The 72,089-nt window shown below is 31.6% G+C and overlaps 6 protein-coding genes across 10 annotated transcripts; 2 read left to right on the top strand and 4 right to left on the bottom strand.

Annotated features, from left to right (window-relative positions):
• Positions 1-10,733: 10,733 nt before the first annotated feature.
• On the top strand, positions 10,734-12,460 carry LOC133688874 (BAHD acyltransferase DCR-like). The gene has a single exon (XM_062108508.1). The coding sequence runs from the start codon at positions 10,820-10,822 to the stop codon at positions 12,248-12,250; it is 1,431 nt and encodes a 476-aa protein (XP_061964492.1). The 5' UTR covers positions 10,734-10,819; the 3' UTR covers positions 12,251-12,460.
• Positions 12,461-19,008: 6,548 nt separating this feature from the next.
• On the bottom strand, positions 19,009-24,215 carry LOC133690250 (sulfoquinovosyl transferase SQD2-like). The gene is made up of 11 exons (XM_062110478.1): positions 23,633-24,215; positions 22,351-22,417; positions 21,866-21,936; positions 21,535-21,652; positions 21,382-21,455; positions 21,198-21,253; positions 21,019-21,102; positions 20,771-20,858; positions 20,604-20,681; positions 20,010-20,066; positions 19,009-19,751 (listed from the first exon to the last, which is right to left on the bottom strand). Exons 1-11 carry the CDS (start codon positions 24,013-24,015, stop codon positions 19,265-19,267), a joined length of 1,563 nt encoding a protein of 520 aa, XP_061966462.1. The 5' UTR covers positions 24,016-24,215; the 3' UTR covers positions 19,009-19,264.
• A 15,486-nt stretch (positions 24,216-39,701) lies between these two features.
• LOC133689440 (josephin-like protein) lies at positions 39,702-40,091 on the top strand. Its single transcript, XM_062109296.1, has one exon. It carries the CDS (start codon positions 39,702-39,704, stop codon positions 40,089-40,091), a length of 390 nt encoding a protein of 129 aa, XP_061965280.1.
• A 6,155-nt stretch (positions 40,092-46,246) lies between these two features.
• LOC133689114 (glycerol-3-phosphate 2-O-acyltransferase 6-like) lies at positions 46,247-49,120 on the bottom strand. Its single transcript, XM_062108860.1, has 2 exons — positions 48,267-49,120; positions 46,247-47,283 (listed from the first exon to the last, which is right to left on the bottom strand). Exons 1-2 carry the CDS (start codon positions 48,888-48,890, stop codon positions 46,414-46,416), a joined length of 1,494 nt encoding a protein of 497 aa, XP_061964844.1. The 5' UTR covers positions 48,891-49,120; the 3' UTR covers positions 46,247-46,413.
• Positions 49,121-55,665: 6,545 nt separating this feature from the next.
• Positions 55,666-60,065, bottom strand: LOC133689179 (uncharacterized). Of its 5 annotated transcripts, none has more exons than XR_009841269.1 (5): positions 59,432-60,065; positions 58,155-58,327; positions 56,749-56,820; positions 56,206-56,325; positions 55,666-56,110 (listed from the first exon to the last, which is right to left on the bottom strand). XR_009841269.1 is itself a non-coding variant. In XM_062108961.1 (3 exons), coding segments are annotated over exons 1-3 (528 nt in total). In that variant the 5' UTR covers positions 59,839-60,065; the 3' UTR covers positions 55,666-56,109. The 5 variants fall into 5 exon arrangements, 1 of the variants encoding a protein (XP_061964945.1); XR_009841268.1 differs by having other exon boundaries at positions 58,180-58,327; XR_009841266.1 differs by having other exon boundaries at positions 56,749-58,327.
• A 6,074-nt stretch (positions 60,066-66,139) lies between these two features.
• On the bottom strand, positions 66,140-68,100 carry LOC133688994 (probable aquaporin PIP1-4). Its single transcript, XM_062108686.1, has 4 exons — positions 67,270-68,100; positions 66,861-67,156; positions 66,634-66,774; positions 66,140-66,541 (listed from the first exon to the last, which is right to left on the bottom strand). Exons 1-4 carry the CDS (start codon positions 67,601-67,603, stop codon positions 66,449-66,451), a joined length of 864 nt encoding a protein of 287 aa, XP_061964670.1. The 5' UTR covers positions 67,604-68,100; the 3' UTR covers positions 66,140-66,448.
• Positions 68,101-72,089: the final 3,989 nt, after the last annotated feature.

Genomic DNA, 72,089 nt, shown 5'->3' with positions numbered 1-72,089 from the left:
TAATTATTATTATAGTTTAAAGATTCAATTTCAAAGTTGACCTAGAAAAATACCCGAGTTATAGATTGAGAGGGTCAACTCGAGTTAACCCGAACAATTAAAAAAAATCAAAATAACCTCGTTTTGAAAAAAAAAAGTCTACATGGTTTTAATTAATGTTTTATCTCAAGTCGATCAGGTAAGATCGAGTCAATTCTATATATATTTTTTTAAACCCTGGTCAATTGAGGCACTAAATCAGCTAAGTCTTCGGTTTTCCTATCAAGCTAATCTGGATTTTATAACTAAAATTATTATAATATTATTAATTTTAACACTCCATACAAACTAAAAAAAAAACTGCAACAAAATAGAGATCATGTCTTTTAAATCACTTTTTTGGCAAACAAAACAAATCTGCAGATTGATTATTCATATACACGCTAAATACATTGCATTTGTTTGTATCCATAAATCTTCAAGAATTTATTATGTATTTATGTTGGAATTAAAATTTAAAATATATTTTTAATAAACCGATGACATAATTTGAATATGATATTTCATAAACTAGATTAGTTTTTCTTCTTCTTAATTAGGGTGTTTTAAATCAGCAAATTTATCACTATTAATAAGTACAAAGGTCCAGCTAGCAAAATGTGTAGTTGGATTGTACCTAAGCATCATGCATCATAGACAAATTATCATCAGCTATCCAATAATTAAGTTATAATTAAGAAAATAATTAACGCACACCAAGACCAGGTTAGTGGCGCGTTGGCACGTTGTCGAAAGCATAACCAAACGCATTATCGTTTTGCTAAGAAATTTATTGATAAGCTTGTCGGTATTTCGTTCTTGTCGTCTCTCGTCAAAACCACAGGAAAAAAAGGATGTCTGCCTCCCTCTCGTCCCTACAGGTTGATGAGAGATCACGAAGAGATTGCATTCGGACAATCTTCTTTGTCGTTCCCATTTTATTTAATTATTTCCTAGGAGTTAGATTTCGGTTGGGAGAGGAGAAGACGAAGGAAAATAAAAGGAGAGAAATATAAATGAAAGATACATATTATTTGCCCTTATATATCTTTTAACACATGAACAGTCAATCGGTAAAATTAAAAAAAAATATTTCCAAATTTATCTTCTCCCCTCCCCCTGAGAGCACCAAAACGGTGGGGACCTTGTGGGGGATTTTCCTCGCCTTTCGCATTCTCTCCACCGTCTCTCTTCCCTTCCAAACACGGACATGCACGGAGAATTCCAGTCCCGTCAAGTTCTGGTTCCCATCATTTTCTACTCTCCCAAACACGTTAATTACTAGATTAGAGACTTCACAGGCCCGACACGGAATCCCCGTGGCCTTGGCTAGATTGGATTTTTAATTGAATTGTCATTATTGACTTGGTTAAATCTAATTCATCTTGCAAATTTGTAAGCTAAATTAAAATACTCCTTCCCTTTACATTTGCGTCGACCTAGGATATGAATTTATTGTTATGCATTTCTAAGATCATTTGGGAAGGGATTTAGTTTCATTTAATATCAAAGTTGGCTCAATGATATTCTAACACACAAATAGAGTATTATAAAATTATTCTTCAACCTTACCTTATAATTTATTCTTGTGAATTGAGATAGATTCTTGATACTTATCTTAATGCAAGCAAGTTAATATAGAAAAATAAAGATAAAAAGACAAATAACAAGATGAGTGTGTAGTAGAATTAATCATATTTTTAAGTGATTGTATTGGTATTTGTTGTTTTCAAAGAGAGGAAATGGGCATTGGATTATGCATATTTTTCACTTGTTTTTATTGAGGTTAAGGATAAGAAGACATTTATATATATATTTCATATCTAATTTAATTAAGGATACATTCTTGTTGATTGTGGTGTACCCGACACGTGTACCCCTAGAAGGCTCCATGATCTATGATGGAGATCGACACATGAAAGATGATGGCCCTACATCATTACACTAGACATTAAAGCAAAATCTAGATATATGGGGTTTATGTGGGCAAAAACTAAGCAAATAACTAAGCTATTAAGATGGAGCACCAAGGGTATGACCTACCCTTCATCTATAAAAAAAAAAAAAAAAATACAATACATTATTAAATATTCTCATGGCCCCATGATTACTTTAATCTAATTGGTAAAGACCATGACATAATTATGTCCACCTAGCAATGACCCATCAATATTATATACATTGATCCTATAATCAGTCTCTTAGGTTATTGGTTATAAAAAAATATATGATAGTTTTACTCTGCTATTCATACAACTTGATAGGTCTCATGGCTATGTAAACAATCTTATAGTTTAGGGTTTAATGATCTTCTTCTTTTTTCTTTGAATCTCCTCTTTTACTTTCTACACTTTATGTAACATTATCTTTACTTTTTCAAACATATCTCTTCACATATACACTAATTTAATAATCAAATGGTGCTTACCCAACTAAAGGGATTAGTTTTATAGGTTCTCCAACTAGCATTCCCATCTCCGGTCAAAATCCACAATATCCACTTAAACGTGATAAAAGCCACATCATCCTTCAAGGATTTATAACCTTACCAGTGACACATCAATAAGGACTAAACAAAAAATTGATTCATTCTCAATTTCATCATTCTTAAGCTTTTCTCATAGCTAAAACTTAGAAAATATCAATTTATGAGATGTTACATGCTTTACAAGCACTTGTGTATAACCTATATACCTCCTTCAACTACAATAGCAACTTAAGGCTCTTCCTACTTTGTTAGTATTGCTAACCCTTCCTCTTTATATAAAGAATTAACCATGTTGTGCTTTTTGAAAATGTGCAAAGATAATTACCTTTTAGGGAGGAGATAGTAAGAATTGATAAGAAGAAGAAGAAGAAGAAAAAGACACCATTACTTGTAAATGTCTCTAAGCATCTATGGATTAATTATTTTGATGATAATAACAATTAGTAACATTAATATGTTTGTTAAATATTTTAATGTTGTAGAAATTTTCTCATGTCAAATTGAATCAATATAGACTTCTTTGATGCAAACATGACTTGAAGATGCTTAAACTTATTATCATGTAATCAAGGGTTAATAAAACTTAATTTGACATCACAAAAATAACTTTTATTATTGAATTTATCCTTCAAAATAGTTTTATTTCCAAAACTTAAACATGATGAAAAATACCTCATTAAAAAATATTATCATATATTTTGGTTTAATCACTCAAGTTGTTTTTAAATAAACCGTCACATGTGCTCTTGCACTTTTTATCACATAAGTTTTTTTTTTTATCAAATTTTAGCTAGAAAAACTTATCACACAAGTTGTAAATTTGTAATTTTTAAAAGAAGTGTACTTTACTCTTTTTACACTCAAGGGCTAACTTGTTTTAAGAGGCTACCTTACGTTTTACTCAAGATTTTGCAATGCTCCTTTTCTTCCAAAAAGAGTGATATATTTGTTTCTAATAAGAGGAAGGAAGCTAAAAAAAGGTTCAAAATATTTGGCTTTATTTTTCTAGTGGGAGTAACTACAATTTGGGCTTTTATGCCTATAAATACCACTTCTCATTTCATGTGAACTAAGTAACAGAACCCTAAAATCTTACAAGCTTACATTTTGTCTTATAAAAAAGATCTCATTATTTTCAAAGTTTTAAACTTTCATTATATCAAATCACTATAACACATTCTTTAGCTAGATTAAATTCCTTAAAGACTTTAGCTTAATTTATTGTATGCTTCTCAATATGATAGGGTGTGAAAAATTCTTATAAGAGATAATCAATTGTGAAAGTGTAAGTGACACTTGAACCACTTGGAAAAATATTGGTTTCATACTAAAATATAATGTATAATGTGATTAGAAACAAGCTAGGTAGGAACATGGAGGCCTATATAGATTACATTATTACTTCTTAAAATATATAGAAATAAAAGCCTTGACGAATATCACAGTTATTTAAGTGTTATTCTTTATGAAGGAATGTTATTAACTACTTTGACACACTAAAAGAATAATTAATCATTGATAACAATATGTAAGCTGATAGTAAAAAGATGAAAGAGTATAAAATCAAGAGGAGGGGGGCAAAGGAAGAATGAGACAAACTCTTTAATAAAACCATCTAGGCATATGGAACAACCTAAAAGACCTGTATAAGACATATCACATTTCTATTAACCTATGAGATAAAGTGTATAATCCCATTAAAAATGAAGTGTTCTAACCATTGGGTATATGGTTATTTAGTCAACAAAAAGGAGCAAGAAATGATGACCAACGTGAACCTCTTAAAATAGACTCAACTAGCCACTTCACTTAAACTCTGTTTGTTTTTGCGTTTCAAAAGCGTTTTGAAAATTTTTTATTTTTTTATTTTTTTCTTTGCTTTAAATTTATATTTTTTTGGTGTTTTTAATCATCTTGATGCGCTAGTGTCAAAAATAATTTTTAAAAAATAAAAAATATATTATTTTGATACATTTTCGAGTGAAAAACACTTTAAAAAACAACCACAATCACACTCTTAAACACACTCTTAGGAATAAGGTCTAAAAATATAAGGTCATCCAATACCACAACATATAGGTAAAGAATAAACATTTTCGTATTGAGGATTTCATCTAGGGAAAATTAAAAGTCATATGGAATACCAAACACATAAGAAAAATGGCACTTATCATGACAAATACCTATCATATATAAGAGATAGATGGGATGAACTTGTCCCATATTTAGTAATTAGACTATTTTAAGATATATTATCAATGATTTTAGTTAGCTAGTTATCCAAATTTACCTTAAAAAAATTGTATTCCTAGAACAGTTGCCTTAGGCATATAAACCATGCTTTCTTAGGTGTGTGGTCTTACATTATTAAGGTATAAAGGCACCATATTATTAAATGTTTTCTCGATAGCATGGTGTGCCTAAACAATTTTTTTTTAGAATATGAGAATCATTCACTTTAAAAACACTAGACAATAGGTTTTAAGCCTTTTTAATCTTTCCATCTATGTTCATTTAGAAGGACTACATATTTTTTTTATCTGGTCATAACATTCTAAGCCTTTCGGTAGGCTTTCAAGGTCTTGCATATCTTCTGCGTCATTGTTTTCCAATTATAAAAACTATAAGTATTTGGAAAACCTACAAAAACAACTCGATTCAAGAAATTGAAATATAAATTGATATGTATTGGAAGAGAGAAAGAGAAAGAGCATATAGTGAAAGTTGCCTAAATAGCCAAAAATATTTGGTTAGTGAGACTCCTACCCATCCAAATATCGATGTCTTCGAGAAACTAGGACAAAAATCCAACCATCTTACAAAGCTTCTTTTTTTTCTCTCCTATAAGATAGGATTTTCTCTAAAAATGGTCTTCATTTTCCTATGTTCCTCAGTTATAATGAAAGATACTAGGGCATCTAGCCTAACTTCAATGCTTCAAACATGTTGGAGGTTGCCTCTTTACCTAAGTACCAAGTACCTATTGAGCTAATTTTAGTCATCTAAACCTTTACTTAAATATTACTTGTACTATTATAGAAGGAAGCACAAGCATAAAATTATATGATTATTCAAGGAAAGCCCTTTCATGTATAACACCACTAGAGAAATCCTATATTTTTAAAGCCTTCTTACTCTTTAGAAATCTGGCTCTATCTTCTCTCAATCTCATTCTAAATCTCTCTTTAAGTGTCTCATTGGGTGTGCTAACCTTTAGTATAGTGAAAAAAAGATCAAATTATATAAAATGGGAATCATCATAAAAAAACAAAAATTCTAGACGGGTGTCACGCAATCTTCATGCTTTACTCCTGGTCTTTATAAGGCTTGTTTAGGTTAAAGGATAAGCTTATTGAACGAGGAAAAAACTCATTAAGTGAGCTAACCTATAAAGTAAATGAGTTAATGGCTTTGAAAAAAAAAAAACAGAGGAAGATTCAAGGGAATGAATCAAGCAATCTTTTATTCTCTCCATTAAAATACATCCTCAAGTTAGGAGATTGATAATATACTCTTCATTTTCCTCTTGTTGATGTACTTTGTAAATGAGTAAAGAAAGAAAAGATGTATATCCCACATTGGAAAGAAACACTCCCTTCTAATGTTTATAAGTATAAGTTTATATTATGTAGTAAATTAAGCCATGGTGGAAGGACTCTTTTAGTAGGCTTCCTAATGCTATTATATAGATATTTATAATATCAAAAGATGACACTTGAAACTTGAAACTTAATATGTCAGTTAGATTAATTTGTGACTATTAAGATAAAACTAAATAACAATTATTCAGTTTAATTTAAAGTATAACTTTTTTATGAACAATCATACTATTTGATGAACATTCATACTGTTTCATCGTTATATTTTAAGTCTATAAAAACATGTTACTACATAGAAAAAAAAAACATAATAAAAAACATATATTCTTTTTCTTGGTCTTATCTTCTTATTTTTTTTAGAGGTTTAGAGGGCTTAGTTGTATCATGGAGGTGTTGTCTTTGTATGGGACAAATAAATACCTTAAACACCTTAAAGACAGTGTTTTCATGCCCCTCTCTCTCTCTCTCTCTACCCATATGGTATTTTCTAGAAGGTTTCACACCCTTGTACTCTTACACCTCTTCATTCACTCTTGTAGCCAATCTTGTCCATAATCATCCCTTACAAAGAGCTCTTATTCTAAATATGAAAGGTGTAAAACCATGCCTAAGTATATGCATTTTAAGTATTTAGTGTATGAATTTTAAGTATTCACATATAGAAAGCACAGTCTCATAATAGTTACTTATGAAAACGCAACAAAATGTCAAGATTCTCTATTTTATTTTGTCCCTCCCTCTTGCTTTTTTCTTTTGTTCTTTTGTTAAAAAAAAAAGTCACTTTCATTAGTATTTTACTTTTAAAATCAAATGTGAAAATTTGAAAAAAAAAATCCACGTGCAATCCCTGTCAAATTGAAAGAACAGTTCGTCAATCGTGGGGGGGGGGGGGGGGGGGGGGCGGCGGGCGGGGGTGTTGTTGTGGGTGAATCCATGGTCAATGGTAAAATTATATATACTTGAAAAATCCACACGTTACATTCTTATAAATATTTTGTCCAGGTTCCAGAAATTGAAAACATTTTGCGGTTCTGGGGGCTGATGCCGTTCGGCCAAATGGACAAAAGGGCCACCCAGAAACACACATCTGGCTCTCACTGTTACACTTGACAGTACAGGCTTGGAGAGTGACATATGCCTTGACACTGACTGAAACTAAGTGCATTCTTCGAAAATAATTTACGGATTTAATGACTCCATTGGTATTGGTAGTCGGCAGACCAAAATGTGGATGGCTCATGTTTTAAAAACATAGTCAACTTTGATCTTTCCTCAGATGCATGCATGTAGTGTCTTGTGTCTTGGACATAAAAATCATGTAGACACAATCGAGCTTAAATTTAATTCTTGAATAAGTCATTCAACCTTGCTTAATTAGCTGAGGTTTGCTTGTTGGCTACCTATGACCTCATACGTATATGAATTCAATGGTGAAAATTACAAGTTCGCAACGTGTCCCTGTTCATCTTACTATAACGATATAGTATATTGAAGAAAAATCACGCAAGATACCTCCAGAACTTGCGTCTTATCAAATATATAAACCCATCGAAAAAAAAAAACCAATGAAGAATTAACCAAATTAAGGAAATGTGACCCTAAGCATCTGCGTTATTATCTATGAACTTCAATCTTATCTAAAAATTACTTTTCAATCGCGTAGCTATTAATGATGGAAAGAGTCCTGGCTAGCTGGATATATGCAGGTAAGAGAACTGCACATGAATATTTAGGGAATTATTAAGTAGATTATTGGCATGTGATGTCCCGCGTGATATGTTATGAGTCAGATTAAATTTTTTTTTAATATAAAAAAATTTAGATATTATAAATGGTTTTCTAGTAGAAAAACTTTAAACTTTATAGAAATTGATTTGATGTGACTCAGTCACTTTAATGGGTTTAAATGCAAATTAAATGACTGAAAAAAAAATATAATTTGAGTCAAAATAAATATTTAAGATAATATTTTTTTAATAAACTTTGAGATGACAACATCATGAATTAATTTAGGTCAATCCGGGTTAATTTATTAATTGCATATCAAGATATGAGATTATGATAACTCTCATAGAAAACAAATCAAAACAAATTATAAAACTCAATTTTCAATAAATCCAATGTTGAAGGATGAAACTAAAAAAAATAATTAAAAAAAAGACCCAAGAAAATAACTCAAATCAACCCGAGCTAACCTGTCAAATCATGACCTGGATCATGAGATCAAGATAACCCAATAAAAAAAATTAAAATAAATTATGAAACACAATCCTCAATTAACCCAATGTTAAAAGATGAAATTAAAAAAAAATTGATTAAAAAAAGACATAAAAAAATGACTCGAGTCAATCAAGATTAACTCACCAAACTCATAACCTGATTCATGAAATGGGGATAACTTCATAGAAAAATAAATTTAAAATAAATGATGAAGCTTAATTCTTAATCAACCTAATGTTCAAGGATGAAATTGAGAAAAAAAAATTAATTGAGAGTATGAAAAAAACTTGAGTCAATCAAGTTAATCTATTAAACCCGCTGTCTAAATCATAAGTATGAAATAACTTTATAAAAAATTAATTAAAATAATTATTAATTTCAAACCCAATAAATATAATGTTAAAAGATAGAATTGAAATTGATAAAAAAAAAATATAGATTAAAAATAATATTATTTTAGTGAATAGTATATATTACATGGGTACAGGTAAGAAACCCTCTCATTTAGGTTTTTTTCTTTCTTTTTTCCCTTAATGCTCCTTCCCATTTTGAAGAACCATTATTTTTATTTTCTTGTAGGATGTGTGTCATACGTCATGCATGCTTAATCATTTTTTTTTTTGTGAATATTTGAAACACTCTAGACGGGTTTTGGTGAGCAAGGAAGGTGGCTAGCTATATATATAATATAAATTGGAAAGGAGGCTACTGCTAATTAATATTTGGGTATATGATAATAATTCATTAATTTAGTAATAAGATGCCTACCTCATGACAAACCTCTTACAGTTGGAGCCCTAACTGATAGAATGATTAGAGAAGATTAGAATAGCATATATAAAAATATTAATTAATTGGAGTAAGTTGAGATTTTAAAATATGTGAACTGTAGCGAAGAGAATCTTGCTGTGCCATTGTTGCTTTGTACGTAATATGTTAACCATTGCAATCTAAGGTTTCAGCTGATTTCATTGGTACTTGGAAAAGAAGAAGAAAAAAAAGAAAAGAAAAGTAATTGCCTCATTAGTCATGTCATATCAATTAACAAGGTTGATTCAAAGGTTTGAACGTCAATCAACTGTACATTTTGAAGATGGAAATTAATGTCCTTTAATTTCCTGGAACGAGCAGGAGTGAATTAGAGCACATGCTCCTATTTAATTTCAGTGGGGGATGTTTGGTGCCTCCTCACTAACATTCAAGTGTTTGTGCGAGCAAAGCAATGCAATGAGGTGCTGATGAGACTTCGAGCATGTTTTCCAGGCAAAACTTCAGCTGATCTACTTACACACATGCAGGAAATGAGTCCCACGTTGTGCATGATTCTTGTGATTCTCTCTTCAAGGAATATGTAGTAAACCTAAAGTAGTCTGGATGAAATAAAATCAGTGCCTAAAATCAAATACCAGAGATAATCATAGAGACTGAATCAGCTGGTTGTAGAGACCCCAAGAGATGTTGCGGATTCAGGAAATAAGATTTTGGCAATCAACTTGAGATTCCAAGAAAGAAACAGTACTTAGTTTTGGTCCACGATCCTATGCATGGTGCCATCTTTTACTTCCTGATCATCGATCGATGGAGCTCTTTGACATGCAGTTCTCGACTTCAACATGAATATTTGCTTGTACTTCTGGCCAAAGATTTTCTAGGAGAATTCATTAGAATTGGATCGAATGAGGAGATTAATAATTGATATTCTATGGTGATTGGCTGAACACAGTGAAAATAAAGGAAATATCACCACAAGAGACTCTATACGAGGGTTCATTGGAACGCAGTTAGCCGTGTGTTTTCAAGAAATTTAAATTTTTTTATTTAAAATTAATTTTTTAATCATTTTAATGTTAAAAACAATTTTTTTAAAAAAATATTATTTAAATATATTTTTAAATGAAAATTAAGCAACCGAAAATGATTCTATTAAAAAAATCGGCTCTGTGAATTGATTCCTTGGCCCTCGATAATTAATCTCGTTCTGATTTCTGAGCTGCAGTCAATGTTTATTCATACCAAGAATTATATATATATACATGAATTATCGATCCAAGTCACCATTGAATTTGGATATAAAAAATCTCTGTCGTTATTTAATTTATCCTTCAGATTTTAATAATCTTAATGACCAATGGTATTGCATCCTAATCAAAACATTGTCTTTTTATATATACATAGAATTTTGAATAGTTTGATCCAAATATTTATAGCATGTCTTTCTATACTGAGTCCAACACAGTATACCCCACCGTGACGACTCTCCGTCTCTGTCTGTTGAATACATCTTCTGTTGATAAAAAGGCCATAAACAAATGCATAGACAGTGAAACAAGAGCAGGTATTAACGTCACCACGAAACTACCCTCCAAGTTCATGAATCCTTCCTCCTCTATATAAACCCTCCCACATTCAGCTACATTCACACACACCATCCTCCCTCCTGCGGTCCTGCCCATACTTGATCGCCATTAACAATAAAAAGACGAAAACAAAAGAAATGCCTTCTTCCAATACCACCATCGTCTCAAGATGCACAATCTACCCTGACCAAAAATCCACCACCATCGAAACCCTAAAGCTCTCAGTCTCTGACCTCCCCATGCTCTCGTGCCAATACATCCAGAAGGGTGTCCTCCTCCCTTATCCACCATACTCCACTGATGACCTCATCACATTCCTCAAACACTCCCTCTCCACCGCTCTTTCTCACTTCTCTGCTCTTGCTGGCCGCCTCCAAACTGACCCTACCGGCCATATCCATATTGTATGCAACGATGCAGGCGTTGATTTCATCCAAGCCAAAGCAAGACACCTCTCTATCCACACCGTTCTTTCTCCAACCGACGTCCCTGAATGCTTCAAAGGGTTCTTCGCATTCGACAAGACCCTCAGTTATTCGGGTCATTCAAAACCATTAATGGCAGTTCAGGTCACTGAACTGCAAGACGGCATATTCATTGGCTGCTCGGTAAACCATGCTGTTACTGATGGCACTTCATTCTGGCACTTTTTCAATACCTTCGCTGAAATATGCAAGGGATCTAAAAAAATTTCTAATTCACCAGACTTTTCCCGCAACACCTTGTTTAACTCACCGGCGGTGCTTAAATTCCCCGCCGGTGGGCCGAAAGTGACATTTTCTGGTGATGAGCCATTGCGCGAGAGAGTTTTCCATTTTAGAAGAGAAGCAATTCTCAAGCTCAAAGTCAGAGCTAATAACAGTGATTTAATTTGCAATTCGGCGGAGATTTTCGGAAAGCAAAGAAACGACAGTTGGCAAGCCGCTAACGGAGAAAGTAACGGGAAAGTAGCTCCCCTTTTCTTAATGAAGGACAAAACTGCGGAGATTTCCTCGTTTCAGTCCCTTTGCGCGCAGCTATGGAGATCAGTGACACGTGCGAGGAAACTAATGCCGTCTAAGATGACGACGTTTCGTATGGCAGTGAATTGCCGGCACCGGCTGGAGCCACGGCTGGAGCCGTATTACTTTGGCAACGCGATTCAAAGCATCCCAACGGCTGCTTCGGCTGGAGAGCTTTTATCAAAGGACCTGAGCTTCGGAGCTGAATTGCTGCACAGAAACGTCGTCGCACATGGTGATGGTACGGTGCGGAAGGGTATATCAGACTGGGAAAAGGAGCCGCGGTTATTTCCGTTGGGGAATTTTGATGGAGCATCAATCACGATGGGGAGTTCTCCAAGATTTCCAATGTATGATAATGATTTTGGGTGGGGCCGACCTTTGGCAGTGAGGAGTGGTAGGGCCAATAAATTTGATGGGAAGATATCAGCTTTTCCAGGGGGAGATGGAAAGGGGAGCGTTGATCTTGAGGTGGTTTTGTCACCTGAGACAATGATTGGGCTTGAAAACGATGGTGAGTTTATGCAATATGTTTCAGAAATCTCTGGTTGTACACCAACACCATAGGGAAATCAATCTCTGGTTCATAGCTTGAAGAAGACGAGAGATAAATGAAGAAATATATCACCATCGTTTTGTAGTTTCTTTTCTTGTTTTTCCTCCTTTAATAATGGGTAGAGGGGACCTCTTTGAGGCCAAACGGGGACGTTTTCGCCTTCTGCGCATGTAATGTGGTAAATTTTTAGACTTCGTAAATGGCAGCCTAATTTCATTTTACACGATTCTATTCTAATGTGCAGGTGCTCTCCTATTTTTGAAATATCTATTCAACGTTTTCGTTAAACAATTCCAATAAATAAATAAAATATAAAAATAAGAAAGAAAAAAGCCAAAGTTTTATTGATACTGCATAATATAATTAAAAAAATAAAAAAAAAATAAGTTTAATTTAAATATAAAAAAACTATATATAGGTTAAACAAAGAAAATGTAAAGACTACTTTACCCTTAATAAACAAAAAAAACAAAAAAACCTTTTATTTCTTAATATTTCTCCTTAATCATGATGTAGCAACTACAAACATTGAGAATTTACCAACTAGAAAATAAAAGCAAGAAATAGAATGTGACTTTGTAAAAAAATCTGCAATATGTAAAGAAAAATGAACAAAGAGCAAAGTGGTGGTGTCATGCTTGAGATTGTTGTTGCAATTGATTATGTTATCTTAACTTAGGATATTAAGTCTTCCAATGACCTTTATGTTTACAAAAACTACACTCATCGAAGGCAACTCTTGTATAATACTTATTCTGATTATTATAAAGTGGCTTAGATGGTAATGCTAGCACAAAAGGATTAGAAGTAGAAATAATTTTCTTTTCAGAATAAGACTGAAGATGTATTTCTTCAGCTAATAACTTATTGATAATCGAGTCAATAGAAGAAAGTGGAGAACGATGCAAAATTAAAGTTCTAAGTCCTTCAAAATCTCTGCGAAGTGCCGTTAAAAGTTGTACTAATAATTATTGCTCTCTACGAGCAATATAGGCACCACATGTCTTTAATTTTACCGATTCTGTAAGAGCCAATTGATCCCAAAAATCTGTTATAACAGAATAAAACTCATGAATACTTATATTCTTCTGGTGAAGATCCTGTATGTATTCTTCAATTAATATTGCTTTGCAAAATTTGATTGAGTGAATAACCTTTGTAGATGATCTTAAACCTTATTTGTTCTCTCATACTTCACAAACTGTGTACCTATGGAATGCTAAATAGAATTGTTAATCTAGGTAATAATTTTTTGCATTATTTGCTTCTAAAGTGTCTATCAAGGCAGCATAACCCTCATCATTATTCCTAAGTTTCACAGAAATTCTACTAACATATGCCTACATCATTTTATCCTTAAAAACAATTTTCATCACATAATTTCAATACAAATAATTCTTTTAATCCAACCTCACACTTACAGACTGAAGCAAATCATTTTTTTTTATAGCCATAATCAACAAACAAAGAAAACCAGAACGCAAAAGAAAGAAAAACAAAATACTAGATTGCACAAACAAAGAAAAACAAAATACCACATTGTAGAAACTAAATGAATACCCTCTTAAAAATTTTCAGTCACTCTACACACAAAAAAAAAATGTTCTGATACCATGTTAAACAATCCAAGTAAATAAAGAGAAATGCAAAAATAAAAAAAGAAGGAGATTAGGGTTTCATTGATATTACATAATTCAATTAAAATAATTAAAAGGAATAGGTTTAACATAAATATAAAGAGATTATATATAGGCTAAACATAAAAAAACTAAAAAGAAAATTTAAAGACTATTCTATCCTTAATAAAGAATAAAACAAAATAACTTTATATTTCTTAATAAGTTTCGCTTAAGGTTAAAGGATTGTTATCTTTGTTTGTTTGTTTTTTTTACTACAATAGTTTTTATAAGATTTAAGTATGCAGGAGTTGTTAACTTCTTTTTAAACTAAGAAAATTTTCAATGGTGAATTGAAAATTTAATATATGCATTTATCAATTATTATATGCTCTATTAAATATTAAAAAGATTTGTTAATGATGACTATGACTAAATCCGGAAGTTGACATATAAAAGTAAATAAATAAACATGATCTTGTGCCACATGGAGCTATTCAATTTTTTTATTTAATTATATACTAAAAAAACTAATGATTCAAATTCATTTGAAACAAAATAATTTGCTACTATAAGTCCTCTTATTATTATTAACTTGACTTTGACCCTCGACATGGCTCATTGTTTGGCCCTTTATTTTATCTGAATTTCAAATTAAATTATATTAGAGTTGGCCTAATATAACATGTTTGACCTATCAGATCTAAATATAACAAGGTCAACCTGGTGAAAACTTAATTTGACTAAAAAAATTATCAATACGTTGTTGTTTTAACCTTTAGGTTTTGAGATAATAACATTTTTTAATTGACTTAGAGCAACTAAGGTTAATCCACTAAGTTTGCCACATGGGTCATTGACCTAGTTAAGTTTAATAACATTGATTTTTAGAATCAATAGTTTATTTAATAATATAATATTAAAAACAGACACGCACTTGAAAGCGATCGAATAAAAGTTAGAAAAAAATCCAAAAACAAATATGATGAAAGTTTATACAAAAAAAAAATGCTTACTGATATTAAAAAAAATATTATAATATTATTCAAAAGTAAAGTAAAATTGAAAGATATTTTATAAAACAATATCCCAAATGCATTTTAAATAAACTTATTTTAATGAATTTCAATTAAAAATTAAAAACATGACAGACTGAGCCCTTGCATAGGTTGGGCTTTAAATTAAATCGAATTGGAGCTAACCTAATACGACTTGGTCGATCTAAGGTGTTCCAACCCTACTTAGTTGGCCTGTTCGAAACTAGGTTTGAATTTAAAAAAGAAATATTTCAAGATGGCATTGTTTTACCTTTTTTTTATATTTAAACAACGATATTTTTGATCAATTTGGATCTACCCAGGTTATCAAAATTCATGACCTGGATCGTAGGTTTTTTTAGGTTTAATAATTTTTTAATCTATTTTTCATTCAATTATATGATACTAAAAATAGACTTCCATATGAAAGAGATTGAATAGAACCTAAGAAAAAAACAAAAAATAAATTTATTAATGTTTGTATAGAAAAAGCGTTTGCTAATATTATTGTCATAGCCTAGTTTTTACCCCTTTTAGAAATGAAAAACAAATTGCACAAAGATTTTTGTATATAAAATTTGGCATTTCTTTTTTAAAGAAAGACAATTGTTAAAAATAACCAAAATCACAAAAGAAAAAAGAAGAAAAAACACAATTAGCAATAAAATCAATAGAATAATAATATTTCAAAAATTAAAGACTAGCTAGTGCAATTACAAAAAAAGGTTAAAGATAATTTTAAGGAACAATTAGGGGGTATTAATTGAAAAAAAAAGGGTTGAAATTTGGTCACAATTAAAGTAATTGAAACATTAAGGATCAAAATGGAAGAGATCGATGGCAATGTTTGGAAGTCCACTTCATTCAATTAGAGACCTAAATTGAAGTTAAGGTTTAGGAGAAAATTGGTTAAAATTGCACAAATTGGATGGACAAGGACCAAAATAGAAGAAACGACCAAAGTTGAGGATGAAAATCATAGAGGATTAGGGACTAAATTGAAAGAAATTTGAAGTTAAAAGAGCAATTGGGATCCAAATTGAGAATTCTTGAAACCAAGGATTATAATCGAAAAGGCGTTGAAATTCAAGAACCCAAATGAAATTATCCCAAAACAACGTCATTCCATTAAAAAAAAAAATTAAAGGGATGAATGATGCATCGTATGGTTTGTTCTTCAAGATTGAACAATTGTTCGACTAGTTAGGGACTTAACTGCAAGAGTAAATTAACATTGTAAAGAAGATAAAGAGGAAACAAGAAAAGGGGAAGGAAAGGTGGGGTACCCGAAGCCTTTGGCAAACAAACAACGAAAAAGGTGGGGAAAAAAGAAGGTCCAAAAATCCACATCAGGTATGATTCTCTATTGTTATCTTATGTTCAACACTTTCTGCACTTGTCATCTGCAATTTGTAGTGTGCAAATGACATCTTTTTCTCCTCTCCCCTTAGCACGAAACTGATTCATGGAAAAACAATCGAAATTGTCAAATATGAAGCATAAACATTGGCAGAATTTTCTTATGGTTACTGTCTAAGATTTTGTTTTGCAGTCATGTCTTGCTTGCTTACATACATTACTGACATAATACTTGAAGGAGTTGTTGCAAGACACTTGCTTGAGGAAGCAGTTTTGACAGCATGTTCTCCTCCGTCAAAATGCCAAGAATGGCAGAAAATATCTCCCTTATTTATCAAATAAAAACAGTTTTATTCTCCAAACCAAGAACATGCAGTTTGATGCTTTTCCTTTTATTGTCATACAAGCTTCAGTTTTTTTTTTTTTTTTAATAAAACCTGTAACTTTAAAGGGGAAGATAAGTCTGTTTTGGGGCATGATGTTTTTTTTTTTTTTGAAAAAAGAAAAAGATAGCCACATGTGTTGTAGCTTTTAGTTTCTGTGAGGAAAAAAAAAACCTTTAAACCTAAAGAAGGAGAAATTGAATAAAAGATCTAGTTTTACAAGGGTGGACAGTCCATGTCCAGCATTAAGGTTTTGAGTTTTTTTTTTTTTTTTAAAAAAAAGGGAGTTCCAGTTAGTGTTCTTCATCGTTCATGCCAAATCTGTCAATTCATCTTGTTTAAGAAACTAAAGGCTAGTTAGTACGTAAATGGCAGTTTCTTCATCGCTTTTCTGAAAGAACCAAAGTATTTTGTGGTAGCTTGGTTTGTCAATGAAATATTTAGCATAAACATATGTAAGAAATAAAAGAAGATGGCAGATCCCTTCATGCTTTGTTGTTGCAAGCTTGCTATTTCGGCTGACAAACCAATAGTTTCAAAAAAGGATTAAATCATGAACAAAGAGTCATGAATTTATAGGAATCGTGGACTGAAATGCTAAAGTTTCTTTTGGTTTGGTCTTTAACCACGAAAAGAAGAACACTTCATGTGGTTTTGTGAGGGAAAGCAGTTATGACTTGAACAAAATAAACTAGCTAGGGTTTCTTTCTTTAAAACCTTGAATGTTAAGTTAGGGCTTAGTTGAATTTCTCTTCATGTTCGTGAGACCTTCTAGTCTCATAAAAAAAATAGAAAACATAAATATTCTTTTGTTTTAGTCTCTCTTTTAGGACCGATGTTGAATTTTCACGAATAAATAATTCAATATGTCTCCTTTTTAAGAAACCGATATTGAATTTTTCACTAACGATCTTGTTTTCGACAACTCTCCTTTTTAGAGACTAATATTGTATTGCGAATCTTAAAGTTGATATATCTCCTTTTAATTATTAATGTTGAAATCTTATAAAATAATTTTTTTGACAAGTCTTCTTTTTAAAAATTTATTTTCATAAATATATAATTTGATATATCTTTTTTTTAAGGATCGAAAAAAATGATATATTGTTTTCAATAAGTTTTTTTTTAAAAAAAGATCAACATTGTTTTGTGAATCGTTTAAGTCGATGTCTTATCTTAAAGATCGATATTAAAACCTTTGAAAATAATATTTCTCGACAAATCTTCTTTTTAGAGGATACATTTCAATGAACATATAATTTGATGTCTTTTTTTTATGGACAAATGTTAAATTTCTTGTAATTAATCTAAATTGATAAAATTATTTATTTTTAGGGATTAAAATTAATTTTTTTTAAACTAGATGAAATTTGGAATTAACATTTATTTTTTTTCTAAATCAATGAAATAACATATTTTAGGGATTAATTTCAAAGAATCATGTTTTCGTTACTTTGTGACAATTATAAAAAGAATACTATAATATGATTTGAAAACAAAATAAAAATTGAATGGTAGTTAATAAAATAATATCCTAAATATATTTTTAATTAATTTCATTTTAATGAATTTTAATATAAATTCAAGGAAAAGAATGTCATTTCAATTTTTTTTTTTAATATTAAAACAATGATATTTTGAATAAACTTTTTAGTATATGTTTTTTATTTAATTACACAATACTAAAATAAGCATCCACAAGAAAGAAATTGAATAAAATTGAAGGAAAAAAAATAATAAAATATATTATAAAAGAAACACTATAATTTTATTTTTAAAAAATAAAAATTAAACAAAATTTAATAAAATATTATCCCAAATATATTTTAAATGAATTTATTTTAATAAATTTCAATTTAAATGGAGGAAAATAATAAATGGCAAAAAAATATCAGATGCCCCAGCCGGGTGGGCTAGCACTTCGCCTATTAAAAAAAAAGGGACTGGGTCATGACTTTTTTTAAAAAAAATAAATAAATAGATAATGCATGGTCTCATTGCTCATATTTCGAGCATCGAAAGTAAAAAAATAAAATTAATAACCAAAATGATTAAAAAAAAAATCACTTTTGCAGTCCATAAGAATGCTTCATTTCCTTAGCTCTTCAACTATCATGCAATGCAAAATATGGAAATTATATCTCCATCTCCGTCTATATATCAAATCAAGTAAAATATAAGCTCTGATTGACTGAAAGCTAAATATAAGCTCGTTCACTCCCATTCGTTTGCCAATCTCCTATATTCCTCGTTACCACCAAAAGATACTGCCATTTTCTTACTTGCAGCCTTCTTCAATCTAGCGATTAATTTTCAACATGAAGTTCAAGTTCTAAATAAATATTACAACACCACCTGTTAGAGTTTAAGGATGTGAGCGAAAATACCTTTTGTTATTAACTAATAACAAATAAATAAATAATCTAATAATAATGACAATCAAATCTTTGACCCTAAAACCCAATTAATTTCTATCGACATTTAATAGAGCACATGGTAATTTAATTGATTGTCACAACAAGAACTACAGCAAGTTGGTTATAAAAAAAATAAAAAAATAAAATCCTTCTTCTTCCCATTAATTTACCTTTTCAAAGACAAGCTCTTACACGAACTTTCATCACCTGCAGTTAAACTTCTGGAGATGGGAAGAGACGTTTTACTAGCCACTGGATAGGTCTCAATAGCTGGGCTCTCTTCTTGCGCCAGAACCAAATTGCAGCGTTGTATTGTTCATTCCGTATTTTCTTTGTCGCTGCCTTCCAGTCATACTTCTCCATATCATGGCGTGCTGCCTTGCCCATTGTTTCTCTCAGTTCTTGGTTATCCAACAAAGGCTCTAACTTGCTCAAGCAGTCATCAAGATCTCCTGGATTAAAGAGAAACCCAGTTTTGCCATCTTGTTCTGGAGGAATTATATCTGGTATCCCCCCAGCACGAGCTGCCACGACAGGAATTCCTGATGACATGGCCTCCAAAACAACAAGACCAAGTGTCTCGGATTCTGAAGGCATCACAAAAACATCCCCACTGGCGTATGCCTCAGAGAGTTCTTCTCCTCCCAACATCCCAGTAAATACAGCAGGGATGCCAGTAAACATCTTTTCCAGCTCCTCCCTGAAAAGAAAAAATCCATGTTTCCTAAAGTAAGATACTGGGGATTTCTAAACAACCTTTTTTACAGGGGTAAATATGAATTTCATTGTCTAGTTGAAATGGGAAAGTTAAGTTTTGGTTTAAAAAAATCAGTTTGAAAAATAACATTGGTAACATTTCAGACTGTAAAAATCAAACATTTGAAGCTTGTGAGGGTCATGAATCATAATAACGTCTTTACTTCCTTTGAACTAATTGAAAAGTTTCAGAATGCAGTACCTATATGGTCCATCCCCAATAAAGGCAATCCTTGCTCCCGGAAGCCTATCCATGACCCTGTTAAATCAAATTCATTACTGGCAAATGATAGCACTACTTTTTTGTTCAGGATCAAAGGTGGTAAGAACTAGATGGGTAACATTAAAGCAATCAAGTCATACATTAGGAAGAATAGAGAGCAGAAATATGACTCCCTCAGTACAAAATGGGACAGGGAATTATGATAATGTAGCAGAAGAATTCCATTTCAAAATACTGCTAAGAACAATTAAAAAGTACTAAAGTATCACAACGAAACCCTCATTGGATATGCACATCAATTTTCAAGTAAAATGTCCATGAGAGCATCTGCAGCAAAAGCTTTCAGACACTTCATTTAATAATTTAGCACAGTATATGAGAACAAAGCTTATTGAGTCAGCTCTACCAGTACTTTCATATTTGAACTTTTAAGAAATGGTGGGCCTAACATAGAAATTGCATTGAGTTTGGCATCTACTGATTTAGGAAAACAAATTAATATTTTCATTCATCAAAATGAAAAGGAGAAAAACATGCGAATAAATAAAGAAGTGAAAGGGGTTCATGTAATACCTTTTGAGAAAATCCAAACTCTTCTCAACTCCTAGTCGTCCAACATGGACTATCAATGGTTTTTCAGGCTCGCCATTACTGTTTAGACCAAAAATATATGACACCCAGATATATTCCAGATTCCTAGCATAATGAAATAGGTGTATAGAATGAGAGGATGGCCTTACCTTAATCTCATTCGCATTTCATTAGAGCGGAAACGGGGGTGGAAACTTTCAGAATCAACACCCTTATTCCAAAGACGAATCTTATTAGCTGTAAACAAGCAATAACAATCAATTTAAAACACAGCTGCATGGATGCAGAGGCAACATTTTCATGACATTAATTTTGGGAATAAAGCACATTATGCACTAAAATTGGCATAAGGAAATGTTAAAAGCTATGTGATCAGGAATGAGATGTTTATATCCACCTGCTGTCACCCTAGCTGCTTCAAGATCCCTCCCAATAGCAGCTGATGGCACTAGAGTTAGATCAGCGGCTCTGTGAAGAAATTCTGATGGAAAGGAGAAAACAAAGGTCATTATTGACTCAGTAATTTTCAGCCTGCAGAATTTGTTGTACTATGAGTATAAAATGCATAATACATACTTAAGATCATCCACATGGGTTTCACAAGCCAACTAAAAGTGTACCTTGGGATGTATCTGCAAATGAAAACAAAGAATTAAAGTCTGCAAAAAACCAATTGACATATCAAAGGAAATGTCGCATAAGAATTTGAAGCTGCAGCATAGACATGTGGTTAGAAAGGTCATAGGAGAATAAAACTCACACAGGGACATGAGTGTGATAAGACATCACTATGGGGACACACAACAGTTTTGCAATGGCAAGTGCACCAAAAACCTGCAGTACAAGACTGTGACTGTCAGTCTTGCATAACCAATATATAATGAAGATTGTTTGCTTCAAATGGAAAACTCACCATTATCCCAGGTGATGATGCATGTATTATGTCAGGCTTAAACCGTGCAACCTCTGAAATTATTCTTGGACTAAGTGCTAGAGAGAGGGGCACCTTCTGATACCAAGGGCAGGGGAAGCTGTAAAGAGGGAAGAAGTTTAAGAACCAAGAGAGGAATCTTATTTTTTAAAATCAAAGCTTTTGATCAAGTTGAAATAACACTCTGGTTCCTAGATTATGCAGTTGAACCAGGAAAACAATTAAAGCAAACCACAATAGTACACATGTAAGGATATGATAATCTATAAGCCACGGTGGTAATGTGCACGTAATCATAGGATATTGTAGCAACCTCCGTGATCCGATCAATTTTGCTCCATAAAACTCCTGAGGTACTCCTTCATGTGTCGTCACAACCATCACCTACATGTAGTAGCATTACAAGGCCAACTTGTTAGTTTTACGATGTGATAGCATTATTACCTAAAATAAGATGAGAAAAGAAAGGGAGCAAAATTGATGTTTTGCAGCTAGCAGCTATAAACAAACTGAGCCAGTTAGGCTGAATTAACAAATAGAAAGATGATAAGAAGCTATATCAAAAACTCTGTTGATTTAACTCTGTTTGCTTTTGATTTGTGCTCAAAGGTTTCAAAATTTAAAGTACCATTGGTAACCCAAAACAGGAGAAATAGGTTCTGATATAAAATGGGTGAGCAAGCACTCTGGTCCTCGTTCATACACTGAAGCTAATAAGCCTCATCAGTATGCATGGAAAAGAAAAAACAAAATAAAACTATAGTCATGCACCAAAAAAGTCAAAGTATTTTAAATTACCTCATCCCCCATTTCGCGTAAATATTTGATGAAATTCTGGAACCTGTTTTTATAACCTGATACATATCTGCAAAATAAAAGGAAATAGATGGTATTCAATAAGTTCCCACTATTCACTCTCAACTAATAGTAAACATTGAAGAAAACAAAAACAATAACAGGATGCCCCTTAATGACGATATTTATGCTGATATACATGTCAGTATATGAGCATCAAGAAAATATAGAAAAAAAAATCATGTATATACGTGCTGATAAACACGTCAGTATATGAAACATTTCGATGATGATATCCATTGTGTCAGCTGAAGCATGAAACTTAAAAAATGTGGAGAGACAAGGTGACAAACAAAAAACACGAAGAGATATCTGGTTTGACTTTCTCGAAAGCTAAATCCAGGTGCAGGCAATCAATAGTTCACCATAAAATGGAGATTACAAAACAAAATACTTACAATCCAATTGGATAATGCATCAAAACCAAGTGTCACTAAATATATGAGCATCAAGAACCATAAGAATTATAGCTGCTACCATGACCACTTGCCACTGGCCTTCTTAACACGGTGAAAAGTTTTAGCTTTTGAACTTCTATGACTAACTTCTACTAAGATTCAATCCCTAAATCTTTTACATACAAAGAATAGTAAATATAAATTCCAGTGCAAACAAAAAATACCTTCCAAAGTGGAAACTTAAAACAAATTCACTATTTAGTCTTTAGAGAGTAATGAATTTGGAATTTATGATGGAATAGCATTCAATCAGAAAAAATAGTGGAAGATTGGAATCATTGACAAAATGCACCATATGGTGAAATACACTAGTCAAGCACAACTTCCAAGAAATTAAGACACACTAAACAAATTAATATGCCGTCAAACAGAAGCCATAAAACATAGATGCATAATTTAATCAACCGAGACAATGGAACATTGGAAATAACACCTAGTTAGATCCAAACTTCACACTATTGCCAGTTAGCAGAGACCATGACATAATCATAAAAAAGGCAATAGCAACTAAAGATAAAAAAAAAATTCAGTCATCAAACAGCTATACAGTATTACTTAGAAGAGAATCAGCAGATGTAAACGGGAAAACAGCATGGAAATTATAACCTGAAACTGTCACAATCATTTCATCAAACACAAAGCAATCAAAGAGACTCAAAGTCAACGTTTAGTCACAGATCCAAGAATTCATCATACAATGCAAGAAACTAGCATTAAGCCCATAATTTTCCAAGAACTTGTAAAACAACAACGTAACAAAGACTCACGCAAATGGAGAAGGCTCAACAAAAAGAGCAATGCGTCTAGGCCTTGAAATGGTATCGTAGTCAAGGAAAGGAGGAGGGTTCTCTTCGTCTTCTTCCCTAACCTCACTAATAGTCATATCGTTATTGCTTTTAGCTCTAACAAGAAAACACCATTTATTTCTTTCACCCTTTTTGAGCCTCTGAAACTCAGTAAAGCAGTTTTGTTTGCAAGAAAGATCAATGGGTTTTGGTTTACGAGAAGAAAAGTTTGAAACTTTAAAAGAAACCAGACACGGGTACAGGAAAGAAGAAGAGGATGTTGAAGGAGAAGATGAGCAAGTGATGGAATAGAAAGGAATAGGGGAGAGAGTAGGAATTATGGAGAGAGAAGTGGAAGGTATCATGATGAGCAGGGTGTAAGTAATATATGGGTGGAGTGAGCTGGGTTTTTGCAGGTTGAATTTTGGGTGTGTTTTCGCAATTGATTAATGCTTGTTAATGGGAGGAACAATAATTTTTATTGTTGGAAGGAATCATGAAGGGTACAAAGGGAAATAGAAATGGATATTCCCGATCGATGGAAGGACACTCACGTTTCTCTGAGGTATCAATCGAAGAACATGTGAAGCATATGCCTTCTGGCTCCTTGAGCATTAAGATTAAAATTAATAAATAAATAAATAAATTTAATTTAAAGAAAAAAAATAAAAGGCATCAGACATCAGTAATGTACCATAGGCTGTGAGGGGCTTCTATGTTCATTCGCATAGTAAAACCTTTTTTTTCTTGTCCCAAAACATTTTTTCATTTGATCTCTCCATTTATTTATTTTTTAATTTAATTCTTTAACATTATATTTTTTTGAAACTATAGTGGTAATTTGTTTTAATGCCTGCATCTAGGGGCCTTGTAGTGTTAAGAGAATATTTTGATGCATTATTAATAATTGACAAGAATTAGAGCTTTATGAATTAAATTCAAAGTTGAAACAAATATTCAATCCTTTTTGTTAGCTAAGATTATGGATTGCTTCCTATGGTCAAGAAAAGTTTTTTTATAATACTCAATTTTTATTTTTTTTAATTTGATCATTTTACATTGATTTTATTTGACATTTGACATGATAATTTATTTTGATTGCCTAAGTATTGGGTTTTAGCAATGTTGAGATAGCATTTTGTTTGTCGGTTGATGCTTAGGTTTATAGGAAAAAAATCAAAATTGGGCTAGATTAAGACAATTAAGTTTCAAGTGACCAAAATTAAAACTAAAACATGTATGAAGACTGGGGTAAACAGACATTGTAAATAGGTTAATGTGTGTACCACATACGCCAAAGGATAAGTGGCTTTCACGGTTTTTAGGGAGAGTGTAAGGCATCAATAAACGATGAAATGACAACTTCCACAACGGTGTTGGAAGCACCACACCGCACTCTTCTAGGTGGTGCAGTGCATTTACAAAAGGTCGCAACTATTAGGCTCTTATGGGTTTTTTTTCCTTCTCATCTCTCTTTTCTCTTAAGCTCCTGCAAAAAATCAGAGGTGTCCTATCATTTGTTATTTATATTAAGTTTGATCATCGTTTTTTTTATTGCATTTTATTTTGTCTTGAATCCTTTTTTAAATTGATTTATTTAAAATTTTTCCTTATCATTAAGTTTTATTTAATTTTTATATTAAATTTGATTTTTATTTTTTTGATTAATATTTATTTCTTTTTAATTCTTTTTTTTTATTTCAAGTTACGCTGCCCATTTACTGTTGTCATCATGCTCACCTTTTCTTTTATTGTCTTAGCTTTTTTTTAATCATATAATTAGATGGAACCATTTATTAGATCCAGTAGGATCTATGACCTAAGTAACAATTTTTTTTATTTTATTTTTTAAAACATGATAGTAACGCCTTTACATTGGCTTTTAAAGGTTTTTTTTAATATAGCTCGGCCTGCGATGAAGTCCAAACCACCTGTCTAAAAAATACTAGTATGTAATTGCTATGATTTAGGCCTCACTTTCTTTGCCTGTATGGTGGGTCTTTCACTTCTTGCATATACTATAACAATATACATAAACCCGATTCTTATATATATATATATATATGGACCTGTGCTACGCCACGTGTTTGTATTTTTATATGGGAAAAAATTGATGTCTAGACATTGCAAGTGTGTTTTAAATAAATAAGAAAAACAAATCACTCTAATTATAGCCTTGACCGACTTAATAAGTTAGTTTTATTTTAATTAGATGATAAGAAAAATCAACAATGATAGTAAACAAACAAAAAAATAATAACCACGATAACCTGAAAAAAACTTTGAAAGTATGTAATTGAAGAAAAATAGACTAAAAAACTAGGATCGAGTCAAACCGAGGTATGGTAATAAGGGGTGAGCCAACTTATTTTACTTGCAAAACTCATGGGCCAGGTTATGAGATCAGGTTAACCCGATAGAAAAGAAATTATAAAAACCATAATGTCTTTTTTTATTTTTAAAAATTAATGTTGAATGATGAATTCAAAAAATACAATAAGTAAAAAAATAAAAGAGAACAGCGAGTTACATCAATATTTTAAACTCATAACCTGAGTCATTAGATTGAAAGTGTCATATATGGAAAAATAATGAAACTCAATCCCCAACAAATCTAACGTTGAATAATGAATTATCATTATTATCACTATCACTATCTCTATCACTATTACTATTACTATTATCATCATCATCATCATTACTAATATTATGGCTATCACTATCACCACTATTATTGTTGTTGTTGTTGTTGTTGTTATCACTAGCATTATTCTTACTATCATTATTATTATTAGTAGCATTATGATCATCATTACTATTATCATTACTACTACTACTTCTGCTAATAATAATAATAATAATGATAATGATAATGATAATAAGTTATTTTAATGTTGTATTTTTATATTGAATGAGCTTTTAGATTGATAAAAACAATATATGTGTATGTTTGTATATTGACAGTAGGTTCTAAGCTTTGAATCCTATATATTTTTAATATTTACCGCATATAACTAAAATACATTGGTCTGTAAATAACATAGAGAAGTGTGTGTCGGTTATAAGTTAGATGGATGAGAATCTTTTTGAAAAGATGTATAGGAGGATCGCTCATCTAATAGGGATTTCAATACAAATTTCAATAGTCAAAGCCATGTTGCATTTCTGGAACTCAAATTATAGATGTTTCTCCTTTGGAGACATTGATATAACCTATACTATTGAGGAGTATGCTCAAATTTTGAATTTTCCAAACAACCCTTATAAGGTTTATTTTAGAAAAAGAATTGGAGACACAGCTGCTGAAATCACTAAATTGCTACACTTAGATAAAATTGGCAATATAGAACAATTGATGGAAGTTTTAAATGGAAGCTTATTGAAGCTAGGCTGAAGACAAACAAAGTCGAAGGGAAGTTAGGAAATAAAAGATATATATCAAGTAGTTGTTTTTGCCATCTTTTGGTTAGTGTTTTTTCTATCAGAAGCTGCTAATAGTATCGGTGTTAAAGCCACTAATGCTTTTATTGGATATAAGCAAACAAAGAACATCCCTACTACAATTATCTTGGCCGAGGCTTTCATATCATTGAACCATTGTAGGTTACATTACAATGCAATGTTGTATTTCTTTACTATTCATATGAGTGGTAAGCCATTTGGAAACTCTAAAAGAGGCATTCAATTATTTTTTATGGTTTAACATAAAGCTTTTAAAGGTTATTGTGAGTGAAGATTGGAATAGCTTGGATGAAAAAGCATAGGTAAAGAAATATCAGGTTGTCCCTTATAGTAATTTCAGATGGAAAGCCTTTGGGGTAGGAAACTCTTTTTGTGTCATGAATTGTGAAGATAAAACATGGGTCTCATTAATTAGACTATTTAGTTATATTAGTTATTCACCTTTATTGGTTGCTAGGCAATTTAGGGGAATTCAACATGTACCAAAAACTTATGGTTTAGCTAATTACACTAGGTTGTTCAAGGATTTTAATTTTTTAGATGTATTAGAAGTTATCAAACAAGATTGGAAACAACTCATACTAGTTTATAGAGGTGAGGAAAAGGTTGAATTCCTAGATAGTCTTAATTATTTAGTTCAGAGAAACAATGGGTTATTCATGGTATTTGATAACTTTGAAGTACAAAGCCTAATAATAGTTGATGAAGCTGGACCATCTGGACTATTTTTTAATTGTTCTGAATATATATATATTTCTCTTCAAAATGAGCTTATTAAATAAATGTTAATATTTACTAATTGATTATTTTAAAATCTCTAGTTGAAGTTACCTTGATTCCCCATCTATTAAAAAGGATATGTTCACTACAAATGTAACTTTCCACCAGGGCTTTTCATAGCCATCGTTGGAAAAAGAAACGAGTTCCTATTTCCCATGAAGTGCCTTTCTTATTCATTCACTATTTCACGAGGCATCTTATCTTTAATGCTGATCTAATTAGCCAAACTATTTTAAAATTATAGGCAATTATAATGGTCAAGATAAATTGGGTTGGCTAGCTGGTTGGCTACCTTTTATAGTTGAGAAATTGAGATGGCCATATGAGTAATTGGGACAATCATTTTGGTTCCACTTGAATAAAAAAAAGTAAGGAACTAAAAAGGCTAGCAGAAGAAGGTAAAAAGGGTGAAGATCATATGAATGAGTGTCACTTTATAGTAATTTTCACTCTCTTTTTAGTGCTGGGGACTGTAAAAGTTTGAGCAATGGGATAGAGAAGGAAAACAAACAAGATCCCCTTAATTTGTCAGCTTATAGCCTCTGAAAAGCCTTAAAAAAACGAGTCAACATTGTGATCTTTTTCCTATTCTTCTTTGTTTCTTCAAACTTCCAACAAACACTGCACCATGATCATCATCATAATGAACATTGTTGAAAAAGGACTTTCCCCTCCAACTCAATTCACTTTATAGTAATTACATGAATAGTTTTTTTAAAATAATCACTATCATAATGAGAATTCTTTGTATCGAACTATACGAGAAGAAACCAAATACAATATCGATTAATTCAATATCTGGGCTAAATTAACTCTAGTTTTTCATAGAACAAAACTCGTATCTCAAACATATGTAATGGAGAACTGGATTGGTGAGATAAGTGGGTCATTTATAGAAATCCCTATTTTTTAGCTTGGAAATAATGAGGAGCTTGACCTATCGTGAATCCAAACTCTAGTCAAGAAAATTACCTTTTGATGCTGAAAGAGATGATTGCAATTCTAGTATTTGGACTACATCATCTGGTGAGGGATTGAATTCAAATTCTCAAATTGAATATTGCCTTTTAGAATCTTGGCAGAGATGGGGGAAATATTGTTGTTCTGAAAACGCCATAGGTAATTAATTAAGGAAAATTTAGGATACAAATCATGCTTTAAAATGAGAGAAAAAAAAACATATGCTGGATTGTTTTCTGTTAATGCTAGTGTGTGTGCCCTTCATTACAACACTGTTCTTTTTTTCTTTTTCTTTTTTTCGGGTGGTCTTTGTCCTTTTTATGTTCGAAGGTGAGGGAAGTGAAGTGAGCTATAAATATGATCAATGGTAAACATGGTATGAGTGATTTTGGAGGACAAGGGGCTGGCATTGTTAAGGTGGTTAGAGATTGTTTTGCATTGGTTAATAAACAAGACTTAAATTTTGTTAAGGTTACTTCAGTTACTTGAGTGCGAATATTACATATATATTTTTTTTTAAATTAGCATTTTTATCTAAAATATTGGTAAAATAATACCTTTAATTTTATTTTTTTTACAAAATAACATAATTTATACTTATTGTGATATTTAAAGTTGTCATGATTGAAAAATGTAAAAACTAAATATGTCATGATTCCTAATATCAACGTCTACTCAAACTCTAAAATCAAACTCTAAACAATATCCTAATCCTAAAACCTCTTCTTAACTAACCTCAAACCCCAAAATCAAACACTAAACAATACCCTAACCTTAATCCTTCACCCAAATTAAATTTTATAGGTGGAAACGTGAATGAAGACAATGTCAAAGAACCAATTTACCTAAAAGCTTAAACTATTAGATAAGATCCCAAAACATAAGTTTATATTACTCTCTAATACACCCTCTCAAGTTAGAGCCATTTGGGCTTGAAATTTGCACAAATACACACTACTTTGTACCATTAATTAAATTTTAATTAAAAGAGAGAATGAGAGTGGTGAGATTCGAACTCGTGATCGTTTGGTTATCAAGGTTGTGATACCATATCAGAGAACACCTCAACCCAATAAATTAAACTTTTAGATGAAACTTCAAGATATGATTTTATAATACTCTCTAATAGACAACAAGGTTGATTGTAGTTGGAATGTTAACATTGTTGTAGGCTTTTTCATGTTTGATAAATTACTAATTTCGATAATTTTTATAATTTTTATATTTAGATTATCCAGAATTTCAAATCAGTCATTTATAGGTGAATGAAGCCAACATTATTATGTTGCATTATTAGCAACTTCAATTACTATAATACTAGTTACAAAAAAATAATTTACATGAATATGCTTGAAAATCAAATAAAATAAAAGAAATACTAATTGGAAATGGTTAAGAAATTATAGTTAAAAAAATTTAGGTTTTTACATAATATTTAATCTAGGTTACAATAGCCCACATGTTATTTAGGTTCAGCTTTAAATTTCAATTATAAGCTACTTCAATTTTCAAAGCAATCTACAATCAACTTTAATTTTATGTTCATAAAAGATTTCAAAATTTGAATATAGTATTTTGTGTTTAAAATTAGCTAGAACGAGAATTTGGAGAAGGGATATTATTTAGAATTTGTTTTTCGGGTTTGATTTGAGGTTAGAGTATTAATTAGGGTTTAATTTTGAGATTTGAACTTAGTTAGGATGAGATTTGGAGTCATGATATTTTTAGTTCTCGTGTTTTTCAATCGTGATAATTTTAAATGTTATATTTTATAATCTCAACATTTATAAATTGTTATATTTTATTAAAAAATTTCAAATTATAAACTTTTATAATTTATTTAACGAATATTATTTAAAAAAGGCGTTAAGAAGTGAAAACACCGGAATATCACCTCCCAAGAAAAAGGTCAGTTCTGTTTCTTTAATGCAGCAGAGCCCATTCACCTTCTTTAAACTCAGTCAAAATTCATTTTGAATCTGTAACTACCATACTTACTACACAAAAAATAGATGCACATAAAAGAAAAAGAAAATTACATTCAATCAATAAAAATATCCACTTTTCATGAGCAACCATGACTGATTACTAGTTTTTTTTTATACGTTGTTAGGGGCGTTGGGCTTTGATCCAAAATATTTTAGCCCACTAAGCATCAAGTAAAAGAGAAAGGAGTGTGAGCCCAATTTAATTTGAATTGCTTTCAATCGCAGCCCATTGTTAACAATTGATGACTGATTTTTTTATTTTTTGTTTTTTCTTCTAGTTACAGCTAGATTTTGATTTCCCAAAAATACCATTAAATGCCTTGCAGGATGCACTTCGATTTTTAGTTTGGGTCGGGTCGAGTTTGGCTAGGAAAGTCAAGGTCCGGTAAGTAAGTTAGATGGTTGGTTGTGATTTATGAATTGGGACTTGAATAGAGACTTCATATGCCAGCCCCGCGAGCACCAACCGACATGATCCTTTATGAGATAGTTGTCAATTCAGAGTAGTTGGAATTCTTAGCATGTTTAAAATAAAAAATAAAAGATCTAGGTTAGAGAATGAAATAAACTTACAAAAACAATAAAAAAAATGATAAGGTCTAACTTTCAATAAATTTAATGTCGAAGATGAAACTAAAAAAAAAATTATAAAAAAAAGATCTAAATTAAAGATCGATATGTCAATCGAAGTTAACTTTTTAAATCCGTGACTCGTGTCATAAGATCGGGATAACCTAAAGAAAATTTACATAGTTCAATTCCTAATTAACCTAATATTAAAGGATGATATTAAAAAAAAAATAAAAATTAATCCAAAGCAAGAAATAACAATTAAAAGAATGAATACTAAATTTCACATTAAAAGAAATTGATAGGACATTTTTCAATTTTAATTGAACCAACATGAATCTTAAAGAGAGGGGAGAGAAAAAGGGATAGAGAAGAAAAAATATCACCGACATATCATTATTGATCCTTAACCCTCATACACTGTCTCACATGACAAACCTTGACACATTGCTTCAAAAGCAATTGCGAACAAATGTGTTTGGCCACCAGAGAAAGTCGTGCATGCTGTTTGAATATTACGGGCTTTCTCCATACGCAGGTGTGTGTGACCCACGTGCTAGCCAAGTTAACCTATTTATCCACTCTAGTCCATTATATTTGTTTTAGTTTTAATTTTAGTCCCTTAACACTTAATTGGTTTACATCAACATAATTTTAATTTATTTTACCAAAATAAAAATCAACTGAGTGTCAAAATTCTTCCTCGACATTGTACGAACCTTATATATAGGCAACCGAAACAAACTACAAAGTCAAACCCAAAATAAAGTCATGTGAATGGATCGTTTTTTATATATATAAAAAAGTTAAGTGACTAAAAACAAAACACAAATAATTTTCTAAACTGTGAAAATTAGCATCTAATATTAGCAAAAAAAAAAGGACTAAATATTTGTTTAAACTTTAAATTCGATCCTCAAATTCTAATTCTTTTAAATTAATAAAATTAATTTTTATTTTGCAAAACTGAGTGAAAAGGAATTCCTCCAACATCATGAGATATCCATACACATCCATAAAAAAACAAATAACCAAAACAAATCACCAAGAACAATTTTAAATTAATATAATATTAAAAGACCACAAAAATAATTGAAAGATAAAAAAGAGCAAAAAAAGAGGAATCACAGTACGAACTCATATTGACAATGTTTTGTTGATCTCCTTTAGGTTTTTGTTAATATATTGTACCACCTCAAAAAAAATAGTATACTAAATTCCATCTCCTCAGCCCATCTCAATCAGATATCTCAGCCAAATGCCGACCAAGATATTTTGAGCATGTTCCATCCGTTGTATTCTGAATCAAACCAGGACAAGATTTAAATTATAATGGGTTTCATCGAATTGTTTTTTTTTTTTCCAATATCTTTCATTTGTAATCCAATTTTCTGATCTTATATACTACACTCAAAATTAAAAAAATGTATTTAAAAAGGATAATTTAGAAATTTCAAAATAAAATTAACAATCAACTCTGTTTAAGGGACTGATTTATGATTTTAAAAATAGAAGGATTAAGTTAAAAAATAATAAAAATAGCCACTAAATTTATTTTTAATCTTTTTTACAACTTCTCTCTTTTCTTTATTATATATATGCATTATGTATATTTCTCAAAAAATAATTTATGTTTCATATGTGTCCTTTATAACTAATTAATACTAAATGAGAACATAAAATATGGGCAAGTTCTATGAGAAATTGCAAGAATTTATTTTATTTCAAACATGACATTGATTTGTGAGTCTTACAACTTGACCTTTAATAATTTCTCTATTTAAATTTCGTTTATGTTAAACACATTTTAATTTTTTTAAGCATTTGAGAATGTTTTAAACTTTGAATTTAATTTTAAATGGTTGATATTTTGTTTACATTGAAATAATTTATCTTTATATTTAAGTTGAAAATGATGTATCATGAAATTAATATTATGTTGATTTTTTTATATATGTATTAATATATAAGACTCCGAAATGAAATTCTGAAATGTTTTGATACCGAGATATCTCATACAAAACAAAGAAAAGTGAAATGGTGCTCGGAACGGAATTTACAACTATGAGGCCTCCCTCCATTTCTTTAAGAGTTATTATAGAGTCTTCCATATTCATGATAGGGTAGCAAAAAACAATAATTTACTTTAATATTGTCTTATAGTGTAGATCACTCTTTAGTTTTTCAACGAAATAATTTGTTAGTGCTTATAATATAAAAAGTCTAAGATATTAATGAAGTGGTGAAAAGTTTTTATACAAAAATTAGGTTTTTTATAGTTGGATTGATGAACTTGATTGATAGTTGTTATTCTCTTGAAAAAATAAATCTCTTAAAGAACAAGTTCTCTAATACTTAAATTAACATGTGCATGTAGAGAGAAAAATAATATACACTAAGAGAAAAAAACAAAATGAAAGTTAAAAAGTGCCTATTTGGTCTAGAAATTATAAGAATTAACCTACTTTTATCTAGCTTTCAATGGTTTGACTTGGATTTCATAGAATTTTGATGACTTTTAAGGCATTTGGCTTACATTGGCTAAGATTATTTTGCTAGAAATTGCTTCTAAATTATAGGATTGGTTATGCACTAGTTAATTGCCTAGTAGTTGGTATATTTATACACTCAAGCTTTAGATTTTTTTCATAGAGATGATATTGGTTATGCACTAGTTAATTGCCTAGTAACTGGTGTATTTATACACTCAGGATTGTCTTGCTAGAAATTGCTTCTAAATTGTAGGATTAGTTATGCACTAGTTAATTGCCTAGTAGCTGGTGTATTTGTACACTTAGACCTTAGATTGTTTTTATGGAGATGATATTGTATTATTGGTGAAAACATTTGTGTTATATTGGTTTGGCTAACCATAATGGCTCTTAATTGATGTGTTATGCCATGATTGTTGTGTCATGGATGTTATTGATAAAAATTATTGGTGGTGGTCTGCTATTGACCTAGAAAATATTCGAACTTTGCATAGAAAAAGCTTGTCTATGCATAAAAAAGTTGTGTTATGAAAAGTTTGCGTGGAGCGCTTATGGAAACCCAAAAAAGTCACATAGAAAAGAGTGCAAGTAGATAGGTTAGATTCGATCATCGGGTATGGGGTGGATTTTTCGGGTGAAAATTTCTCATCATTTGGGTTATGTCCAAACGACTAAGGAAAAATAATATATATTTTTTTGAAATTTTCTATACCATTGCCAATTTTTTTTTTATTTCTGTTTATTACTTAATTTTTATATTAAGTGTCCCGTAATAGCATATTGAATTGTTATGAATTTAGTTGTTTTTCTTTCCAAGATATCCTTTTATTTATATATTAGTGTACTAGTTTGCGCTACGTTATGAGTTGGATCAATGTTTTTTCAAGCCGCAAAGAATTATTTGATATTTTTATTAAACTCGAACATGCAGAACAACCTTGAAATCTCTCGACTTGACTTCTTGCCTAGCCAAAGTTTAAAATTAAATCATGTGAGAGTTGTCTCAACATGATTTAGTCGAATTGACGGGTACAAATGCAACCTAAACGATTGATAAAAAGTGTTGTTAGGCTTTATAAAAACTTTCAAAATGATATTTTTTAATATTGAGATGACAATATTGTCGCACGTGTGCATAAGATTTTATCAGAAAAATGGAATGGGAGTCGCCACCTAGTATTTGGTCACTAGGAACCCTAACTAGTCTCAGAGATCGGGCACGGGGACTGGTTGCATAATGGGAAAGTATTAGCACCCCAAATACGCCCTACCTAAGGTAAGCTGCATTGTATATTTGTCTGATAAAATCTGAGGTCTTGTTGTGTTTCCTAGGATAAGTTTGCTCTGATGAACGAAATCTAGGGTGCTTTAAAAACCTATTTTTTTTATCTTAGTGTTTTATACTCTCACGGCTCGTAAATCGTGGAGTAAAAAAAATTGAAATGTCATCGATTATAATCAAGGCTTCTTTTAAGGATGTGTGCGGATTTATTATTCCTAGAAAATTATTTTGGATATTTACCACTCCGGGTTTCTTTATCTAAATATTAACAGTGAATAATAACAAATTATTCCCAATAATATTTTGAATATTCATCTTTTAAGGATTTCTTTATCCAAACATTATATTGAATCGATCCAAGCTTCACAATTAACTTAACTAAATACTTGGATCATGAACTCCACCAAGTTTAGGAACTTTTTTTAAAAACTATTTTACTTAATTATATAATAACAAAAATAATTAACTCACAAAATTGAACATCAATTAAATGTTGAGAAGTTTTTTTGAGAGTGAGATAACCTCATATGAAGTAAACTGAAACAAATTATAAAAATCAAATAAAAATCAATCAAATATCGAATGATGTAATAAAAAAAAATTCAATAAAAACGTAATATTGAAGGATGACATAACAAAAAAATAAATCAAAGGAAAAAAAAAGGGTCAGTCGTGCTAACCTAGGCGGTCTAGCATGCTTAGGCCTTTTAAAAAAGACCATTGTCGCACGTGTGCGGCGTCGCGGCGAAAACATCGACCATCAAAACTTATCTAATGCGGCAAATATGGGGAGACAAGGAATTCTTGTCTTTTATTAGTGGAAAAATAGAATGGGAGTCGCCACCTAGTATTTTGGTCACTAAGAACCCTATCTGGCCTTAGAGATCGGGTACGGGGACTGGTTGCTCAAAGGGAAGGTATTATCACCCCAAATACGCCCTACCTAAGGTAAGCTGCATTGTTTTATTGTCTGATAAAATCTAAGGTCTTGTTGTGTTTTCTAGTTGTTGGTCCGTCTGTGGTTTAAGAAAAATCCTTCTCGGTAAGGAGATCCTTATCTTATCGGGTAATTCTGACGTTAACCAAAGAATTTAATATCCAGAATACGTCTTACGTATAAGGTCATAACTCCAGATATTAAAAGAAAACAAAATAATTTTTTTAAAATTTTTGAAATATTGACCTAGTTCTCGTGACTTTAATAAACTGGTTATTAAAGCCAAAATGCATGCTAATACATATTTTTGAAATTTTCTTTGTTATATGAAAATACAATATGATTTTTTTTTCTTTTATTTTTGAGAGACTTGGCCGTATGCATGAAAACAAAATATATTTTTTTTAATGTCTTGAAGAAAACCGGGTATTTTAATACCGAATTTGTATCTTTACAATATAAAAATACAAACTAATATTGATCAAAATGAAGTAAAAAAATTTGCGGAAAATCACATATTTTTTGATTTTTTTTTCGGGCTAGGCCCAGCCCGGCCCATGTGGCTGGGCTGGACCCAGCAGGTTTCTACCCGCAAGCGTGCGTGCACAATTCACGCACGCCTGCTACAATCGCGATGTAATTAATCTTCCAGTGCACAGTGTTTGTGCATTTTCTGCAAAGTTGGAGAAGTTTACCTGGAAGCAAGACGAAGGCAACAACAGCTTTGGACCTCTATCTTTACCTTTTCGTTTGTTTTTCTTCCGGTTCCTCTGGTTCTTCCTGTTTTTTTTCGATCTGTTTCTGTTTTCCGTTCTTCTTATGGTTCCTTTCCTTTCGTCTTTGTCTTCTCCTTCCTCCCGGTATTCTTTGTTTTTTTCGTTCCCCTTCCCTTTTCTGTTTCTCTCCTCCCTATCCTCTGCTTCCTTACGCTCTCCCTCTGTCTATCTCTCTTTTTGTTCTTTTCAAAAGATTTCCCACCCTCTTTTTCTTTCTCCCTATGCTGCCCAGTTCTCCTTCCTTCTCGTTCTTTTTTCTATGTTTTGTCCCTACTCCCTTCTTCTCCCTCCCTGCCCAGTGAGCATGGAAGCCAAGTCTTGCACCCATGCTTCTTCTTTTTTCCCTTAAGGTCGTCTTTTTGATTTTATTAAGCAAGCGACAAGTCTCTTATTGGGCTATAGCCCAAAGTCTGATCACCACTTTAGTAACTAGAAAAATGAAGGGTCTTGCAAAATCTAATTTCAACCCATTTAATCCAAAAATACTTTAAAAACACCTTAAAAATATCTTAAAAACACCATAAAAACTTATATAAACCACCAACAATTCTAAAACACCTTAATATCACAAAAGAAAACCAAATCTCAAAAATCAAAACTGAAACCAATTTACCTTTCCCGCCATGTTTGGAGAGAAAAATCACCTTCAATAAACTTCTCTTGAAAAAAGAAACCCATTAACATAAAGATCTTTATTTTTTATGGTTGAATTATGGTCAATTAACAAGTCCTCTCTCTTTTATCGTTTCCAATGACTTTCTTGTTTTCTCTCAACTCTATAGATCGAAAAGTAAACAAAATAAGTTTTTGGATCAAAATAAAAATTTTAAACATCTAAGATTAGCAACACATTTTTTCTGTATTTTACATTATGGTTCTCTTTTTTAATTTTTTATTTCTACTACAATTTAAAATTTTATCTTATGAAATTAGTTGACAAAAAAATTAAATCAAAAAGAAAAAAGTAGAACAGTTTTTACTTTAAATCTCTTATAGTTGTTTCGTGAATTAATTGAAATAAATTCAAGCTAGGGAGTAGTCTGGCCATTTTCTAAGAAATCAACGAAGCTTTTAATGAGTTTGCGATAAGAGACAGACAGTCAAGGGATTAAGTTGTGGCTTCCGAAACCAGGACTAAGTTGCTATATCACTAGAAAGTAGAAACATAGGCATTGAATTATTATTTATTTATTCAAAATGCTAAGATGGACGGAATCGAGCATCATTCTTAATTTCTTACTTCCACCAAATGCATGCTTGCAAATGGACAATTGAGTAGTATTTTTTAATTAATAAGAAAGGTTTTGAGTTTGTGTCTGTCCATAAATGCCTTAGCCATGTGCTCTCAAGCTGGCTGTTTCCTCTTCTGTCTTTAAGATCCGATAGTTAATTTCAAAAGAATAAAATAAAAAATGGTCCGTTAATTAATTAATAGCTCCATGAGAGACCATCTCAAGTGAGAGAAAAACAGGACATAAAACTGGGACCTTTAAGCTCCAAGAACAAAAAAAAAAAATACCACCAAACAGATTTGTTCAACAGGAATTTTCTCCTGTCAAAGTGACAAAAAAGAAGGAAAGAAAAAGAAGAGTTCGATAATATTCACGCCAAGCCCACACTTCCATATTCAAATAGATTCCCTCTAAAATGGGGGCCATCATGAGTAGAATTTTTTTTAATCCTTATAGAACCAGGATGGCCACCAAAAGCAAAGGGCTGGTAGGGCCTTCAGAAAACCTAAAAAGAAACGCTGACGAGAAGAGTATCAAATTCTGTCCCTCTTTGTGCCCTCTTCTATTCTTGTTTTTCTTTATTTACCTCATCTCTCTCGCCCTTACCCTATTAAAGGCTCCACCTGCTCCTCTTTCTTTTGACCAAACCTCCTCCTCCTCCTCCTCCTCCTCCTCCTCCTCCTTGATTCTGTTGAATTCTTGCATGCACGCAATCTGGTTATTGTTCAGACTTGCGTAATTAAAACGGGTAAAACACTGAAATGCTCAGGCTTTAATTATTTAGCCAACTGATAGAAACCTTGTACCATGCCTGTCATGGTGTTCTGGGATTCTTACCGTTGGCTGTTAAATAAAAAGTATATTCGTACATGCGAGAACCATGCTTGATATATGTGATTTCAAATAACAACCGTAATTCAATAAAGATTATTACATAGGTTTAGTTCATATAAACCAGATCAATAATATATTAAGGATTGATGATTCTAAAGAGCTAGAACAGTACTAAAGTCCGATATACCTATGTCACTGTACAGTTTTGATTCACATGAATCCGATTCATGTACTGCTTTCTCCATTTTCAATAATTGAAAGAGAGCATCCTAAGTTATAATCATAAGGCATGAGTGAGGAGGATACTGTGGATGGGTATGTACAAGATGTAGAATACGGTCAATATGCCACGTGCATGGTTAATGCATATCTATACGTATTCCCAAAACAAAGAGGTGAAGTTGAACCAAACAGCTGCTTGCTAGGTCCTTTGTCTTTCACAATTAGCCAACCTCTTTGAAAATGCATTTATTTTCACAAATACTACTGTGTCTATTCCTCATTTCGATGAGAAGCCCTAATCCAGTATTTAATTTTACCTTTATCCGCAGTATCTTCTTTTCCCTTCTCTTTATGTCACAATTTTCATCAATAAATACCCCCCCACAACCTTACCAACTGGCCCTTCTTGTTCACAACTCTCTCTCTCTCGCTCTCTCTGTGTGCGCGCACTGCCCTCTCTCTATATTTCAAACAAGAAGGGTACTTTCCGCTTTGGAACTCCACTCCCAGTTCTAAATGTCACGTAAAGCAAGCAAGCGAGTGAGTTTCAGTCCCGATGTCAATGATAAGCCAACAATCTTTCTTAAACATGGAAGTGGAACAAGAGTAGGTGGAAACAGGAAGAAGATAGCTGGAACTCTCACTTTTAGGCTTCCTAGAACCTCAAAATTTTCACCAGCAAGACTACTAAGGAGTCTCAGTGCTAAGGTAGCAAGAGTTCTACGTTTTGTGTCCATGAGAAAGGAGTCTTCACATAATGTCACTTCATCAAGTTTGCCAAGATCAAGATCACTTGCTGAGGCAGTAGACTCTCAACGAGCTGAAGCTATTGAAGATTGCATCGAGTTCCTAAATTCTTCATCCTCTTTGCAGAGGTCAAACTCAGTTTCTACATATTCTTACTAAACTCTGCAGTCATGAGATAAGTACGTACATGAAGGATCAAATAGTTCATATTATTTCATTGATCATCGGTGGTTTCTTAGTTTCTTATAGAGAAGTAAGCAAATACTCAAGTGTAATCAGTACAAATAGCAACAGCCACTAATATGTTCATGCATAGAGTTCGAGTATCAAGAATGTTTTGCATATATACGAAGTCTTGGAGTCTAATTCTCACCCAGTACAGCAAACACCTCTGAAGCCAAACAAGACAATTAATTTCATGTATGATAATTCAACACCATACAACTAATGGATGCAGACCATTCCAAGGGTGGGCCACACCCTAGAGGGGCGAGCCTATCTAACACCAAAAGGTTTAGTCACTATCATGGCCATTACACAACAAAAATCCCACCTGGAATTCACTTTTTTCTTTTTTCTTTTTACTGTAAAAAAGTTAGCCAGCTTGCTCAAGAAACTCGATCACAATTAGTCCACAAGTCATGGACTCAGTTCACTCAATGTCTTCAATAATAGGAATGGCCTAATAATTGTCTAGTAATCATGTGTAAGCATTGTTCTTGACACTAATTTGTCTGAACATCACCCACTGAGAATTTGAGAGACAAAAGGAGCATTATGAGAGAGCTCTTAATTATTATTTCTAATCATTGAATGTCAACTAATAGCACACTAGTACAAAAAAACTAACCTTTCCAAGTTCGTTTGCTCATGTTATGTGCAAGGAATGGTATCAAATGGCACAATCAAGAATATCCACGAAGAGCTTTTGAAAGTTCTGAATGCAATAACTTGAAGTTTTCCAATTTCAAAGCTATCTTATAAGGAGGGAGCATATTAAATTGTATGGAATCCAATCCCCGGTAAGTGCCCTCAGCACTTTCGGCAGCGGATATGGGCAATCAGTATCATACTTACTGAGGTCCCCGCAAGCTAGAAATGAGATTAACAACTTATTCGGTTCATTGAATCACCCATTTCTGCGATCTTTGTTGCTGCAACTTCAATCTTATACTGATGAGTTCAATTCGATTATTACATATTAGTTGAATCAAGCCTTGTTATTGTTATGTTTTTTAATCTCTTGTATATTAAAACTTGGTAGAGACTTTTCTGTATAGTAGAAAAATTATAGCTTTAGAGGAGATTAAGCCTTTGATATTTTCTAAGGATCTTATAGATAAATACTTTGTGGCAATCCTAGTGGTTACTAACTAAGGGGATGTGTTCTGTTGGAAGAAGGATAGTTGTGGTAAAAGATAAAAATCAATAATGCAAAGTAAAACACTGAAGAATAAGAAAAAGATTGAGAGGAAAGTATATTTTTATTATGTGCTTCTCTTTAAATTCTATTAGTTATTCTTTCTCTTTTATACTTCTAAATAATGTTGAATTATAAGTTTTTTTTATAGGTATAAAGTTCTAGATAATCAATGCATTAAACTAATACAAGAAAATTCTAATCTAAACATGAATTATATTTTGCTGACTGAACCAGTCGACCAGTTCTTAACCAATAGATCAGTTCCTATGTTTTTCAGAAATGAAATCTAGTTACTTTCAACACTCCCTTTAAACTTGATTTCTTCATAATTCCCAAAACATCTCTCATTGATAAAAACATCATATTTAAGTGGTTTTGTGAATATATTTGTAACTTAATCTTGTGTCTTCACATACTTGATTTCAACTTCCTTGTTTACAATGCAATCTCATGGGCAATGAAATATTGTGTCAATATGCTTAATTCTATCATGAAATACTGGATTCTTTGCTAATAAAAGTATCACAACTTTTTTTGATCTTTACATAGATAACATATTCATAGAGACATTTAACAAATCAATTCTTTAAGAAACAACCATAAATGTGATTATACCAAGTCCTTGGGGCTTATTTCAATTCATACAAGACTTTGTTTAATTTTAATACCTTGTCTTCATGTCCCTTCACTTCATATCTTATAGGTTATTCAATATAGACTTTCTCCTCAAGAAAATAATTAATAAATGATGATTTAACATCAATTTGATAGATTCTCTATCTATGTTAAGTAGCGGTGACAATGATTAATTAAATTGTCTCCAATCTAGTAACAGGAACAAAAATCTTATCATAGTCAATCCAATGCTTTTGATTATAGCCTTTTACCACTAACCTTGCCTTGTATCTCTTTACCTCTTCTTTGACATTCTTATTTTCTTTGTAGATCCACTTAACATCTATTGACTTCTTTCCATTTGATTTAGGAACCAATCTTCATGTGTCATCCTTATCAATTGATGCAATCTCCTCATTAATAACAATTTTTCATTTTGCATCCTTTATTACTTTTCCAAGCAATATAGGATCACATGTAGCAAGATGACAATATAGTATTACATCATCATCAATTGAATTAGTTATCTCATATAAGTCATCAAGATTCCTCATCTTTCTTGATGGAGTGTCACTACTTGAGCTTCCACTAAAAAAAAAAAAAGAAGGAGAAATTGAGCTCATTAGTGTTTATAGAGGTGTAACTATAGGTTTTTAATGGTCTTCATATCTTTTATTTTTTTTCTTCAAGAATTGGTAGAAAGTTATATTTCCAACCATCATCTACCTTCTAATCTCATGCTCCTTTTTCATTGAACTTAACATCTTTACTAATTATCATCTTTTCTTCATTAGAGTTGTAAATATTGTGTTATTTGGACTTTTAATCATATCCCAAAAAGATCACCTTTTTGCTTTTGTCATTCAGCTTGATCCTTCTTTGATCATCTACATGTACATAGTCAATGCTCCCCAAAACTTTCAAATGAGAGACATTTGACTTTCTTCCACTCCATGCTTTTTATGGAGTCATGTCATTCAAGTCTTTAGTAGGACATCTATTTGACAAATAGATAGCACAATCTACAACTTCAGCCCAAAATTCTTTAGGCATCTTCTTGGTTTTAAGCATGTTTTTTGCTATGTTAAGGATGCTTTTATTTTTTCTCTCTGCCATACCGTTTTGTTATGGGGATCTAGCCATTGTTAGGAATCTATTTTTACCATAATCTTCACAAAATTCACTAAAATCATTATAACAAAATTCACTCATATTCATCCTAAGTGATTTTATAGAATAACCTTTTTTCAAATAATATTGTAAACTTCTTAAAACAACTAAACACATTAGATGTTTTTTAAAAAAAGTATACCCAAGTTTTTCTACTATAATCATCAATAAAAAATTAAAAATACAAATTTTTATCTAACGAACATGGTTTGATAAATCCACAAACATTGACATGTATTTCTTGGAGGTTTTAACTTGCTCTTAATATAGATTCATTCGAAAAGCTCTTGCAAAATTGCTTACCCACTAAACATCTTTCACACAACTTATTTAAATGTATAATGGATGGTAAAACCTTCAACATCTTCTTTTGTGCCATCATCTACAAGCTATCAAAGTTTGCATACCCAAGTCTCATATTTCAAAGCCCAATCTCATCCTTCACACATGTATTTAAACATATCCATCTCTATATTTAGCAAGAACATTCTATTATTTATCATGACTACCTTTGCAATCATAACTCCTTTAGTGTCAAGTAATGTCAAAGCATGATCTTTCATCTTAATCTCATACCTCTTCTCCAGTAATTGTTCTAAACTCAATATGTTGCTTTTCACCGTTGGTATATAATAGACATTACCAATAAATCAATGAATTTCATATTTCAATTTAATCAAAATCATATATTTTCCTTTGATAAAAACTTTTGAATGATCCATAAATGTGACATTATCTCTAATTGCTTCATCAAACTCCATGAAATTATCTTAGTCTCTACACATGTGGTTATTGGCTTTATTGTCTAGAAGTCAGATGTTCTCTTTATCTTGCATTCTCTTATCATGCACTAGTAATAGGATGACTTCTTTCTTCTCTTCTATCACTAGATTTACATTCTTATCAACTCTCTCGGTTGGACTCTAGCACTCCCAAGCATAATGACTTATCTTTTGACAATTATAACATTTAGCTTTTGATTTGTCAAACTTGGATTTTAGATTACCATTGTCAATTTAACTGATCGACTATTTTACTTTATGTGGTCTATTAGTTGACCTATTAAGGCTACCACGACCTCCTCTTCTAAATTTTCCTTTTCCTCTTTTTTTTTGCTTTGTTTATATCCTCTACTCCCTTGTGAATATCTAGAACTATCTTACTTTGAAATTGAAAAAAAATACATGTGCACCCACACTCTTGAATCTCATTGACTCTTTTCTCATGGGCTTTTACTTTTTCTATAAGACCTTGGATTGAAATAACATCCATATTTTGCGACTTCTCTATCGCAACCACCACATAATAGAATTTTTTTTTGCAACAAACGTAAGTTTTCTCTACCATACATGTCTCTTTTATTTTCTCCCTATATCTCTTCATTTGATTGCATATGACTAATAATCTTGCAAAGTATTCTGAAAAATTCTCTAATGCATGCATATGTAAATTTTCAAAGTCACTACGTAGCTTTAGTAGATGTATCTTTCTCACAATATCAGCTCCTTAGTTTGATTCTTGCACAACTTCTCATGTTTACTTAGTAGTGGTTGTATTGGCCACTATCTCAAAAAGTGGCATCATCTAGATATTGGTCAATGATTGTGAGTGTTTGTTGATCCTTCTTTCATGCCTTTTGCACAACCTTTTTTTAGGCTAAATTCAACGTTGCTATATTTATTGGCTCTTCAAAACCTTTTTCAACCGTCTCTCATACATCTTGAGAACTCAACCAAGTTTTTACTTGAATATATAAAGTTGCATAATTGCTCTTTGTCAACCTAGGACATTGAAATGGAAAGTTTAGATTGTCCATGTTAAATAATCAAACTTAGCTCTGATATCACTTGTTGGAAGAAGGATTAATGTGGTAGAAGATCAAAAACAGTAATGCAAAGTCAAATACTCAAGAACAAGAAGAAGATTGAGAGGAAGGTATACTTTTATTAAATGTTTCTCTTTAAACTTTCTTTAACTATTCTCTCTCTTTTGTGGTTCTAAATAATTCTGAATTACAATATTTTTTTATAGGCATAAAGTCATAGATAATCAATGAATTAAACTAATACAAGAAAATTCCAGTCTAAACATAAATTGTATTCTGCCAACTGAACCGGTCAACCGGTTCTCAACTGGTAAACCGGTTCCTTTATTTTTCAAAACTAAAATCTAGTTTACTTTCAACATGTTTATAGTAATAAATAGGTCTAGGAGGCAAGGTTCGAGCAACAATGGTGGTCATGGTAGATCACAATCATGGCATATGGATTTGTTATATTTTTTATAAGAAAAAAGGCACATTAAAGTTGATTGTCTTAAATGGAAGAAGAATAATCAAAATTGTAATCACGATTATCATAGTAATTGGAAGAAGGATAACAATGAGAAAAACGCTAAGATTAATGGTGTTGAAGATAATTCTGACGAGTCAAAGTATATTCTTACTGCATTTAGTAATTTAGATTTTAAGAATAATTAGATAATGAATATGGGTCATTTAAAGCTTAATTAGCTGCTATAATTCCAGCACCACTAGAGTCATCGAGGTTGTTTAAGGTTGCTTTATTGTAATAGTTTATCGGTAAGGAAGATTGTGCCCTTCTGGTCAAGGAATTGACAATGGATTGTGGTGAGTGTATGGCGGCTAATTATTGCACCCTAGGCGTTTGTATGGCCTCCAATAATCTGTGTACTAACTCTTCATGGAGAGAGTCTATCGAATTGCAAGGCTTCGATTGAGGTTTGTTAGATTTTATTAAGATGATGGGCTGCATGCGGGTTTGTTATCCAGAATCATTGCAAGGTGTGACTATGAACTCAGTTTAATGGAAAGGCAGCAAAGACATTCTGCAATTGAGTTTTTAGAGGAGTAGGAGGTGCTTATTCATGGATTTTTAATTTTGGTTTCTTTTCCCCTTCTTTTAATTATGAGAAAAATAAGGTGTGAGTAAAAAATGTTTGTTTAAACACATTTTTCTTTTCTACTATTTAGTTTTTTTTAATTATATAAATACCTTATTAAAACCATATTTATTAAAACCGAAAAAACATTACATTACAGTAATTTGATAATTGTATGCATAGTACTCAAAAAAGAAAACAAACATTAAAGTTAACAGTTTTATACTAATTAATCACAATAACAATTATCAATTTTTATTGTTATAACAATGTTTCAAACATATAAAAAACCAGTAGAGAAATTAAATGATGAAAAACCAGTAGAGAAATTAAATGATGAATTTTCTTTTTTTGCTTTTTGGAGAATTTTCCTCAAGCATTTTCCTTCTTAGATAGAACACGGCCGTCTGTTCCTGCAAGCTTAGCATACTTGTCCTTCCTGGTCAAGTTAGTGCACTCAAATCCAAGTGTCCCAGCCAGCACCCTTTGTATGTAATTTGCAACTTCAATGGCTGATTTGCCTCCTTTGCAAGTAAGCTCTTTGGGCAGCTGATTCAAGAAGGTGACCTCATATGTTGGCATTGGATTCATGAACACAAAATAAGGGTCCAACAGTTTGTGCCCTCGAACCGTCGTGCCATGAAACACACTTTGTTTTGTATTGATAGCAACTGGCACAATCCTATCAGTAAGCTCAGCAAAAAGAGCACTAAATCTCAAGAGAAATGGCTCTCTACATGTGGTTCCTTCAGGGCAAATGACCAAGTCACCTTCTTCAAGCAGTCGCTTAATGTTTGCAGCATCTTTGTCTCTCTCCCTTGATAAAGCAACAGCTTTAATGGGTGAAATAATTTCAGTGAACTTGCTTATGCTATAGGTGACACAACTAATTTTTCTTCCTAGTGCAACAGCAGTGACAACTGGGTCTAAGACAGTACGATGATTGCAAACAAAGAGGACTCCACTGTGGCCTTTTCCTGGAGGGGATGGAGGGGTACCCTTGACAGTAACTCTAATTCCTAGTAGCTTATAAGTGTACCAGGCAAGTCTCTCGGGCAAAGGGATGTTAAGGTAGACTCTAAGTATGGAGAGAATAATACCAATTGGCATCCATAAGAAGGTCAAAAGGGCAACCAAAGGAGTAGGCCTTTGAACTAATCGGCCATCGTGGAATATGACAGGGCTTAGAAGCTTGTTTCTTGCTAGAGGCTCACACCTGGTTCCTGGCACCATATATCCTTCCTGCAGTAATTTAACAAGATTAAATTCATGGCAGCAATTGATCATAAACTAATCTCTAATTCAGCAGTACTGTTTCACATGCACGTCTGAGCCAAATCTGCTTGCTACTTAATTGTTCAAACCAGTGAAAGCTATGGAAACTAATCATGATCTCAATTAAATGAATGGGGATCCACTTGTTTCGTTGAATTAACTGAACTTCATCTAACTCTGAAAACGACTGTAGGAGAGACTATCTAAAACGATTAAAAACGATTTTTTTTCCATACATGCAAAGTCATTAAAATTAATGGCATACATCTATCGCTAACACAAATCAAGGAGGAATAAAATATAGCTAGTGCTGTGTAATTCACTCATCATAGCTCTTACATGAGGTGCATGGATTACAAGTTGACTTGAATAGAAGAGTGGTTTGGACATGAAGAATGAATGGTTGATATTGCTCTGATAGTAAATGCTCTGAATGCTATATGTACTTCATTGATTAGGTATTTGAAATTTATTAGATTGGAGCAGTAATAAAAAAATAGGAGGAAAAGCAATAAGATTAAGGGCTAAGAATAGAAGCCGTTAGCTCTACACTGATGGACGGAGAAAAAGTTCATGCACAAAACACTAGTGCCATAAACATTCTCACCAAACCAATAAAAAATTGTACTCTCCATATTGAGCTAGAAACAGCGCAGCACACAGTGCTCAAATTGTTCTCAGAACTGAAGAGCAAGCCAAAGGGGCATTGACTTCATTTGCTCATTGACTTGTGTTCAAATTGAATACCAACTCGTTCAATTTGGATCGAATATTGCATGTCTGTCACATTAATTGCTTATTAATATTCGGTCCAAATTGCATAAACACACAAATTGAATTCCTTCACGCTATATTTTCACCAAAAAATTGAATAATTTACTTGGAAAGAATGAGGGGCAAGTAAAGAGGAGAGAAGTAATTTTACAGTTCAAATAATACGGAGATCTAACCTTGCAAATGGACATGAAGTCACGGTCAGTTTCGCGGTCTCCCAGGCCTAAATCAGGCAAATCTGTGCCAAACTCTTTTAAGAGAGCATCTCTTTTATGATCTCCAACAAGAACTCCAGGTTTCTTGATAAACCCAGTTGCTCTTCCAGATTTTGTAGCCTCTAATTCAGTGCCAAGAACCTTGTCAGCCCCTAAAAAGGTCTTGACAAATGGCTCGACCATAATCCTAGGATTAGCAGTAACAATGTATCTTTTTCCAAAAGAATTGAACACCCTCCAAGTTTCTGGATGAACATCATCAGCATAAAACTTTGGCAAGACAGACCTTGAAACAAGCTCAATGTCTCTTATTTTAAGTCCCGCAAAGGCAATGAAGATGAAAGTCTTGATTGCCATTGCCTCTGATATAAATAAGTACGTAAAGTATACAAATGGGACTGATGCTAAGAGAATTAGTCCTCTTAAGAGACTCCCAGCTTCAATAGCAACAAGCAAGAAGTATGGAAAAGCACTTCTTGATACAAGAAGTGTTCCATCCAGGTCGGCAGCCACAGTCTGATTTGATCGTCCCTCTGTGCTACATTTTGCTATTGGTTCAAAATGGCGATGAGCCCCCATTACCATGAGAGAGGAGTAGAGAGAGAGAGAGAGAGAGCGAGCGAGGGAGGGAGGGAGCAGAAAGGACTGTTAATTTATTGTGTGTTTGTGTGTGTGTGTTTTTTTGTAAGTTATGTCGTGTTAAGAAGAGTGAGGGAGAGAGATAGAGGAGATCGAAGGGTATATAAAAGAAGAGAGGAGAAAGATTGCCTGGACAAGAAGTTAATTGTTTGTGCGAAGAGCATGAAACTATTATGTTGTTGGGAGACCAGAACAGACGTTTCATTTTTTAGCTTACAAAAAATAAAATAAAGGAGAGATTAATATAAAAAAATTTATAATATTCAGAAAATAACTTATTAATTTTTGACAAATTATGTATTTTTAAGGAATTATGTATTTTTTTATTCATTTTTTTTAAGGGAGCACAATTAATAACTAATTAATACAATACTATTATATTTATTTTTATTAAGAATTGTAAGACAAGACAAATTCTTGACGCGTAAATCAGGGCAGTTGTGAGGAGGGATCTGAGTAGTTGGCAGTTGATACCAGCACCTACAAGCCATTAAATTAGCCTCCTTTTTTTTTCAGTTTCTGGACGCCGGCCATATGGCTCCCTTATTAAAGCTCAGCTTAATTCTCTTTAATGTGGCTAAGTTTAAAACCAGCACTAGCAAAATTTTATGGCTTCAGCACATAACTAGCTCATCTAAGTTTTTTTTTTTTTTTAATTCAACCTGTTAAAATGATATAAAAATATATATATAAAATAATTTAAAATAAAATTTAATTTTTTTAAATACGTTTTTTAAGAAGCAAACCTTTAACACTCTGCCTCCCCTCTGTTTCTTCCCTCTTTTTTGTTTTTTTGCAATATAGTTTATTACTGTATAGAGTATATCTCAGTAATGAAGAAGAAAGTGTATTAATTTCAGTAGCCATCTTTTCTTTTTGGTGCTGCTACTTAATTTGTTATTTATAGTCGATCGATTACTCGACGTTTCGTTGGGGAGACGGCAATAATAAAGTTGAAAAGGGTATGGTTGACGAAATATATATCACCTATTCGTGTCACATATTATCAAGCCCAAGCATACATTAATGTTTAATTACGTGATGATCAGATTTAATAGGAAACTACATTGAACCTTTATAATTTGCTTAATTGTTAGTTTAATATATATATATATAGTGTTGGATACCCAAATTATAACACCTCACACTTAGACTTATTATTAATATTGGATCAAGGTGCTCAAGTTTTTTAATTTGACGGGATAATTCAAATAATCACTCCCTTGGTTTTACAAAAAAAATATAGTAGAAAATATTTGTGAATTTAATTAGGTCATCATGAGCTATGGGCTCTATCATGCATGAAGCCTCGGTTATTAATTTATAACTTAGAGAATAAATTGAACGAAAAAATACACATCTCCTTTTTATCCTGTTGACGTTCCTCTTCAAGCTTCTACGTACCAACAACTTCAAGAACCACCTTCTTCTTCTTGCCAAATTTTCTTACGGGTAGATATTGACATCAACCAAAAATTCTCTCTTGTTTAATAAGAAACAGTTAACTTGGAAGCAATCAAAGCCACAAGACAGAAAAAATGCGAAGCCTTAATTAATTGCATTAACTGTGGATTATGTAGTTGAGATTAGGAATTCTTTTGCCCTCTCCATATCAATTAAGTCTCTGCCAACGACCCACGTTAGCCCATGCAACCGCATTGTTTACTTTTCGTAAAACAAAGTATTTGTCACAATTTAATTACTTTTAAGCTTTAATCCTTTTCAAAAAAAATAAAAATATTACTCAATGAGATTAAGTAACCTAATTAAAACCACACACACACACACCAAATGGGACAAGATCGTATGCTAGCTGATAGTCGTGGCATGCCTAGGCTTTTATGAAAGCATTATATACATGACAATTGATGTGCAAATGGATAGGAATAGTAGATGATACAGACTAGCTAGGTGCTTCTTTATGAAAAGTTGATAATTAGTTTAGCAATAGTATATATCACTACCACAACGAACTAAGCTTGGGTGGTTGATGTTGATGATGAGTGATGACTTGATGAAGATTTCATAATATTGATTGAAGAATGAGAAGAATTGTTTGTGCTGCCTCCCAAGGTTATTAGGTTAGAAAAGAAACAATACTCTTAGAATTTATTTATTTTTAATTTATAGTATTTAAAAAAAAAAAACCGAACCGAACAGTTTAATTACTGGTTTCATTCTTATAAAACTGAAGCTGAATCGCACTGGTAATTTTTTTAAATATTATAATCGATTTTTTTTTATAATTTGATTTTTTTGTTAATGGTTTTTCAATTTTCTTGTTTTAATCAGTTTTTTAGTTGTTTTTTGTTCACATTATCATTTGAATAAAAAATTGATTTGGAGGCTTCAATATCTGTTTTTATTTATAATAAGAAGACTCGGGACCTTTCAAGTCTAATTCTAGCAAATAAAGAAAAACGCTTCCAAGAAATCGTGGACATTAGTCAAGTTCAGTCACCAGATTACAAAGAACATGGGAATAGCTTAAAGAAAAAGAAACACTACTTGATCATAACTAGACGACAATATATGAGAAAGCCTATGAAATACTCCTCGGCATGACTCGTGTTGGGTCGAGCTACAGCCTACAGGAGCACGATAATACCATTTGGATGGTGGACATAACTATAAATGTCGTCCTGTGAGTAGAAGAACTTGTCACGTAATTCATATTAATAATTTACACAAGATTGTTAAGTTCAAGTTTGGTTAGCTATGAAGGTCACATTCTAAATATGAATGCCTAAGATTCGTCGAAGGCACTTGCCTTTCTCTCATAATATTCTCAACTAAATAGCCCGTTTGCTTCTCCAACACATTGATTAGGTATATGAGTTAAAAATGCACTAAACACGACATATGATAACTAAAAAGTCTTACAGCGCCAGAAAAGGGAAAAGGCTACCTAACCAAAATATCGAAAAAACAAAAACAAAACCAGACTGCAACTGGAAAAATTGCAGAATTACTAGGTAGCACAAGATGCATAAGAAAGACTACAACTGCAACCAGAAAGGACCAGAATAGAAGAAAAGGTAAGCGACAGAAATCGGTTCATTTTAATTTAGTCTTACTAGTTATTCGCCTCACGCTATGCCGCAAGTTGTATATTATTAAAAAAAAAAAATTGAATATACAGTTTTTCCTATGTGTTTTCTAACATATAAAATTTCTAAATGTAAATCGAAAAGTTAATGTAATTATCTAATTAAATAAATTAAAAATCATGTATGTTAATAAATGAATAAATAAATCATTAATGATAACTAAAAATAAAATTAAAAAAAGTGAGAAACTAATGTAGATCAAGATATTTGGTTCGCAAAATGGAATATTTATCTAGTTGAGTTTACTGAATTTTTTAATTCAAATAAATTTTTTATTCAATCAAACAATAATAAAAATACACACACATGAAATTGATAGAATAAAATAAAATGACAAAAAAATATTATGCAAGACTGCATATATTAGAAATATATCTAAAAATAAATATTTTTATTTAAAAAAATAAAGTTCTTCTATATAAAACATAAAAAGAAGCTCATAGAATAATCAAAATAATATCTTCAAAAATTAAAAACAAATAAATTTTTTTTAAAAAAAACTCCATTAAAAAAAAAGGCTAATAAGCAAAATAAAAAAAAATCATAGAGGAGTGGTATTAATTGAAATATAAATAAATAAAATTATTTAAAAAAATATTAAAAGAACGTATCAAACAAAATCAAAATTAGAATAAAAAATAAGAAAAAAAGCAAAGATAGTATAGGTTCCACAAGCATGTTTCAAAGAATATTGGGAAAAAAACACAGATTATAGCCTTGATCGAGTTTAATAAGTTGGTTTTATTGTAATTAGATAAAAAAAATAGACAATGATAGTAAACAATCAAAAATATTTTAAATAAAAAAGATCATGATAACTTAGAGAAAAAAACCCTTATAAGTACAAAACTGGATAAAAACGAACAAAAACAATAGGCTCGAGATAGCATGATAGATATATAACCTAGGTGATAAGGGGCGAGCCAACCTAGGTTAAACAGTAAAACCCGTCGCCTAGGTCATCAGATTAGAATAACGTTAACTTGATAGTAAAGCAATTGAAAAAAACCACAAAACCAATACTGTTTTTAAAAAAAAAACTATTATCAAACGATGAAATCGGTAAAGAAAATAAGCCAAAAATAATGTAGACTCGTATTGACTTTTCAAACACGTGACTCGGGTCATTAAATTGGAAGTACCATATATACTTGGAAAAATTGTGAAGTCCAATCCCTAGTAAATCAAATATAGAATGATGAAGTCAAGAAAAAAAAATCAATTACACAAAAGGACGTGAAATAAAAAAACAACAACAATTAAAAGAATATGGGTGAAAATTGAAATAAAAAATAAATTAGAAGGCAACCAAAAATTTTCAATTAAAGGGTTAAATTGAAAAGAAAAATAATTTTAATAAAAAAAAACGAATCAAAAAAATAAGGACCAAATTGGAAAAAATAATACACCAAAAACTTGGATTGAATGATGAAATTAAAAACCAATAAAACTTTTACAAAAGAGTCAGAGAAAAGAATTAGAAATCATAAGAATAAGAACTAAAATCGAAATAATAAAAACAAAGAGAGCCAACCTTTGATTTTGGGGGGAGGAGAGAGATAACATAAAGAAAAAAAGAAAGGTTCATTACTGACAAAACCGCCTCATCACCACCAACACATGCCATACTAAAAAGAGGAGGATGCGGCAACACTTCTAAAAATATGGGAAAAAAGCAGGTTAGGTCACTACAAGGCACCACACGTGTCCTTCAAACGGCATTGAAGTGTGGACAACACGCATGTTTAAAAAGCAAAAAAATAGAAACATCCTTGGTCATCAAATTTAAATTTTATCGACTTAGAAGTAATTTAGTTATTTTACCATTTCAAGAATTTAGAAAAGACATATATACCCCTGGATAATTCTTTAATGATCAATGAGTCATGCAAAAAGAACAAATTATCCCTAACACCAATGCATCTTATTTTTTCTTCCAATGATAAAAAAAAAAAAGAACTTCATTATAGCAATGAATAGTAAACTAAGTTAGGGTGTACAATGATTTCTATATATGTTTTATAGATTTAGTTAATCTCAATCTCATTGATAGAGAAATCATTGGTTGTATCCTTTATTATGGACTTTTCAAAGTTTTTGTTAGGTTTGATGTTTCTAATATTATATTTATGGTCTATAATTTTATCATTTTTATTGTTTGGACCTTTCCAAAGTAGTAAAGTTTGATTGTGAATTTTTGTTAATGGGTGTTCCATAAATTGGTGATTACTTTTGATGTTAAAAATTGATAATTATTTGGATGCTGAAAATAAAAGTAAAATTGTCAATTTTTTTTTTAGTTTAACGTGGGTGTCCGGGCCAGCTTACGCGCACCTCGACTAATCCCACGGGCCCTGAAGTTAATGACCATGTAAGCCTCTAGTGGCCATCATATGAGCAACCACAGGGCTCGAACCTGAGACCACAGAGGGAGCAAACCTCTTGGACCCAAGTTCTTACCACTAAGCCACCACTTAGATGATTTAAAATTGTCAATTTTGAAGCTGAGGGGTAGTGGTGATGGCATCAATGTGAAAGATGATTGAATGGTGTGTATGGTTATGTGTTTTTATAGAAAAAAGTTCAGATTAAAGTTTAACAATTATGCAATTTTTTTTTGTTTAAAGAAAAAGTTCAATTAAAGTTTAGTATGTAAGATTATTGTAAATACAAGAATTCAGATAAAACTTGATTGAAGTAAAGTCTATGGACAACATTAAAAAAAAAATACATTTTCGAGAAGGCCGGTTTAAGTCTTCTGGTCAAATGAATGTTTCATACTCAACTCTCAAGTGATTGTTGTATATAAAATGCTTGTAATTGGTGCAACAACAAGTGAGCTGGAAATGTTGCAAATGTTGGAAATGTTGCAAATGAAAGAGAGAGGTTGTTGTATATACTGATTGAATGGTGTGTATGGTTATGTGTTTTTATAGAATATTGCATAATATCAATGGAATATTTTGTTGATGTTTAAACATTGATTATGTCAAAAAAAAAAACATTTACTGACAAAATCATGAATAGGCACTCGTCATCGAAAAATATATTCTCAGTAATTTTTATTTTATTGGTCATTCCTTCAGTAATATAATCACCAATAGATATGTAGACAGAAAAAACACACCAAATAAAAAAAAATTACCAACACCATTTCGCTAGTAATTTCATTAGCGATTATGGCATATCACCGATAGAAAAAATCATTTGTAGTTCCATCAGTGATTGAATTTATATTACCAACATAATTAACCTATTGAGATTCACATACTGTTAGTGGTAAGTCCAATATTTTTTTCAACTCTCTGAAACATTCAAAGGGACTTAGTTCGTTGATGATTCCATTTTTAATTATTAGTGGCAAAGTCTTGTAATTTTTTTCTATTCTCTAGAACTTTTCAAAGGATTTAGTTTATCGATGATTCTATCTGCAATTGTCAATTACAAAGTCATATAATTGTTTTCACACTTTCTAAAAATTTTCAAGGGACTTTTTCCGTCAATAATTCCATTTGTAATTATTATTTTGTTTGTAATTCCATCAATATTGTATTTAATATTTTTTAAGAAATGAAATAAACAAAACATAAAACAATTAAAAGAAATAAAACTAAAATACAAAACCACATTTTTATTATAAATTTTAAAAATATTATTAAATACAATTATTTTAAGGGACAGAAGCTAAATTAGAAGGAGGAGGAGGCAGAGGCTGATCTTCATCAAGACCAAGTGGGCAACAAGGTAGACCACATGAACCACTGATGTTTGACAATAGCTCCTTGTAAGATCACCTAAGTTAAGTAGTATCGGATCTAAGTTGGGTCATCTCAACACTAAGCAGGGTAGTACAATCGCTTGGACAGCCGGAGATTAGGTGATCAAACCTGATTGCTAGGAACCAATGGTCAATACACTATGGCTCATCCGCATATCATCACTTGTAGTGTTTGAGATACCATAAATCTAATTTATATTGGGTCTACCGAATGATCTAGCCTCCAACTATAAATCTGGATCGAGTTCTGAATGGATTGAAAGATCGTCTTTGTATCTCTTGTAATCGGATGTTAATATTTCCCAAGAAAAAACAATCAGCAAATTTAAAAAAAATAATAACTTCAGAAAACAATTGTTGAAATTCAACTTACCATGAACTTCTGAGCTCAGCTATCAATGAGTCGCTGCACTGCTTTTTAGCGGTCCTTATTTCGCATATGAATTTCAACAAAAAGCTCAATTGATCTTGGATCATGTCCAAGAGAAGTAGCCTGTAAAAAAAGCTATTGTTAGTTAAACATTTTTATATAACACAATAATTTTTTTAAAAAAGTAATAAAATAGAATTTTACAACCCTCTTCACACACAAAATGAATAGAATGGATCTGCTGATGTGTGTGGTAATTGAACCATGAATCTCCCTGTTCGGTTCTTTGCATCTTACTATAATCGCCACATGAAATGCTAAAAAATAATGTAATGGATATAAGCATTTTAGATAGCCTCCGAGACATGTAAAGGTTTGAAATCCCTCTGCACAACAACGTCTTCCCAACCTGGAAGACCTCTTTCTTTTGAATATTTCTTTGATTTTTTTTCACCTCATATTAGAAATCATGCAACCCATATGGTAATAGTAAATTATTGGTTAAGATAATGAAAAATAAATATAACATTTTGAATTTAATCTTACCTAATAGCGTTGTGATTCTCCAACACCCTCCTAGCAAATAACATTGTCAACCTCCTCCCATTAAAAGTTTTCCTTACACGTCAATTTTATAAAATAGTTAGTTCATTAAAATTAAAAAACTGATCAAATTAAAAAAAAATGTTAATATATATACTAACCTTAAATTTTCTAAACCAAGCATCAATCATAAACTTCTATTTAGGATTTTTGAAAATCTGATTCCACTGAAACAAAGGTACTTTCATTCATGATTTAAACATTGATGTTATTGTGTGAAAAGCCTCCATATTTATAAACTTGAAATTTCATTCGATCATAAAAATTAATTATTCAAAAATTATCTATTGTTGTTTATTTTTTAATCATGCAAGAAAGGGAAAAAAAAACTTTCATATTGTGGTCGGGCTTCCACTAAGTAATGTATTTTCCATTATATACATCCTGCTTATAAGACACACTCTTTATGCAAGGCGGCACCGCACTCAATGAGCATGTGTCGAGAAAGAGTGCATATGACTTAAGTGTCTGATCATAATTGGCACCTAGCAACTCATGGTCCTTAGAAGCATTGCTAGAAGAACCAGTAGCGCTCCTATCTATATTACTTAGTATGATATTACAGTTCAATCATCTCTTTTAATTTTCAAAAATAATCAACTTCAAACTCTTTAGAAGTTGATCATATAACATAAACTCATTGAGTATGAAAAACATATCCATTGATGAAATACCTCTTACAAACACTTGACCTTTCTTTCAAAACCCAAACATAGTAAATTTAAACTACCACCAGTATTTTGGTTGTTATTGAAACTATCAAAATTAATTTTGACTTTTTTCTCTTTTTAAAGATTTGATTTTTTATAGCACTATAGTAAAAGCCAGGTCGAACCCAAAGGAAACTATTCTAATTCTTCTTACAATAAATTGAAATAAAAATTGGGGATTAATAAGAAAACTAAAGAAAATTAAACTTTTGAAAATAAAATATAAAAGATAATTTAATGTTTATATGCTCAATTCAAAGAAATTGTTCATTCAATGAATTAGGTTGATCATCGAAGTAAAATAAATATTTTTTTTAATTCAAGAAAATTCTTAAATTTCTTTAAGCAAGGAAGATCGATAAAGATTAAATTAATTAGCAAAAGCCCCTAATTAATTCCTTAATGTCAATTGAATTATGATTGAAAAGCAATTTTTTTATTAAGTGATGAAAGCTTTAAGAGAGAAAAATAATTAAATATTCTAAGTTATTGTTAAAAGGTTTAATAAATTTTACTTATCTTATTCTCTTATGTTAAATCAACCTAATTTATTTATTAATTTTGCCTCCTTTTTATTGAAATTAATAATTACGTATTGAAAATTAAAAAAAGAAAAAGAAAAAGAAGAAGCATACTTACCATATAAACCATTCAAATTACATACCAAATCTATTGTTTTTGGGACAGATGTTTGTCCTGGTGTAGTTAGATTTATTTCACTGTCTTCTCATTGATTGAGAGGAAAATGAACTGTGCCTTGTCTTCACTTGTTACCGACACATACTCGCTCCTTGAAAAAGTAGTTTCTGCTGCTGTGATATCATGAGAAGATTTTGATGTTATTTCTTTCACATCACTTTACTTGAACAACTTGAACTCATTCTTGCCTTTTAATGTAAGTTTGAACTATTTTTCCCAAGATGGTGATTGCCACAATCTGGTTGAAAATAGCCACTCAGATTTGGAATGATAATGGCAGTGCTCAGCAATGCATATGCCAAAATCTTGAGGTTTTTTTTTTTATTATTATTATTATGGATGTTCGGGTCAGCTTATATATGCCTTAATTAATCTCACAGATTTTAAAGTTAGTGATCATATAAGCTTTTAGTGGCTTTAAAATTTATAGAACTCGAATCAATAACTTTCTAAAGAATAAACTCAAAACTTAATCAATTAAAGTTAACCCCTCACGATTAAAATCATGATTCTTTTGTGCATGGTCATCCCTGAAACATTTCTCGTTGTGTGAGGGAAGCGTAACACTTTATTAGGGAATAGAAATTGTGGTACTTTTACAGCAATGCATATGCCAAAATGTATATACTTTTACAGCAATTCCTTACTCTTACAAACTGTACTACTTCATCCAGAATCCCTAACGAAAGTAGCCATTCTCGGCGTGTTTTTTTCCATTACAGATTTAGGGCTGGCCCTATTTAGCTAGGTAGCTTTGCATTCGAAGTAAAAGGTACCATTCATTACATATCTAGCTGGCCATCAATCAATTTTGTACGAGTTCTCGCTATAACCTATAGTTTTCAATATGTTGCTTTTAGAGTCTGCTGAGTGCCATTGCATATAGCGCTCAAATTTTTAGAATTTAGGACTTCAAAGAGTAGTATAATTGGAATTGATGGTTAATGATAAAATTGGCTGATGTGGAGGATAATAATTAGTATTTTTTATTATTAATTTAGCACACTAACAAAAAAATTGAGATAACAACACTTTTTTAAAAAATAAATATTTATACAAGTTTAAATTTATAAAAAATAATATAATCTTAAATCCTCAACCTTATACCTTTATCACCAAAACAACATATGAAGATATTATTCCCAACCATATTGATGATTAAAATATCATCATGTAATCCATAACGTATCAGATAACTTCGGTTAGAAGAGCAGTACCTGAAATGCCAGCAGTGCGATAGACAAGAGCAAAAATCATCCCACCAAAAGACCAAGCAATGCCCTGAATTCCAACCGTTGAATACTTGGTGCGGGATTTTTCCGCCCCCATTACAGTTAGCACTTTGATGTAAAGGAACAAAAAAGTGGCAAGCAGTACCTGAAATGCCAGCAGTGCGATAGACAAGAGCAAAAATCATCCCACCAAAAGACCAAGCAATGCCCTGAATTCCAACCGTTGAACACTTGGTGCGGGTTTTTCCGCCCCCATTACAGTTAGCACTTTGATGTAAAGGAACAAAAAAGTGGCAACAAATTCGGCAATGCCTGCCATGTAAAATGACCATGATGACAATTCCCAGGCTCAAGAAGTGGTGCTGGAGGTGGCTCTGTCTAGTCGTTGACATTTTGGGTTTGAGCAGCTGTTCCTATGGGTGGCCTCTCTCTATACCTATTTTGATCACCCACCCTCACATCTTCTTCTCTCCCCTCCATGTCCACTATATCTTTCACGATTTATGAAAAAAGAATTTGGTCTCACTTGCCTCTTATTACTATTGTTTTAAGCCTTTTTTTATTACAGAAGTTAAGTGTATTTGATCAATTGAGAGGCTCACCAGTTACGAGTAGTGAGAGTGTGGGGTATTTGTAGCTAGCTTGCGTTTGGGACGAATATTGTTTGTCCTGGTGTAGGTGAATTTATTTCATTGTCTTCTCATTAATTGAGAGGACAATGAACTGTGCATTGTCTTCACATGCGACCGATCCATGCTCCTCGAAAAAGTATTTGTAGCTTGAGTTTGGGACAAGTGTTTGTCCTCGTGTTAGTGAGTTTCTTTCATTGTCTTCTCATTGATTGAGAGGAAAATGAACTGTGCATTGTCTTCACTTCGCTGTCCTGTCGTGAAAAGATTTTGATGTCATTTCTTTCCCATGTGTAGCTTTCACTTTACTAGTACAATTCTTCGAAATCATTATTGCCTTTTAATGAAAGTTTGAACCATTAATTTTTCCGAGATAGTGATTGCAACAATTTGGTTGAAAATAGCCGCTCAGATTTGGAATGATAATGGTAGTGCTTAGCAATGCGTATGCCAAAATTATGTTTCATTTGTACATAGTCATACCTGAAACATTTCTCATTGTGTGAGGAAAATGTAACACTTTATTAGGAATTAGAAATTTTAATTGCATATTGTTAGGTTTCTTGAAATATATATAGACAATGAAAATTGTAAATTTAAAAAAAAAATGAGAGTTTCAAGGATCCCATTAGATATCTAGACTTGTTTAAGGTTTATACGTAAATTATCTGAATATCATATATTCTTTTTTGCCTTAAATACTTGTTTTAAGCTTGAGTTATCACAAACCACAAGTCGTCCAAGTTTCCGGCCTCTAACAGTAAGGCACACGAACCACCAGTGAGAAATCTTCTAAACCCTTTTAAGAGAGATGGATTGTTATAGTGCTAACTCTTTTAATTTTTATTTTAGGTGTTTACCTACTATACTTTTCCCACCTGATGAAATAAGAGGCATAGCTTTCTATTTATAAGTAAACATAATATAAAAGGTAAAATATCAATTTGTCCCTTAAATAATATCACATATATTATTTTAGGCTAATTTTAAAAATTTATTCAATCAAGTCCTTACTTGATTGTTTATATGTTTAGAATTGTAATTTCCTGTATTAATTACGTTTTAATCCTTAATTTCTAAAATTTATTTACAATTAAGTCACAATTAATTAATCATTTTATTTTAATTTTTGATCAATGATTCTTATGTGCATGACTCATTAGGTTTTCTAATAAGTTAACTGAAATATAAATCACAATCTTAAATAAATAGGATTAAATAAATTAAACAAATTAATTTATTATCAATTCAATAACTGATTGATATATATTTGAAGATCAAGTACAATATCTAATAACCTATCTTTACCCTCCAAATATTATAAAAGTCATAAGTGATTTAACTTAACCTTTCAGTAACTAGTTTCTAGTGTAATTGTTATACCTTTATTAATAATATTCTGATTTAAACATTATAGCATGAAGTGTGTCTACTCTATCAAATTATGTTTGTTCTCAACACCATAGTTATTAATTCTTTGAATAAGATTTGAAACTCTTTTCAAATCTCATTACACTTTGCGCAAGGATTTATAATCAATACTATTTGAGAACAAATGGAACATTTTCTCTAATTCACCTAAGGTGATGAATCCTCTCTTGATTATTAAATACATTTATATAGTTTATGTTATACCCAATATTTATCCACTTGTTACTCTTGATTAGAAAAAAGTATAGTGGGATCAAAACATAGCACTCTCTATATAAGATTACTTAATGATCTCAAGTTTAATAATTACTCACACAACCATCATGTGAGTATTTCCATAGATACAAGTGATCTCTCCATATAGAATTCTCATACGGGTTAGTTCAGTGTGTATATCATCTAACAAGCATCTACATATTAGTGTTAGATATCCTTCATACCTAAACTTATGAGAACAATTGCTTATTATATCAAAACATTGTTTCTAGTCAATGCTCTATTAAGATTGAATATTAATTAGAAATATTGAGATTGATATATATATATTAGATATCCTTCATACTAGAAATAATGTTTTGATATAATAAAAATCTCATAATTATATAAACTTTATAAGTTTCTTTACATATTATTTTTTATCTCAAAGATTTTATCTTTACTTTAGATTCATTAATAAAATATTTGATGAATATTAAAGATAAATATATTTTTATTAATAAATTAAATATATTTATATAAATAAAGTCAATATCACATATGTATGACAATTGACTATAAAGTATACACATTAACACATATAATGTATATACCTTTACAGCAATTCCTTAATCTTGCAAATTGTATGACTTCATCCAGAATCTTGCAAATTCGTGGAGTGTTTTTTCCATTACAGATTGAGGGCTGGCCCTATTTAGCTAGGTTGCTTTGTATCCAAAGGAAAAGGTGCCATTCATTACATATCGAGCTGGCCATCAATCAATTTTGTATGATTTCTACCTGTAACCTAGGGTTTTGAATATGTGGCTTTTTGGAGTATGCTGAGTGCCATTTCATATTGTGGCTTTTGATAATTTAGAATTTGGGCCTTCAAAGCGTCTAATAATTGGAATTGATGGTGCATGATAAAGTTGCTGATGTGGAGGATTTGCTGATGTGGAGGATATTGATTACTCATTCTTATGTATTTTCCAACTAAATATTATATTGTAGAAGCTTACTGGATCTGTGGACCAGTGCCACAAAGTGGTCTAGATTTTTTTTTTTTACATAAAAAAATAATATCTAAATGTTACGAACACATTCTAAAGAAAAAATAAAATTCAAGACTTGAATCATAGAATAAAAAGAAATGAAGGCTAGAAAAAAAAACATTAAATATTTTTTAAGAAAAAATAAAAAGTGATAAAAAGGCTCAAATCAATCCGGGTTAACCCGACAACCTCATAGCCTAGGTTATGGGATTTAAATAACCCAATAGAAAATAAAATAAAGAAAATCACAAAGTTTGTTTTGTCTAATGATAAAATAAAATAAAAATCTAAAAACAAATTAAATAAATAATATCAACTTGTATTTACTTTTTAAAACTGACCTAGGATAACTAACACTTTTTTATTAAAGATTGAAATTGAAAAGAAAGATTGATTTAACAAAAGAATCCCAAAAAAATAATGAAAAGAATGAGAATGAAATTTAAAAAAAAAATAGCATATCAAAAATTTGGATTCAATGATGAAAATTGAGATTTTACAAAAGAGTCAAGAATAAAAATTAAAAATAAAAAAAATAAGAACCATAGTTGAAATCTTAAAAAATAAAAACATAACTCTAAAATTTTAAATGGTTAGCATGAATTTTAAGGGGAAAGAGAGAGAAAGAGAGAGAGAAAAAAATAATATCGACATAAACCGTCCCACACTTGTCATCCAAAAGGAAGAAGTCATTATGATGCTTCCAACACCACATGGAAGGTAGTGTTTGACCATTGCATGACATCTCATACAGTTTAAAGACAATGAAAGATCCTAAATGCTAGGGCGTGCATTGCACGCGCTAGCCAAATTGTCCTGCTAGTTTTCCTTGATCCTCATATTTATTATATTTTTAAATTTGATCCCTTAAAACTAAACTCTTTTAAATTAGGGGAAATTATTATTTTTTTCAAAATCAAGCCTCAATCGAGCATTGGGAATTTCCCTCGATATTATAAGATCTCTATATCAAGGCAATAAAAAAAACTACCAAGTCAAATCTTAATTAAGGCAAAGTGAATGGATCAAGTTGAAGAAAAGAAATTAAATTGATGGATCAAAATAACAGGAGTTAAACCTTCCCCTGCTCGTGCATTTTAGTCCCTGAATTTGGCAATAAAAAGGAATTGGATATCTTCTAATTCTTCAAACTTGATTCCTATAGCTTGAATTGTTTTAAATCAATTAAATTATATATATATTGATCTTATGATGTGGAGCTACCTTCAAATATTTTTTATTTAATTATATAAAAATAAAATATATTTTCATTAAAAAACATGATCATTTACATTTTACAAAAAAATATAGTTGTCATTATAAATTATTTTTTTATTAATATATTTCTTAAAAAAACATATATTTTCTTAGATATTTTTTATTGTATAAAAGCTTAAAGAAATTAAAACCAATATTTAAAAAAACTTATTTGAAATAAGTATAAAAAGGGCATCCCTTCAATTATAACCATTTTCCCCATATTAATGTGTACTTTTTCTAATAATTTTTTTTATCAAAAGTTATGTTTTAAAATAAAGAAATTATCATAATCTCAAAAATATTTTTTAATAAAAAAAGGTAATGAATCATTAATTTTGATGCAATTTTTAAAAAAATTATAGTCTCATTTTGATCTCATTGATAGAGAAATCATCGATTGTATTGATGCGCGCAATTGAGCTTGTAAATATTAAAAAAAAATAACATTCATGTAAGGATGTGACATAAATATATGAGGATTTGACTTGGACAGACTATATAGATAGCCTAATAGATACTTTTATAGATCAGTAAAACAGATTTATGTCTAAAAAAATCTAGTCATGCTAGACTTAGTTAGCAACTTAAAACAAAGATATCGAAAGATCTAATCATTGGATCAGACTCAAATTTTTTCCATGCATCTTTCATGTGGGAAGTCATTGCATCACTTATCAAATCGCTCAAATGATGTTGTTTGGGTTAGTTTTATTATTTTTTCTAGGTTTTTTTATTTTGTTGTTTAATTCGGGTTTTTATTTTAATTTTCTAGGAGCTTTAAAATTTTTAGTTATTTTCTAATTGAGATAAGGTTTGGTGAACTATTTATAGGTCTTATAAACCTCTAAGGAGGTAAACTTCATTAATTTTATTTAGAAATAAGTTATAAATTTAGAGTTCACATCTATATTCTTTTAGCTTATTGAAATTATTGTATTGTTTTTGTTCTTATAGCTTTTTCTTCTTGCATCATGTATCATTTGGACTTTTCTAAGTTTTTGTTAGGTTTGATGTTTCTAATATTATATTTATGGTCCATGATTTTGTCTTTTTATTGTTTGGACCTTTCCATGTAGAAGGTTTGATTGTGAATCTGTGTTAATGGGTGTTCCATAAATTGCTGATTACTTTCGATGTTAAAAATTAATAAATGCTTGTATGCTAAAATTAAAGTAAAATTGTCAATTTTGAAGGTGAGGGGGTGGTGATGATGGCAGCAATGCGAAAGATTGAATGGTTTGTTTGGTTGTACGGTCTTCTATGATATGTAATTATTTGTTTATTTTAAGAAAAGGTTCAATTGAAGTTCAGCATGTAAGATTATTGTAGACACAGATAAAACTTGATTGAACTGAATTCTATGGACAGCGTTTAATTTTTTTTTCGTTTTCTTTATTTGAGTTTTGAAGCAGCACAACAATGGCGAGGCCAGCTCAAGTCTTCTGGTGAAATGAATGCTTCATACTCAACCCTCGAGTGATTGCTGTCTATGAACTGCTTGTAATTGGTGCAGCGACAAGTGAGCTGGAAAAGTTGCAAATGAAGGAGTCTCATGTTGTTTATATATCGCTTCAGCAGTCTCTTGTATGGAAGCCCAACTGAAATACGCAACTGGGAATGACAGTGATCTAACCTTATCTCTTTTTGTTTTACCTTTTGTTTGTCTAGTCCATGTGTCATTATTGCATCTCTTGTGGGCAATTCATGCAACCATCTTCACATCGATTTTTCTTCATTCTACTTGGCACATGTCATTAAATTGTTTAAGCTTATTCTTGAGGGGTTTAAGCTGGGATCTTTCTGTCTGTAGATAAATGGAAGTTATTGTGGCCTTGTATATATTTATTTTGTGTCTGTGATCCTAGAAATTCACCTTCTTGATACTCGTCTCTTGTTCATTGGCATGCCACGGTACTTGAGTTTAACTTGACATCAATTATTGAAGATGGAGTGAATCCATTTCCATACTACCTGTCTAAGTTTAGAAATCATACTTAATATTTCATTCAAATCATTTCAGTTTGAAGTCCATGTTTATTGCTTGCGTGCTTGTGATATTCACTTTTCTGCATCAGCTCACACCGTCTGATGTTTCCCAATAGTCACTATAAAATCCTGTCACCTGTAGATAAATCCATTCCAGGAAACAATTTATTTAGAGTAGATAGGACACTTCCAACGGAGTAGACTCAGACACAATTGAGGCCAAACTCCATAATTTCGAACGTGTAATTCGGGTAACCTGGTGAGTGAGTAATTTACATAAATGGAACCTCCACTACCATAAGCTATAACATTTCTTTCTTCACCATCTACATGCTAAAATGAGGGACGAAAAATAAATAACTAGATCCCTTAATAGCAGAATAATGAGGATTATTTCAGATATACTTTGATCGGGAACTCTAAAGAACCTTGTTTTCTGTCATGCATCATTTGGATTTGAAAGGGATGGCCCTGATCACTATCTGATGGTACAAGGATGCAAGTGCCGCTCCAATGAACGGTCCTACCCAGAATATCCACTGCACCAAAAAAGAATTGAACGCTGCTAATGTTTTCCGAAGGCCTTACCAAGATGAAGTGTAGGGACTAAAATAACGTGTGAGAGGCTTACATGATCATCCCAAGCTTTGTCCTTGTTGTAGATGAGGGCTGCACCAAGACTTCTGGCTGGGTTAATACCGGTGCCTGTAATAGGAATGGTTGCCAAGTGAACCAAGAACACTGCAAATCCAATAGGTAGTGGTGCCAGGACCTGACCATCCAAATGTAGCATTTTGGAAATCAATTTCAATGATAAAAAGACATCAAGGAAAAAAAATAACATTTATTTTTACTTACAGGAACATGGGAGTCTCTGGCACTACGCTTGGCATCAGTGGCAGAGAAGACGGTGTAGACAAGTACAAAGGTGCCAAGAATCTCAACGCCAAGTCCACTGCCCTTGCTGTATCCTGTGCTGACAGTGTTTGCACCTCCACCAAGTATCTCGTACGGGCTCTTTTGGAAAGCTTTTACAACACCAGCACCACATATTGCTCCAAGACACTGCATTATCATGTAAAACACTGCCCTTGTCAATGTCAGCTTCCTTGCCAACAGCAGCCCGAAAGTCACTGCTGGGTTGATGTGACCCCCTGCATCACAACAACAACAACGTGAAGCTATTATTCCCAACCACATTGATGATTAAACATCATCATGTAATCCATAACTTGTCAGATAACAACTATGGTTAGAAGAGCAGTACCTGAAATGCCAGCAGTACAGTAGACAAGAACAAAAATCATCCCACCAAAAGCCCAAGCAATACCCTGAATGCCAACCGTGGAACACTTGGTGCGGGATCTTGCCACCCCCATGACAGTTAGAACTGTGATGTAAAGGAACAAAAAAGTGGCAACAAATTCAGCAATGCCTGCCCTGTAAAAAGACCATGATGACCACTCCCCAGGCTGATAAAGTGGTGCTGGAGGTGGCTCTGTGTAGTCCTTGCCATGTTGGGTTTGAGCAGCTGTTCCTATGGGTTGCCCCTCTCCATACCTATTTGCACCCACCTTCACATCTTCTTCTCCTTCCTCCATTTCCACTATATCTTTCACAGTTTATGAAAAAAGAATTTGGTCTCACTTGCCTCTTGTTACTATTGCTCCAAGCCTTTTTTATAGCTTAAGCTAAGTGTATTTGATCAATTTGAGAGACTCACAAGTACTGAGCAAGTGGGGTATTTGTAGCTTGTTTTTGGGACAGATGTTTGTCCTGGTGTAGGAAGATTTTTTTCACTGTCTTCTCATTGATTGAGAGGAAAATGAACTGTGCATTGTCTTGATCACTTGTTACCGACACATACTCGCTCCTTGAAAAAGTAGTTTCTGCTGCTGTGATATCATGAGAAGATTTTGATGTTATTTCTTTCCCATCACTTCACTTGGACAACTTGAAACCGTTCTTTCCTTTTAATGTAAGTTTGAACTATTTTTCCAAGATGGTGATTGCCACAATCTGGTTGAAAAATAGCCACTCGGATTTGGAATGATAATGGCAGTGCTTAGTAATGCATATGCCACTGAAACATTTCTCATTGTGTGAGGGAAACGTAACACTTTATTAGGGAATAGAAATTGTGGTAAATATAATGTATATACTTTTACAGCAATTCCTTGCTCTTACAAACTGTACTACTTCATCCAGAATCCCCAACGAAAGTAGCCATTCTCGGAGTGTTTTTTTCCATTACAGATTTAGGGCTGGTCCTATTTAGCTTGGTAGCTTTGCATTCGAAGGAAAAGGTGTCATTCATTACATATCGAGCTGGCCATCAATCTTGTATGGGTTCTTGCTATAACCTATAGTTTTGAATATGTGGCTTTTTAGAGCCTGCTGAGTGCCATTGCATATAGTGCTCAAGTTTTTAGAATTTGGGTCTTCACAGCGTATAATAATTGGAATTGATGGTTAATGATAAAGTTGGCTGATGTTGAGGATAATAATTAGGACTTTTTTTTAATTTAGCACGGTAACAAAAAAAAATTGAAAAAATAATACAATCTATATATGGAAATAACACAGTTTCTTTCTGTATTTTTCCCTTTTCTTCTCATCCTCAGCCACCACCCACGACCTATCACTACTCACGTACCCTTCTCCCTCTCCACCACAAAACACCAACACTGTCACCGTGACACCATCTCTCCTCTCTCTACCCGCGGGTCTCCCTTACATTTTTGGCCGCCGCCACCATCCCCCATCATCACATGGGATGCCAGGAGAAATTGGATATTTGTGGAGCTGCATCCACAATTGATCTGGACGACTGTATGAGATGTGTTTGCCCATAACGCGTTGGTTTATTACATTTAACAAATATTGATAATGTTGAGGGCTAATAATTTTTTATTGTATTTATTAAATGTTTTACTTGTTACGGAAGGCTTCAAGAGTAGCGGTAGATATTTGTGAAGGATTCGATGAGATAGAATATATCTTGGTCAACAATATATTTAATTTGTATTGTGATAGACTTTAAAAGTTTAGGAATATTGGGCATCTCAAAGCGCTTTTAATGAAAGATAAGATCGTTTATTGAAAATAAAGACATATAATTAAGGAGATAAATTCATCCAAGAGTGATCTAGACTTGTCCATGAGCATTCCAAACCAGACTGAAGCAATTTTAATATTAACCCCTACACGAGCATTATATGTCTACCCTCGATTTGGATAAGTTGGGATGATGTAGGTTCATCCATAAATATTTCAGGTTTGTCCATGAACGCTCTAAACCTGTCCACGAGCTCGAGAAATTTTATGATCCCTTGTTGTCTCCCTTTCTATTTTCTAAGCAAGAACTGTGATTTTTTCCCAAAGTAAATTGTCAGCAACCATTAGTTCTGTGTCGAAACATGGATGATTTGGAGGTTTAAAGCAAACTTTAAATCAAGAACAAATTAAAACACAGTGCCGTTCATCATGGAAATAAGTATCCAATCCACCCCCACCCCGATAGCAAGCTCAAAAAACAAGACAAGACAAGACTGCAGCCACGGTACGTCATTGACTATATACTTTCAATAATAATAAAAAAAAAAAAATCAAATCTATAGAACAATTTCTTTAGCCGTTTGCATGTGAATTGGTTTTGGGATAGGGAGACAGATTAGTCCAAGAGTGACCTAGACTTGTACATTAGCATTCCAACCCGTCTATAGGCTGAGGTAATTTTAATGTTGATCCTTACAGCTGGAGCGCTACAAGTCTGTTCTCAATTTGGATAAGTTGAGATGATGTAGGCTCATTCATAAACATTTCAGGCTTCTCCATGAATTCTCTATACCCGTCCACGAGCTTTGAGAAATTTTATAATGCTCAAGGAAATAACTAGTGATTTTATATTAGCTATTTATTTTAGCCCACTGTAAAAAAAATACAAATAAGATAGAGAAATTCTAAGTGGAAATATTATTATTATTTTTGGTGGTTTATAAGTTTTATTTTTTCCCTCTTCTTGTTATATATGTCTCTTTCTTTAAGATGAACCTAAAAAGTAATTAATAGAATTCTAAGAGTTACTCTCTGGACATCATAAAAGTTTTTCATAAACATTCTAAACCTGTTCACAAGTGCTTGATGCTTGTCCTCAAGCTAGTATGATTTTTAAATGTTGCTAAATTATATGCTTTAAGGTTATAAGAATTATAAATTTAGCCTAAATTAAATGTAATGTGAATTTTTATTATGTTTAATTATGAATTGTTAATTTTGATGAATTGTATGTAAATTGTATTTTTAAATTGGGAATTCCTTAGTTGGTTTTCGTGGCAAGGAATTGAGAAGCTGGAAATCTGCCTTGACCACCTTTTTTTACGAGTTATAGATAAAAAATACAACTCCTCAAACTGTGTTATTTATCTAAATATTTTATAGACTATGTTATTTTTCTAATTTTTTTTTGTTAATGTGCTAAATTACAAAACAACTCCTTATTTAGTCTTTTTTTTTTGTATTTTCCAAATAAACATTATATTGTATAAGCTTATTAACAAAAGAACTAAATGGTGTGGGGTTGGTTCAATTGTTTATATGAGTAGTAAACCAGATTAACATTTTTTTTAGATTAACATGGGTGTCCGGGTCAGTTTGCATGTAACTCGACTAATCTCACAAACCCCGAAATTAATGACCATGTAAACCTCTAGCGGCCCTGAGATTTGTGAGACTCAAACTGGTGACCTCTAAAGAGCAAACTTAAAGCCTGACTGGTGACTTTTAGGAAGCAATGAACCAAATTAATATATTTTTATTATTGCTTTATAGCTTCTTGTCTCATAGCTCAATTAGTTACCGTTTGTAAAATGACTAGGTCGCAAGCTCGAGCTCTTGTTATGCTAGAAACAATACTCTTTTTTATTCGATAAACAACTTCATTTAAAAAAAGGGGGTGGATCACTTGAATGCCTTTTATTAAAAAAAAAAACAGACAACATGTCTTATGTTAAATAAAAGGTAATATTGTTTCCAGCATTATTATCTGGATTGTTGGTTTGACGAGTTAACTAGTGTTAACCTGACTTGTTTTTTTTTCCTTTAGACTTGTCTAATCGATAAGATCACGTCAAAGTAATTCTTACACGATTTAATTTAAAATTTAAGCTAAGAAAATAGTTGGATAATGAGTTTAAAATTTGAATTTAAAAATAATATCAAAAGATTTTTTATAATTTAAATATTATTTTTTTATATAAAAAAAATAGTACAAGTAGTAGTGATAATAACATGGGAAATAACCTAGTAATGATACATAATGGGTGGGGTGGGATGATAGTGTCGGCACAAGTAAAGAAAAAATCATTTGGTGCTGTTTATAAAATAAATATCATGAGTTGAACCAATGGGATAAAAGAGTGGAACTTAAATTAAATTGTTCAATTTTTTGGCTTACAAAAATAACTTCAAAATAAAACAAGGCCATCCTGGAAGTAGAGCTTCTTGTGCTTAAAACAAGGCCACAAGATCATAAGGCCACAAATGCCTGCCGAATCGATTCCTGCAACCCACATCTACTCTAGATTTAACCAGTCTACTAACCACACATAAGATTTCAGGTTGATTTTTAGCATAAAAGAAGAATACGAATGAATTATCAACGCATTATTTAGCGTTATAAAAAAAAAATTATATGTATATTAAATAAAATAAATTGAAAACTATATAAACCAAGAAGTTTAAAAAGAATCATTAACACTAGTCAGAATAAAATGTACATTAAGATATTTAATTTATTAATATTAAGCTCTCTTCAATTATTTTTAGTTAATTATATAAAAATAAAAACATATTTTCATAAGAAAGGTAATCGTTTAAATTTTACAAAAAAAAAAAATTATTGACGTATTTTTTTAACAAAATAAAAACATATCTTTTTTAGGTATATTTTTTATTGTATAAAATTTAAAGCAACTAAAACCAACATTCAAAAAAATATTTAATGATTTGAAATAAGTATAAAATGGGTGTCCTTTAATTAAAACCACTTTCCTTTTTTAATGTGTACTTGTTTTTAATAATTTCTTT

The sequence above is a fragment of the Populus nigra genome, chromosome 3 (assembly GCF_951802175.1).
Source record: "Populus nigra chromosome 3, ddPopNigr1.1, whole genome shotgun sequence".
NCBI lineage: Eukaryota > Viridiplantae > Streptophyta > Magnoliopsida > Malpighiales > Salicaceae > Populus > Populus nigra.
The sequence above is the reverse complement of the archived record's forward strand: the minus strand, read 5'-3'. Positions and strand labels throughout refer to the sequence as shown.

Bases quoted from the DNA above. Each gene is read 5' to 3' on its own strand.
- LOC133688874 (XM_062108508.1), top strand. From the start codon at position 10,820: ATGCCTTCTTCCAATACCACCATCGTCTCAAGATGCACAATCTACCCT.
- LOC133689179 (XM_062108961.1), bottom strand. From the start codon at position 59,838: ATGTCAACGACTAGACAGAGCCACCTCCAGCACCACTTCTTGAGCCTG. The intron at 56,326-59,431 runs GTACTGCTCTTC...CTTTTTTTACAG, and splicing joins TCGCACTGCTGGCATTTCAG to GCTACTTCTCTTGGACATGA.
- LOC133688994 (XM_062108686.1), bottom strand. From the start codon at position 67,603: ATGGAGGAAGGAGAAGAAGATGTGAAGGTGGGTGCAAATAGGTATGGA. The intron at 67,157-67,269 runs GTACTGCTCTTC...GTTGTGATGCAG, and splicing joins CTGTACTGCTGGCATTTCAG to GGGGTCACATCAACCCAGCA. The intron at 66,775-66,860 runs GTAAGTAAAAAT...TTGGATGGTCAG, and splicing joins CCAGAGACTCCCATGTTCCT to GTCCTGGCACCACTACCTAT.
- LOC133689114 (XM_062108860.1), bottom strand. From the start codon at position 48,890: ATGGTAATGGGGGCTCATCGCCATTTTGAACCAATAGCAAAATGTAGC. The intron at 47,284-48,266 runs GTTAGATCTCCG...AAATTACTGCAG, and splicing joins ACTTCATGTCCATTTGCAAG to GAAGGATATATGGTGCCAGG.
- LOC133690250 (XM_062110478.1), bottom strand. From the start codon at position 24,015: ATGATACCTTCCACTTCTCTCTCCATAATTCCTACTCTCTCCCCTATT. The intron at 20,682-20,770 runs GTAAGGCCATCC...TGGTCTAAACAG, and splicing joins GAAATGCGAATGAGATTAAG to TAATGGCGAGCCTGAAAAAC. The intron at 20,067-20,603 runs GTATTACATGAA...TTGATTTAACAG, and splicing joins AGTTTGGATTTTCTCAAAAG to GGTCATGGATAGGCTTCCGG.
- LOC133689440 (XM_062109296.1), top strand. From the start codon at position 39,702: ATGTCACGTAAAGCAAGCAAGCGAGTGAGTTTCAGTCCCGATGTCAAT.